At 48.2% G+C, this 72089-nt stretch overlaps 1 protein-coding gene and 3 pseudogenes across 5 annotated transcripts; 3 read left to right on the forward strand and 1 right to left on the reverse strand.

Moving 5' to 3' along the window:
- Positions 1–4890: 4890 nt before the first annotated feature.
- LOC136455529 (protein NUCLEAR FUSION DEFECTIVE 4-like) lies at positions 4891–6941 on the forward strand (annotated as a pseudogene).
- A 27841-nt stretch (positions 6942–34782) lies between these two features.
- Positions 34783–49243, forward strand: LOC136451029 (mannosyl-oligosaccharide glucosidase GCS1-like). Of its 5 annotated transcripts, XM_066451763.1 has the most exons (22): positions 34783–35236; positions 35787–35860; positions 36224–36475; positions 36719–36893; positions 37017–37103; positions 37478–37546; positions 38095–38191; positions 38456–38538; positions 38901–39008; positions 44578–44699; positions 44780–44887; positions 44964–45037; positions 45500–45625; positions 46296–46363; positions 46495–46644; positions 46750–46800; positions 47198–47254; positions 47339–47485; positions 47575–47666; positions 47944–48053; positions 48135–48198; positions 48298–49243. In XM_066451763.1, exons 1-22 carry the CDS (start codon positions 34892–34894, stop codon positions 48449–48451), a joined length of 2613 nt encoding a protein of 870 aa, XP_066307860.1. In that variant the 5' UTR covers positions 34783–34891; the 3' UTR covers positions 48452–49243. The 5 variants fall into 5 exon arrangements, 3 of the variants coding, with proteins under 3 accessions (XP_066307860.1, XP_066307859.1, XP_066307861.1); XR_010758510.1 differs by lacking the exon at positions 48298–49243 and having other exon boundaries at positions 47636–47666; XR_010758511.1 differs by lacking the exon at positions 48298–49243 and having other exon boundaries at positions 47339–47424; positions 47636–47666; positions 48135–48163.
- LOC136451031 (uncharacterized) lies at positions 42989–44056 on the reverse strand (annotated as a pseudogene).
- A 2525-nt stretch (positions 49244–51768) lies between the features above and the next one.
- LOC136451032 (probable arabinosyltransferase ARAD1) lies at positions 51769–55208 on the forward strand (annotated as a pseudogene).
- Positions 55209–72089: the final 16881 nt, after the last annotated feature.

Below are 72089 nucleotides of genomic sequence, written 5' to 3' on the forward strand. Positions count from 1 at the left end.
ATAGGAGCAGGTGAGGGACTATATTTGTGCATACTGAATTTCTTTAAGATCTTTTCTATGTATGCCTTTTGTGACAATCCTAATACATCTTTTCTTCTATCTCGGTGAATCTTGATCCCTAGAACGAACGAGCTTCACCAAGATCTTTTATATCAAGTTTTGAGAACAAAACTTCTTTATCTCCTATAGTAGACTGACATCACTACCAGCAAGTAAGATATCATCCACATACAGGACAAGAAAGATAAACTTTCTATTCTTAAACTTTGTATAGACACAATTGTCCTCTACATTCTCTTCAAACCCAAAATTCTTTATTGTCTGATCAAACTTCAAGTATCACTGTCTTAAAGCTTGTTTTAATCCATAAATGGATTTCTTTATGCGGCATCCCATACGTTCTTTTCCTTCTATGACAAAACCTTTTAGTTGTGCCATATAAACATTTTCCTCCAAGTCCCTGTTGAGGAATATCGTCTTTATATCCAAATGATGTAATTCTAAAACGTAATGTGCCACTAATGCCATTATAATTTTGAAGGAAACTTTACATGAGACTGGAGAAAAGGTCTCATTGTAATCAATTCATTCTCTTTGCATAAAGCCTTTTGCCACAAGTCATGCTTTATATCTCTCTATATTCTCTTGAGAGTCAAGTTTTGTTCTGTAGACTAATTTACAGCCTACTGTTTTGACTCCTTTAGGAATTCTTTCCAAGTCCCAAACTTTATTGGCATTCATTGATTTCATTTCATCTTCATGGCCTCAAGCCACTTTGATGAATGATCACTTCTCATGGCTTCTTCAAATGAGGTGGGATCATCCTCTATTTGAAATTCCTTAGTGTTGTACACTTTATAATCAGCAGGAATAGCTGATTTACTAACTCTTTGAGACTTTCTAGGGGCCTCCACATTTGGCACATCTTCTATTTGAGGCTGTTGTTGCTCCCCTTCATGTGTGGTAATAGGTTCTATAGGATCCTGAAGAATAGATTCCTTATTTTTATTCATTGTTGCCACAAGCGGAATAACAACAGGTGCTGACACCATAGTATCTTGCACTGTCAGTGCAGCGACAGTATGTAGTGAGAAAATTAGCTCATGAATTATTGGAGTGGGCGCATACACCCGCTTCACTTCAAGGTCAATTTCTCGAGCTACCATGCTCCCCCTCATCTTTTCATCCTCTAGGAAAACAGCGTGTCTCATTTTCATAAACTTTGTATATCACTCTGGACAGTAGAAACGAAAACCTTTTGACTTTTCTTTGTAGCCAATGAAATGGCAACTTACTATTTTGGGATCTAGTTTCCTAATATTTGGGTTAAATACTTTAGCCTCAGCAGGGCTCCCCCACACACTCAAGTGTTTAGTGAGGGTACTCTTTTGTCCACAACTCATACGGTGTTTTGGGCATCGACTTTCTTGATACTTTATTGAGAATATGAATGACCATTTTCAACGCCTTCATCCACAGGCTTAACTGTAAGGTGGAGTAACTTATCATACTATCCACCATATCCATCAGGGTGCGATTGATTCTTTTAGCTACTCTATTCTGCTGAGGTTCACCCGGTGTAGAATACTGGGCTACTATGCCATTCTTTTAGGGTATGCCGACTGTAGTACTCCCCTACGGTCAGACCTGACTATCTTAATCTTTAATATCTTAAATTTATCCAGTACATCTTTTCTTTCTTTGATTGGATAAATATAGCCATAATGAGAGTAATCATCTGTGAATGTTATGAATGAATCATAACCATCCACACTCTTTACAGGAAAGCTGATCACAGATGTCTGTGTGAATAATCTGTAAAATTTCTACGCTTAGTTTGTCATCTTTCTTAATCTTCTTGACATACTTTTCTTTTATGCATTCTCTGCATTATTCTAAATCTGAGAGCTCTAATAGAGAAAGAATATCTTCTTAACTTATCTTTCTATTCTCCCTCTCGAAATATGGTCTAAACGACAATGTCATAATTTCGACAACGCATCGTGAGCTCTTTTATGCCACCACTTCCAGATTAACAATCTATCACCAGCTGCTTCATCAGCTGAGTGGCATATATCTTTGAAGAGCCAGTGAACTGACTCTTTATATGTCTTTGAAGAGCCAATGAACTGCCTCTTTATTCTATTGAGATACTCGGTGACAGTGTCACACTCTAGGATTAAGCACACAATTTCAGGTTCAATCATATTCTTTATCACAGCCAAATATTTTTTATTGGTAGTGACACACTTCCTATATTCAAAAGTCATAGGACTTCTTTTGGGATTCAAAATCCTTCTCTTTAGTTGCCCAAGCGGCATCATTCTCTTTTGTCTCTCTCACCGGTGCCACAAACTCAGTGGAACACGGTGAGGTGACTACTCAGGCCACCTTAGACAAGATGAAAACTAGGTCAAAGCTTTTCTTAACATAAAAATAACACCATTTGCATGCCTTAATTCCAACGTTGATCAAAATCAAAACATACAATTATTCTTATACACTAATTCTATATCACCGTTGGGCAGAAATAGAATTAATGTATAACTCATTAACTTTCACAACTGTTCTTACACACTAATTCTACATCACCGTTGGACAGAAATAGAATTAATGCATAAATCATTAACTTTGACAATTGTTCTTACACACTAATTCTACATCACCGTTGGACAGAAGTAGAATTAATGCATAAATCATTAAAATTTACAACTCTTCTTATACACTAATTCTACATCACCGTTGGGCAGAAGTAGAATTAATACATAAATCATTAAAATTATGATATTGTTATTAACAACGTTGGTAAAAAAATAACAACATCATAATCATGTCAAATCTCCTTTTCTCCAATTAAATACCACATTGGTTCAAAATAACTGGAGTATAAACAACTTTTCTTTGGCTGTGGAAAAACTCTCTTTTTCTTGAATTTTACCCACATGGAAAATTGCTTTTTCTATTTCCTTTAATCCATTAATCAATTTCTAGGAAATAAACCTTTACTGGAAAACCTTTCTTTTTCTCCAGTTAAATATCACTTCGGTTCAAAATCACTGGAGAAGTATACTTTTTCTTTAGCAGCGGAAAACATATACTCAATTTTTTGAATTTTACCCACAGGGAAAAATTACTTTTCTATTTTTCTTTTGAGCTAATTTGCATTTTCAATTTTCTAGGAAAAAGAAAAAAAACGAAATTGGACTCTTGTTCTTCCTGTGTCGGCCCAAATCGGTCAAAATCAGGCTCGGCCCATCTGTCCGCGCGCGCACAGGCCGCACCCAGGCCGCAACCTAGGCCTGGGCCGGCAAAGTGCCGCTGGCGCGCTCGCTGCCTGCCTGGGCCAGCGACGGCCCGATCAATCTCGGCCGTCCGTGCTGATCCGACGGCCGAGCGTCGATTTCGGGCGGTATAAAAACCCGTCGACGCCTGAGTTCCTCAGAAACCCTAGTTCATTTTCCCCTTCCCACTCTCTCTCTTCGCTCTCTCAACCGCAGCGGCTCCCCTCTTCACTTCTCCTCAGCGCAAGGACAAGAGCCATCGAGAGTGAGACGACGAGCGAGCGGACGGTGGAGCGAGGCAGCCATGGCACCGTCGCCGCCCCCTCAGCCGACGAGCGTGCTCCCCGATGGGTGAGCACGTCGCCCGTCGAGCGGCCTGGCCACTGCGCCCCCTTGGCCAAGCCCGACGAATAGCCCGCCCCCTAGCTCAGCCCTTCTTCTCCCACGCTGGCGAAGGGCCATCTCGACGCACGACGAGGTTTGTCCCAGTCCCCTTTCCCTTTCTCTTTCTCCGATTTGAATTGATCTCTGTTTTCTGAACCAGAGGTGGGGATTAGGGTTAGGGTTTCTTTGATTCCTTTTCTTTCTTTTCATTCGACCGATTCGATTTTCCTCTTTAGAGTTCATCCGAATCAGGATCTAGGGTTAGGGTTCGTGTGCTGACCCCTGTTCTTTTTCTCTTCTTTGGATTTTTCTTTTCTTTAATTTCTTTCTTTTGATTGATTCCGGTTGGAATGGGGATGAAATTGGGGTTAGGTCTTAGGGTTCGGCCAAATTTGAACCCACTCTTCTTCTTCTCCGAGCTTTCTACGCGGGTTATGGTTAGGGTTCTTGAGATCCTTTTCCCCTTTCTCTTCTCTGATCCGAACATAGATCTTTTCTATTCTTGCCATGTGCCAGGTGAGAACGGCGGTGCGGCATCTCTTCCCCGTGCACGGTGGCAGGTGGTGACTGGGGTTCCAGTGACGTCCACCACCCCCGGTCCCTTTTCGCTTTGCTTTTACCCTGGTTAGGGTTAGGGTTACACAGAGGCAACCTAGCTCTGGTACCATTGTTAGGATCATGGGTGTACCTCTCTAGTAACCATAGATTCAGGGAAGGCTGCTCGCCTTTCTCTGTTGAGGCACATCGGCAAGCGTGGATGCCGATGCTACGGTGTAGTAGACGTCGTAGTGGCGAGGAGGTGAAGTCCAGTGGCCCGGTGTAGACCTGCAAGGGCGACGGTGGTGTGGTAGGACATCCCGTCGCTAGCAGCACTTCTTTAGGATCAGATTAGGGTTTTCTGTAGGTGGGATGGTGGCTCCAGTGAACCTCAGTTATCCGAGCCTTGATCCACACATTCCTTTTATGTGTGCTGTGCGATAGGAGCCCACCAACCGTATTAGGGTTGGGCTCCCCCGATCAGGGAGTAGAGACAAGGGTCCAATAGACCGTTGGGCCTATTGGTGGAGATCAACTAACATCAAGAACCTAGCACTTTCCCAACCATATTATAACATATCAACACTTCACCATCACAGATTACAATCCCATGCCCTGATGCTTCCTTGGAACGCAATAATTTCAGGTTCGACCCGATGGTGTTCGCGTTCGCCACCGATAGGTGCTGACGGCACTGTTCGCCCGGCAGGTGGTAACCGGGCGGTGGTTCATGTTGTTCGCATGCCTGCTGATCCTGTCTTCGTCGAGGGGGGGGCACCTACGCCTTCGGCATCTACTCCCGGGAGCTACGGTCGGCGATGGGCTACGACCAGCGTGTCGTTGCCACGCTTGCCTTCTTCAAGGACCTCGGCGCCAACGTCGGTGTCCCCGCGGGGCTCCTCAACGAGGTCGCCCTGCCGTGGCTCGTGCTCCCCACCGGTGCCGCCATGAACCTCGCTAGGCACCTCATGGTCTACCTCTCCCTCGCCGGCCGCGTCGCGCGCCCGCCGGTCTGGCTCATGTGCGCCTACATCTACGTCGGCGCCAACTCGCAGACGTTCGCCGACACCAGAGCCGTGATCACCTCCGTCAAGAACTTCCCGGACAGCAGTCGTGGCGCTTTGCTCGGCTTGCTTAAGGGATACGTCGGCCTCAGCAGCGTCATCCTCGCACAGCTCTACCTCGCCATCTATGGCCGTGGCGACGCCAAGTCGCTCGTCGTGCTCATCGCCTGGCTCCCCGCCATAGTGTCCAGTCATTTTCCTCGGCACCGTCCGCGTGATGCTGCCGCACCGCCCGAGGCAGAGCGCGACGCGCGGTGGAGGCGGCGATGTGTTCCGCTGCTTGCTCTACATCTCGGTCGCGCTCGCGGTGTACATCCTCGCCATGACCATCGTGCAGAGGCAGTCTAGCTTCTCCTGCACCGGCTACCTCGCGTCGACGACCGGGCTCCTCCTGCTCCTCTTCCTCCCCATCGCCGTCGTCGTCTGGCAGGAGTACCGAGCGGCGAAGAACGAACTTGAGGAGCCTCTGCTAACGCTGCCCACGACGGTGACCATTATCGATAAAGCAACTGCCTTGGCAATGGAAGGACAAGGATCGACGAACACGCCGGCGCCGCTGCCGTCGTTGGCGTCTCCTTGCCACCGCTCGTGGTTGGTGCGCACGTTCTGCCCGCCGGCGCACGGCGAGGAGTACTCCATCCCGCAGGCGCTGGCGAGCGTGGACATGCTGATCCTATTCGTGGGCTCGTGGCCATCGCCTGCGGCACCACCGGTGGCACGCTGACGGCGATCAACAACATGGGGCAGATCGGGCAGTCCCTAGGCTACCCTTCCGAGACCGTCGACGCCTTCGTCTCCCTCATCAGCGTCTAGGAACTACGCCGGCCGCAGTCGTTCGCCGGGTATGCCTCGGAGTCCCTCCTAGTCCCAGCACGGCATCCCGCGTCCAGCTCGCGCTCATGGCGGTGCTCGTCGTCTCCTGCGCCGGCCACCTCCTCATCGTCCGCCGGCGCGTCAGGGGCCACGCTGTACGCGGCGTCGGTGCTCGTCAGGCTTCTGCTTCGGCGCGCAGTGGCCGCTGCTGTTCGCTGCCCTGTCCGAGCTCTTCGAGCTCGCGCGCTACTCCACGCTCTACAACCTCAGCGCCGCCGTGAGCCTCGTGGGGTCCTACGCGCTCAACGCGCTCGTCGCCAGGAGGCTCTACGACGCCGAGGCCGCCTGGCAGCATGGCGGCGCGCTCCCGGTCCCATGTGGCGGCGGTAGGGACAATGACAAGGCGTGCCTGAGCGTGGAGTGCTTCGGGCGGTCGTTCCTGATCATCGCGGCGGCCACGGCGGCCGAAACGCTCGTGTCGCTCGTGCTGGTTTGGAGGACGAGGGAGTTCTACCGGGGCGATATATACGCCAAGTTCAAGGACGCGGCGGAGGCCGACGAGTCGCTGGACGGTGGAGGCGGAATCATCGGAGGACAACCGGAATACCGGATGGCTAAGGCTAACTGCCACGCTAACTTTGTCGTCGCCTGCATTATTCTTTTGCAACCATGCCTTTTGAACCATAAGACGCGTTCCCTTTCCGCCAATGCCACGCCGCGCCAACGGCGTCTCCGGCCGGACGAGCACTTGCGTGCGCCGCTACGCCTACCTTGCACATGCCGCCTCCGATCCGTCCCCGGCTCTCGGCGCGGCGTAGGCGTAGCGCGCGCGTGCGGTAGCCATGGCGCCGGGCTGCAGTGAGGAGCCAAATAATAAAGACTCCTAGCCTGACGCCGGACTGGCCGGCCGGCGGACGGCGGCGGAGCTCTGGCGAGCGACGCGAGCGGCGGTGGTCGATTGGCGTACGTGGACCCACCCGTCAGACTCCAAGCCTGACACGGACGAGGAAGAGACTCTCCTGCGAAGCGCCGATCTCGGCCGCCAACATCGCATCTGACAGCAGCAAGGCACCCAGGGGTGAACGGTATTTGAAGTACCGTCCACACCCCCGGACGGTACCCGAAACACCGTCCGCCCCCCAGGGTCGCCCGAGCGCCGTCTCCGCCACACGCCGCGGCTCGCCGGAACGCCGCCGAGTCCCAGCGGCCCCGCCTGCAATGTGCGCTTGCTCCTGGAGACCCTACGACCGGCGCCAATTGATCGCTCAGGTGCGTCCGCGAGTTTCTGAAGATGACACACACAACCCGCCCCCCCCCCCCCCCCCCCCCCCCCCCCACCCCCACACACACACAGTGGTGGACTGAACTGAACAGTGGTCAGTGGTCACATCACAGCAAACTTATTATCCACTGCCTTATTCACAGTAGCAACGATCGTCAGCCTGTTCGGCAGACCGTAAACGATCGTGGATTATTTACTGCTGACTGGTTTGGTGTGAGAGAAAAATACTGTTACAGCTTATAATCCGCGATCGTATACGAGCAAACGAACAGGCTGACATGTATTGTTCAGATAATGGAAATTGTCCTTAGGTAAGAGATTCTGGCATGATTCAACTCCACTAATCATTTTGCAACGGTGCTGAATTCTTGAACAAATAATATAACAGAAACTTCCGTTTCTATCAGAAAATGCACTGCTCTGGCCACGCCAGTTTTGTTCTTCATTAGCTCTGCGAGGTAGATGAACAGAAAACTTCAGGCTTTGAACTGCAGTTACATAGAAACTACAAGTACAACGTGATCAAACATGTCATGCTATGCTGTACAATAAGGATCCGGTTGTCATGGTAGCGCATGATTATTCATCTTCTAGGTTCTAACACAAACTATGGTACTATCTGCATCAACAGAAATGGTTGCAAACTTGCAATAACTCAATAGTTTACACATCATGTGTATCATTTCAACAATATCTCTATGCTTCTTCCAAAGTCGTTACATGCAACTTCTTTCTGATAGACTTGTCTATGGTTGCACCGCTCTGATGTTGGCAAGCATGGTAACAACTTCTGACATGGTAGGGCGACGTTTGGCATCATGGCGAATGCACAAGAGCGCTACCTTGACACACTGGATAATCTGAGCCATTCCTTGCTCCTCAGCACGTAAAAATGGATCGACGAGCTTCCGTGGCTTCTTTTGATACTTGCGTGCCTGGAAGAATTTCGAATGTATTACAAGTCAAAATCCAAATTTTCTCAGTAGTCTCCCGAGAAAAACTACCACTGGCCTAGATTTTTTTAGTAAAGAGAAGGATATAACTATGGCAGCATATCATGTGCAAACTAATCATCCTATGCAAACTTGGAAACTACCAATCAGGACCACTGGATGCTGATCCAGTGGATGGGGTGAGGGAGCTTAAGCTGAGGCTACGTGGCTCCGTCAGCTTTTGCTTGAGTTGGGTACTCCTCCGTCCAAAGCGACCCTGGTGTATTGTGACAGCATTAGTTCAATTTACATGGCGTCCAACCCGGTCCATTATTAGCGCACCAACCATGTGGAGATTGATCTGCATTTTGTTCGGGAGCGCGTCTCTCTAGGTGATGTCCGCGTACTACATGTTCCGACATCCTCTCAGTTCGCCAACATCTTCACCAAAGGACTGCCGTCTTCAGTGTTTTGTGAGTTTAGATCCAGTCTGAATGTTCGTTGCGCCGATGTTCCGACTGCGGGGGTGTTAGATTGTATTAGTAATAGTGGGACCTGAGCCCCTGTTATGATTGTGGGCCGGCTGGCGGCCCGTCTGTGGGCGCCGCCGGCCCTAGGCGTGTGAAGGGTGGCGGCTAGGGTTTCCAACCCTAGCCGCCCCTGCCTGGTCTCCCCAGGCCTTTATATGGTTGTAGCCTGTGCTCCCGTATAATCAATCTATTATTCCTCGCCTCAATTACTCTTTCAATTTGGTTGGAGAAGGTGGATTTTGTTATGTTTACAAGGTAATGCTTTATTTGAGACAGTCTTGAATGATTTTGTTATAGTACGAGGTAGCGCTATCTTGAGATCATGTTTAGTGTGAGATAAAATTGTGAACTTGTTAAATTACAATGCTAACTTGGGATGGGACTTCTCACCCATAGAATCTCGCCTATGCCTTTCCCTTTTCTTCATACTGTATGGATAACCCAAAGGACCCACCAAGAATTATATGCTAGTAGTATTCGCTTTAAACTTCCAATTGGGGCCATGTTCTAAAGTCATCCCTGTGAAGGGTGGGCTTCTTTAAAAAACACCACATACATGGAAACTTTCTAGAAGGCTTGATCACCCCTAGAAGCAACCTGCATGTCATGGGTATTGGTGGAATGCTAGCTCAATGCTTGCATATGCCAGTAATACCATTGATCATGGGCATTTGCTTTGTTTTAGTAATGAAAATTTTCTTATTCCATTAATCAAATGCTATGGCCAAATCGCATTTTAGCACTGTATATAAACTTTTAGCTGAAATCTTCTAGTCCCCTCTACATGTTGTGATGTATAACATTGGCCTTCAATATCTTTAGGGACAACTGCATAACGGTCTTGATGTTGCTGTCAAAAAACATAGGTCACCTAGGTTACAAGATCCAAGAGAGTTCATCGCTGAGATTTTAGCCATTTCAAATCTTAGACATAAAAATGTAATTGTGCTACATGGAATTTGTGTTCAAGGAGAAGAAAAGATACTCGTTTATGAATACAACAACAACAACAACAACAACAACAACAAAACCTTTAAGTCCCAAACAAGTTGGGGTAGGCTAGAGTTGAAACCCAGCAGAAGCAATCAAGGTTCAGGCACGTGAATAGCTGTTTTCCAAGCACTCCTATCTAAGGCTAAGTCTTTGGGTATATTCCATCCTTTCAGGTCTCTTTTTATTACCTCTACCCAAGTCAACTTCGGTCTTCCTCTGTCTCTCTTCACATTACTATCCTAGCTTAGGATTCCACTACACACCGGTGCCTCTGAAGGTCTCCGTTAGACATGTCCAAACCATCTCAACCGGTGTTGGAGAAGCTTTTCTTCAATTGGTGCTACACCTAATCTATCACGTATATCATCGTTCCGAACTCGATCCCTTCTGGTATGACCGTAAATCCAACGCAACATACGCATTTCCGCGACACTTATCTATTGAACATGTCGTCTTTTCGTAGGCCAATATTCTGCACCATACAACATAGCAGGTCTAATCGTCGTCCTATAAAACTTGTCTTTTAACTTCTGTGGTACCCTTTTGTCACATAGGACACCAGATGCTTGGCGCCACTTCATCCACCCTGCTTTGATTTTATGACTAATATCTTCATCAATATCCCAGTCTCTCTGTAGCATTGATCATAAATATCGAAAGGTATCCTTCCTAGCAAATATCATCGTTCCGAATTCGATCCCTTCTTGTATGACCACAAATCCAACGCAACATACGTATTTCCGCGACACTTATCTGTTGAACATGTCGTCTTTTCGTAGGCCAACATTCTGCACCATACAACATAGCAGGTCCAATCGCCGTCCTATAAAACTTGTCTTTTAACTTCTGTGGTACCCTTTTGTCACATAGGACACCAGATGCTTGGCGCTACTTCATCCACCCAATACATGCCAAAGAAATGCTTGGCATCTATCATTGCTGGCAAGTTTTAATTAAGATTGTAATCTCTTTCAATTCTTTTTGTTCACTGTTCTACTAGTATTTCTCAGTGATTTCTGCTGCAATGCATAAATGATTTGTGTAGATTAAGGAGAAATGAGTTTGTTAAATTGGCCTAAACGTCCTTCGAATAATTCAAGGGATAGCAGATGGTCTTGCTTATCTGCATGGGCATCCTCAGTACATTGTCCACAGGGACATGAAAGCAGGCAACATCCTTTTGGATCATGAAATGAATCCTAAGATTACTTATTTTGGTTTCGCTGTGAGGTTAGTTCCAAGTAGGCCTATGGAGGTGGATTTGTCTGTTGTTGGTACAATGTAAGTTCATCTGATACAACATTTAAGTTCGAAATGCAACCTTCTTTTATCTTCTGAGAGTTTGCACATTCTTTGGCATGACATCCTATATACCTGTCCTTCTCTTAGAGGCTATGCAGCTCCCGAATACATTGCCACAGGGAAAATATCGAAGAAGCAGGATGTATATGGCTTCGGCATTGTACTTCTTGAGATAATAGGTGGAAAGCTGTGCAAATCGTCTTATATAAGGAGTAAAGAGGTTACATCTCTAGCGCAAGCACTACCTGAATATGTAAGTATTGTTTTCCCAAAAAAGGCATGTCTTAAAAGATTTTACCTCAATAAATGTCTTGTTTTACAACTAGTTATTATTGATAAATAATCATAAAATTTCTATGTACAAATTTGTCAACTGCTATATAAATTTACCTCAATACAGTAAGATGTGCGTCTACACATCTTATGAGTTGCCTTAAATTTATTGGTCATTTTAAGACATTGGATTTTGGTGCACACTTGCAGAACTTGTTTGATTGATCCATCACTACTGAAAATTTGTTTGTGTACAATATTGTTTCTGTACTAAAACTTGCATATAGTAGGCTAGGATTCCAGCTGCATGGCCTCATGGCTCCCTTTCCATAATAGTTATAAGCAACGTATCATGTGCAAACCAACTAACCTATGTAAACTTGAAAACTACTAATCAGGACCACTAGATGCTGATCCAATGAATAGGGTGAGTGGTGGGATTTTTTTGCGCTTAAGCCCCCACCGTCGTCCTTTTTTTTACCAATACCCATACCATATCCCTGCCCGGTCTCCATTTCATTTCACCATTTTATTATGAGTGATAATAATCACCTATTGGGAGTAACGACAGGTAACTCAAGCTATCGAAAAATCCTAAGCATAGCAGCTACTCGCACCTGTACTAGTAGGACTCATAGGACAGATATATTTATGTAGGTGGTTTCCATAAAATGCATGTAACATAAATATGCATCATATATATATATATATATATATATATATATATATATATATATTTCAGTGCTTATTCAAAATAAGGATTATGCACCGGGACTTGCCTTGGGCAGGCGGGTGGTCAGCTATGTCAGTTGTCGGTGGCTCCGAGGCTTCCTCCTGTACGAAGACCTCCTCCTCGTACTCCTCAATCACCACCTCGTATTTCTGCTCTCCAGTGATCACGAACTCCACCAACGCGTTCTCTACATGCATGCAATGATGATGCCACACAGCATTTTAGCAAAAGCAGCTCTTAAAATAACAATACATCTACCAAGCTACTAAGCTAACTCTAATGACTAAGATACCAAGCTAATCATTATTCCCATCAAACCAGCTGGATTTCGCCTACAAGTGCTACTTAGCAACTAAAATATATTCTTACTCTTATTAACGATTTCCTATATACTACAACAAGGAGTATTTAGCTATCATATTTCTCAACCTATTCTAAGGTTACAAAAATTACAGTGAGCACATAATAATACAATGAATCTACTATAAAAATTTCCTGGCCAAAGCTATTACCAATTTGCCACAAAAAATCCAACAAATACTAATCTAAATAATACTAAACACTCACAAATGATTTAATAGCCGCTGGTATCAACAAATATATATATATATGAACTAAATACACTAACAGATAGAGCACAATTTCAGGAACCTAACAAAATTGGTTTCACAATTTTTGGACACCTATGCGAATTGATATTATTTTTCAAAGTTCAGCTCAGAAATTAAAATATAAGGCTATTTCTAATTTCTTAAGAAAAGGAAAAATGAATTCCACCTGTGGCCCACCACCGCGTGGCCCTGCGCGGACAGTAGCCCAACGCGAGGCGGCCCATAACGGGGAGGCCCACTGTGCGCGACACACATGCAAAAACGCCCCTAAACTCTGGGCAAACTAACCCGCAATCTATGTTACTATTCCTAGAGACAACACTTATGCAAAAGAACACTCAGACCTTTCTCCACTTTACAACGGTGAGGCCCTTGGCCACCCGCGCGCGCGCGCCGGCGCGGCGATGATGGCATTGGATGGCCACTGCGCGGACTAGCTGGGACCCGCGCTGGCACCACTAATGGGCCAACCCCTGTCTACAACCCTAGCACCTACACTAGCCCTAGGTTACAGGAGCGACGGAGCTCGCGGGAATTGGTGATCACGGCGTGCGGCCATGCGCGACAATGGCGCGGCCATGCCAGCCACCCTAAGCCACCGCGGGGTGAACTAGCTAGTGCTATAGCATCACTATCTTACCCTAGTTGCGGTTGCGGTGGTGGTTTGGCCAGAGGTTTCCCAGAACAGGGCTGGCCACAGTGTGGCAATGGGATGCGGCGGTGCTTCGAGATGGCGCGGCCACATCAGTGGCTACGACTGAGGCGGTAGAGGTGCAAGAGAGGTGTGTAGGGTGAAGTGGAGGTGAAGTCGGAGTTCGTGGTGTAGATGGATTAACGAGGGGTGGAGCGGTGGATGGCTGCCCTCGGCCACGGCCGGTCCCGACCTTAATGGAACGGTGAAGGGAAAACTCTAAATTGGAGTTCATCGTGGCTCGATTCAAGGCGGGTGGGGACGGTTGGCACGCAGACATCAATGCAGCATACACGGACATGCGAAATTGAAGGCAAGTGCCTACGCCCTAGCTCACCGTGGCCACAACACGACGATGAAAATAGAGGCTTGTCGGGCGCATAGAGGCGGGCAGGGGAGAAACGAGAGGACGGGAGGCGGTGAGGACGCGGTCGGTAGCTAGCGAGTGCACCTTGGCGCGATGTGGCTGGTGCAACCAGTATGGCCCATGGCCGGCGCTAGCCGACGGCACACGCTCGAGGTCGGCGTGGCCCACGCGCTGCAGTGCCATACATGGCATGGCGACGGCGGTTCGGCCCCGCACACACAGTGCCTAGGCGGACCAGAGGTGCAGCTCGGTGCAGCAGCAGGCGGGAGTGAGATGGTGATGCGATGGCAACGCCAGCGTCGTGACATGTGGTGGGGCAGCGTGTGGGGTAGGTGGCCGCGGTGCTCGGTTGTGCGAGCAGCAGCAACGCACGGCAACGGCAACAGGCGGTGGGGCAGCGCGACAGGGATGAGTCGGCATCCACGGCTCCACGCGGTGGCAGGGCGAGGAGGCTAGTGATGTGGCTAGAGCAGCAGCACGATAGCGAGACAGGACGTCCGCACGGCAGGGAGGCAACGGTGGTCAGGACGCCGAGCCCACGTGGTAGCAGCAATGCGCAGCCAGGCCGACCGACCCACGGTGGACCGCCGAGCGCGCCAACGCGCGCACGCATAGAACGCCCAACGCGGGGCGACGACCCCTAACGCATGGTGACCATGCCCACGTGAGGGAAACAAACCAGAAACATTGCTGTGCAAGGATTTTAAAGCATTGACCATGACTAAACCGTTGATCCAATACCCAAACCACTTTCGCTATACCAAAGAGGGTATATTAGACTACAAAAACAAGTCATAATACTACCCTACTGCTTAACCCAATCTCACCCAATAAATTGCCAAACATGGCAGTGTCTAACTATCGGTAGACTTGAAAATTTCTAAGTGTTAGAAGCTGAATTTGATTTCCAATTGCGATTTCTAAGCTAGTGGAAGTATTAGCTAGCAATCTCATTTTTTGACCGTGAGTATTTCATTGTCATCTACAAAGTTTACACTTCGAACCTTATTTAAGTATCACATACATGTTCTATAGCATTTTTGCTTAATAAAAATTGATTTTAAACCCTAAGTGATATAACATGACTATGGAATTAACTTTCATTTCATATTTCCATTGATCGTTTTGAGTTACGTAAATTGATCTACACTCTTTATTACATGCATTAACACATAAACATGATGCTCATGACATGTTTTAGTAAATGATTTATAGTGTAACACCAAGGGTGTTACAAATCTATCCCCCTAAAACCAAATCTCGCCCCAAGATTTCATGTGCTTAGTGTGGGAAAAGAGATAAGAAATACATTTCAATGTAACAACTACCTCGGTGAACTAGAAAGAAGGTGGGGATAATGCTTCAAAATATAACTTTCTTGCTCCCACGTTGCTTCGTTCTTCGAGTGATTTTGCCACTAAACTTTGTAGAACTTCACAACCCTGTTTCTAGTCACTCTTTATTTTTCGTCCAAGATCTTAACAGGATGCTCAATATACGATAAGTCATACTAGAGGGGAAGTCCTTCAATTTCCAAACTTCATCGGGGACCCGCAAACATTTCTTCAACTGAGATACGTGGAACACATTGTGGACCACAGAAAAAATATCTAGAAGTTGGAGACGATAAGCAACCAGGGCCACATCGCTCCAAAAACTTATAAGGCCTAACATAACGAGGAGCTAACTTTCCACGGACACCAAATTCGATGCACACCTCTCATGGGAGACACTTTTAGATACACATAGTCATCCACTTCAAACTACAAGGGCTTTCTTCTCTTGTTCAGCATAAGTTTTCTGTCGGCTCTGAGCTGCCTTCAAATGACTCTGAATAATACTGACTTGCTCTCGAGCCTCCTTGATAAAATCATGTCCAAAATATCCATGGTCTCCCACTTCAACCCAGTTAAGTGGTGTCCTACATTTCTTTCCATACAGAGCTTCAAAGGGTGCCATACCAATAGGTTTCTTGATAGCTATTGTTGTAAGAAAACTCAACTAAGTTCAAGCATTTGTCCCACTTCTCAAGAAAAGAAATGGCACAAGCTCTCAACATATCCTCAAGTACCTGATTTACCCTTTCTGTTAGCCCATTAGTTTATGGATGATAAGCTGAACTTCTGAGGAGGACTAGTACCAAGACATTGCTGAAGTTGCCCCTAGAAATGAGAGACAAAGACTGACCCTCTATTAGAGACTGATAGTAAGAGGAACATCATGTAGGGTCACAATCCTGGTCAAAATACAACTTGGCATACTTCTTAGCTAAATATCTGGCATCCATTGGGAGAAAATGAGCAGACTTAGTGAGACAGTCCATAATGACCCAAATAGAGTCATAGCCCTTGGACGTGTGGGGCAAACCCACAACAAAGTCTATGGAAATATCTTCCCATTTCCAAACAGGGATAGGCAAGGGCTACAAAAATCCTAGGGTACGCATATGGTCTGCCTTAAGTCTCCCATAAGTGTCGCACTCCATGTGACGTACTTGGTGATGTCCTGCTTCATATTGGACCACCAATACAAGTGGCGCAAATCATGGTACATCTTGTTACTGCCAGGATGGATAGACAACTTGGAATGATGAGCTTCATCCAAAATCTTTCTTCTAAGCTCCTCACTTGATGGAACAATCAATCTAGTTCTTGAACCTCACTACACCTTGATCATCAATACTAAACTAAGGACACGCCCTTCGGCAATTAATTTCTTGATGTGAAGAATTTCTAAAGTGTCTTGTCTTTGCTCTATAATAATTTGTTCAAGTAAATCCGAGACTAAGGCAATGTGAGCTAGCACCTCAGCATGGTTGAGAGACAAAGGTGTTTCTTCAACCTGATACGACTTCCGGCTCAAAGCATCAGCTACCACATTAGCTTTTTCGAGATGGTAATGAACCTCCAAATTATAATCATTGATTAACTCCAACCATCTCTGTTGCCTCATGTTCAATTTGGACTGAGTGAATATATTTGAGGCTCTTGTGATTCGTAAAAATGTGTACTTTATTTCCCTAGCAAATAATGCCTCCAAATTTTTAGAGCGTGCACCACAGTAGCCTAGCTCTAAGTCATGGGTGGGATAATTCACCTTGTGCTTTTTAGCTGACGTGAAGCATAAGCTATCACACGTCCATCCTGCATAAGTATGCATCCCAATCTAATCCTTGAGGCATCACAATACACATCAAATGGATTGTCAATATCTGGTTGAGCAAGAACTAGGAGCAGAGGTAATAAATTACTTCAAGGCTTGGAAAACTTCTTCATAAGTCAGGACTCCATAAAAATTTGATATCTTTCTAGAGCAACTTGGTCATTGGTTGGGCTATTTTGGAGAAGTCAGGAATGAAACACCGATAATATCCAACAAGACCAAGGAACTGACAAATCTGATGCACTGACTTGGGAGATTTCTAATTTAACATATCCTTACACCTTGCTTGGGTCTACAGAGATACCTTCAGGTGTCAGAACATGTCCCAAAAACTGCACTCGAATCTAACCAAAACTCACACTTGCTGAATTTGGCATACAGCTTATGTTCCCTTAATCGAGTCAGTACTATCCGAAGATGCAGTGCATGCTCTTCTTGGTTCTTGGAGTATATCAAAATATCATCAATAAACACCACTACAAACTTATCCAACTTTGGCATGAAGACTGAATTCATAAGATACATGAAGAATGCAGGAGCATTGGTGAGACCAAAAGTCATGACTAGGTACTCATACAGCTCGTACCTAGTTGAGAAGGTTGTCTTCGGTATATCTTGAGGTCTGATCTTGATTTGATCATATCCTGAACAAAGGTCAATCTTGGAAAACACCTTGGCACCCGCTAGCTGATCGAACAAAGTATTAATACAAGGTAAAGGATACTTGTTCTTAATGGTTACCGCATTAAGAGGGTGGTAATCCACACACATCCGCAAGGTACCGTCCTTCTTCACAAAAATAGCTAGACAACCCCTATGGTGAAGAACTAGGATAGAAAAATCCCTTTTCCAACAACTCCTCTAACTGCTTCTTCATTTCAGCCAATTCCTTCGGGGCCATGCGGTACGAGCACCGAAAAATAGGAGCAGTGCTAGGTTCTAACTCAATGGAAAACTCTACATCCCTATCCGGTGGCAACCCAGGTAGATCTTTGGGAAAGACATCTAGGAACTCATAGACCATAGGAATAGAGGCGAGATTAGGAGAAGCTTCAACATGAGCAGCAATAGGTAAGGCTAGATCTGAGGGCATAAGAAGAGACATTCTATCCTCGGAAGAAGGAAGCTATAACTCAACAATTCTCTGCTTAAGATCTAAGACTACCCCATACACTCACAACTAGTTCATGCCCTAGAATTGTATCTATGCCTTGCCCACGCAGCACCTTGAACTAAAGGTGGTAAGTGTGAGTGGCTAGCACTAACCCAACTATGTCCGTCTGAGTATTAACGCACAACTACGCACCTAGAGTACTGATTCTATAGGCAATAGATATAGCCATAAGAGATATAATGTGCCTTTGTGCAAACCCCATGCTCACAAATGAATGTGATGCACCAGAATCAAACAACACATAGGCTGGGTGGAAATCAATGGTAAACATACCAGCCATCATCGGTTCATTCTGCAAGATTTCCTCTACCTTAGTGAAGTTAACTTGCCCAGAGTGGCTCACGGGCACCTTCTTTTTTATGATCGTCCGCTTGATCAGATGGGAGTTAGCTAAGGGCTGAGCAGACTATGCAGGCTAGTTCTGCGAACACTCTCAAGCATAGTGGCCTTCCTTGCCATACTTTAAACAAGCACTAGGCTTGTTCCCCTACCCTTGATAAGGCAAAACCTGCTATCCCTAGGGGCTGTTGTTGTTGCGCCTATTGAGTAGGTGCACGGTACTAGGTGGAAGGTGCCTGGTAGGTCTGCTGAGGCTGAACAAAATGAATGCCCACCTAAAGACTGATAGGGCACCCGCCTGACAACCTATACCTTATAAGCCTGAGAGTGACTAGAAGACCTAGTAGTCACCTGCTTGTGCTTCTACTCAGCCTGAGAGTCATGCTGCAGTCCCTTCCATGGCAATAGTAGCATTCATCATAGCACCAAAAGTCTGGTAGTTCCCTATGTATAGCTCCTTCTGCATACTACAAGAGAGACCATGATAGAAATGATCCCGCTTCTTCTCATCAGTATCAACATGAGTCCTAGCATACTGTGATAGATGGTTGAACTTGTTTACATAGTCCATCATAGACATGCTCCCTTGTCTCAGGTTCAGGAACTCAGTCAACTTCCTATTTAGCACACCAGCAAGAATGTAGTACTCTCTGAAAGTGGCAGTAAACTCCTGCCAAGTCACACAGTGATCCACCAGCTGCATGGCATTGAACATGTCCCACCATGCAATGGTAGAACCCAATAGCTGCTGCACTGCAAAGCGCACCTTCAGTTCTTCAGTTACAGTGAGTAGCTGAAACTTCTACTCTAGAATACGAAGCTAATACTCCACATCTAGAGGCTTAGCAGTCAGCGTGAACATGGGCGGGTGCGTCTTCAAGAAGTCCTGGTAAGAACAGGGCCCCTCGGGACTATGGGCACCACCCCCTTTCCCACCATTGCCTCTATGGTCCCCATGGGTGAAGCCACCAATCGCATGGGCTAGCATCTCTAAGGCACGGGCTGACTCGCACCGAGCAGCCAGCATCTCCGTCATCATCTTCGCATGGGTCATCGGAGGTGGTGGTGGCGGAGGAGGAGGAGGAGGCAGAGGTAGGGCCTTATGGCCCTCCCTATTGCCGTTCTCATTGCCATAGCCACTTTCACCATGACCTTCGCCAAGACCATAGCCTGCTCTGGCACTGGTGCTCCCACGACCGGATCTCAGGTTCATCTATAAACATATAGGAACCAACCATTTAGGACAACCCTCTAGATTAGGAGCAAGAGACTAGAGAAATGACAAGACATTTATTCTAGCATTCTTTTAGGTTGTCCTATCAATTCACTAATCCAAATTATACATGTAGAGGGAGTTTAGTTTAAACAAGATTCTCCTTTCATGATGCATGCATCGGCCTACCTGTTCACTCAAGCCAGAATATAGCGGTATTCGCAAAAAATTTCGGCACATCATACACTCAGTTTCCATACGCTAAACGATTCTTACACAACATAAGTTAGTGTACCTATAGAAACTTGATTAGATAAAACCAGTGTCGCTATCTTAGATAGACCATATTGCTAGGGCTTATACTTATTTACATAATTTTATCACATTCTACTTTTCGCAAAACTTTTATTGGTCAAATTTTAGGTTTTGAAAAGAGTTATGAAACTCGCAAGTCATTATTGGCTCTAATACCACCTATGGCAGAACCGCCCAAAATAGCACACCCTTGGAGGCGCTCGTCTTCCACCAGACACTAAGCACCCTGAAAGCAAGCTACATCGGGCGGATTCCGTCGAGCACACTCTAAGGGAGAAATCGAATAATCCACGTTTTTTCTCTAGGATCCAATAACGAGAACTGAGTTTATAATACTTAGTCCATCTCATACAACCAGAGTTCTTAAAAATACTATTATTACAGTACCAAGTTCAGAGTGCGGAATTTAAACAGTGGAATTACAATAAACATCTAACAGTAGAATACAATGATCTGTCTGTGCCCACCAGAAGAATCCTCCACACAACAGCTACTTTTCAAACTGCACCTGCAACAGGGGTAATAAACCTTGAGTACACAATGTACTCGCAAGACTTAACCGACTAGTGGAAATAACTTCTCGAGTCCAAATGATATGATAAGCTTTTTGGGTTATTGGGTTTTCTTTTTGCGGAAAGCAATACTAGTAGTGAATCCTTATGTATGTTTCTTATTAGCAGTCATGATTATTTCATTATCTAGCCATTCTATGTAAGCACCTATTCTACTTTCAAGCAAGAGATTGAGCAAATAGATCCATTTCACCATTTTTCATCTTCCAGTTCTTACTATGGTCCTAGATTGTAGACAGGCCATAGCGGATTACCCAGTGATTCGTGAATCAATGTGCCTAGCTAGGTACCCCGAAACACACGTCTCGCTTGTACCCAAGGCACAAGCATGACCAACCCACCACTCTCCTGTTAAGGGGTCTAGGTCCCTGTCCAAACTTGGATTCCAAGCCCCCACACCTGAGTCCCAGACTCAGTGTGGTGCTTAGACCTCCACCATCCCCGCCTTCAATCAGTCTATCTAAAAAGAGCCGAAACCCACGACAAGAGAGCAATGAGTCTTCCCTGCTCCCCTAAACAAGTATGTGCTCAGGATAATAAGTCTATGACATGCCTAGAACCCAATAGCAACGGTCGGTCCTTAACCAACATGGATAGGGAAAATAGTGTAACCAAGCTATGCCCCGTTGGCCATGGGATACAACCTCTTACACCCACCAATACTCGTACCATATCCCTGCCCGATCTCTATTTCCTTTCACCATTTTATCATGAGTGATAATAATAATCACCTATTGTGAGTAACGGCAGGTTACTCACGCTACCGAAAATTCTAAGCATAGCAGCTACTCGCACCTATACTAGTAGGACTCATAAGATAGAGATATTTATGTAGGTGGTTTCCATAAAATGCCTATAACATAAATGTGCATCATAGATATATATATATATATTTAGTGCTTATTCAAAATAAGGGTTATGCACCGGGGCTTGCCTTAGGCGGCGGGTGGTCAGCTATGTCAGTCATTGGTGGCTCCGAGGCTTCCTCCTGTATGAAGACCTCCTCCTCATACTCCTCAATCACCTTCTCGTATTCCTGCTCTCCAGCGATCACGAACTCCACTAACGTGTTCTCTACATGCATGCAATGATGATGCAACACTTAGCATTTTAGCAACAGTAACTCTTAAAATAACAATACATCTACCAAGCTACTAAGCTAACTCTAATAACTAAGATACCAAGCTAATCATCATTCCCATCAAACCAGCCGAGTTTCGCCTACAAGTGCTACTTAGCAACTAAAATATATTCTTACTCTTATTAATGATTTTCTATATACTACAACAAGGAGTACTTAGCTATCATATTTCTCAACCTATTCTAAGTCTACAAAAATTATAGTGAGCACATAATAATACAATGAATTTACTGTAAAAATTTCATGGCCAAAGCTATTACCAATTTGCCACAAAAATTCCTACAAATATTAATCTAAATAATACTAAACACTCACAAATGATTTAATAGCCGCTGGTGTCAACAAATATATATATATATATATATATATGAACTAAATACACTAACAGATAGAGCATAATTTCAGAAACCTAACAAAATTGGTTTCACAATTTTTGGACACCTATGCGAATTGATATTAATTTTCAAAGTTTAGCTCAAAAATTAAAATATAAAGCTATTTCTAATTCCTTAAGAAAAAAGGAAAAACGAATTCCACCCACGGCCCACCACTGTGTGGCCCACGCGGATGCAGCCCAACGCTAGGCGGACCACAATAGGGAGGCCCACGCGCATGACACACATGCAAAAACGCCCCTAAACTCTAGGCAAAGTAACCCACAGTCCGCGTTACAATTCCTAGAGACATCACTTATGCAAACGAACCCCCAGACCTTTCTCCACTTTACAACAGGTGAGGCCCTCGGCCACCCACGCATGCGGCTGGCAATGGCATTGGATGGCCACGTGGGCTAGCTGGGACCTACGCTGGCACCACTAACGGGCCGACCTCCGTCTACAACCCTAGCGCCTACACTAGCCTAGGTTACAAGAGCGATGGAGCTCATGGAAGTGGTGACCATGACGTGCGGCCATGCTGGCCACCCTAAGCCACCATGGGGTGAACTAGCTAGCGCTATAGCATAACTATCTTACCCTAGTTGTGGCTGCGGTCGTGGTTTGGCCGAAGGTTCCCCGAACAGGGCTGGCCACGTGCGGCAGTGGAATGCGGTGGCGCTCTGAGATGGCGCGGCCATGTCAGTAGCTATGGTGAGGTGGTAGAGGTGCAAGTGAGGTGCGTAGGGTGAAGTGGAGGTGAAGTCGGAGTTCGTGGTGTAGATGGATTGACAAGGGGTGGAGCGATGGGTGGCTGCCCTCGGCCACGGCCGGTCCTGGCCTTAATGGCATGGCGGAGGGGAAACTCCAAATTGGAGTTTGTCATGGCTCGATTCAAGGCGGGGTGGGGATGGTTGGCACGTGGACATCAATGCGCATACATGGGCAAGCAAAATTGAAGGCAAGTGCCTACGCCCTAGCTCACCGTGGCCGCGATGCGATGGTGAAAACAGAGGCGGTCGGGCACACAGAGGCGGACAGGGGAGAAACTAGAGGACGGGAGGCTTGAGGACACGGTTGGTAGCTAGCGAGTGCACCTTGGCGCGATGCGGCTGGCGCAACTAGTATAGCCCACGGTCGGTGCTAGCCGACTGGCACACGCTCGAGGTCGGATGTGGCCCACGCAGCCGCAGTGCCATACATGGCATGGCGATGGCAGTTCGGCCCCACACGCACAGCGCCCAGGTGGACCAGAGGCGTAGCTCAGTGCAGCGATAGGCGAGAGCGAGATGGTGATGCGAAGGCAATGGTAGTGTCGTGACGTGCGATGGGGCAGCGCGTGAGGTAGGTGGCCACGGCGCTCAGGTTGTGCGAGCAGCAGCAACGCACGGCAACGGCAGCAGGCGGTGGGGTAGCGCGATGGGACGAGTCAGGCATCCATGGCTCCACACAACGGTAGGTCGAGGAGGCCTAGTGATGCAGGCCAAAGCAGCCGCACGACAGCGGGATAGGATGTCTGCATGGTAGGGCAGCAATGGTGGTCAGGACTGTCGAGCCCGCGTGGCAGCAGCAACGCGTAGCCAGGCCGACCGGCCCATGGTGGACCACCGAGCAGCGCCAACGTGTGCACGCATAGAATGCCCAACGCGGCGACGATGACCCTTGATGCACGGTAGATCGTGGCCACGCGAGGGAAGCAAACCTAGAAACTGTGTTGTGCATGGATTTTAAAGCATTGACCACAACTAAACTGTTGATCCAATACCTAAACCACTTTCACTATACCAAAGAGGGTATATTAGACTACAAAAACAAGCCATAATACTACCCTACTGCTTAACCCAATCTCACCCAATAAATTGCCAAACTATGGCAGTGTCTAACTGTCGGTAGACTTAAAAATTTCTAAGTGTTAGAGCTGAATTTGATTTCCAATTGCGATTTCTAAGCTAGTGGAAGTATTAGCTAGCAATCTCATTTTTCGACCAGCAGGTATTTTATTGTCATCTACAAAGTTTGCAATTCGAACCTTATTTAAGTATCACATACATGTTCTATAGTATTTTTGCTTAATAAAAATTAGGTTTTAAACCCTAAGTGATATAACATGACTATGGAATTAACTTTCATTTCGCATTTTCAGTTGATCGTTTTGAGTTACGGAAATTGATCTACACTCTTTATTATATGCATTAACACATAAACATGATGCTCATAACATATTTTAGTAAATAATTTACAGTGTAACACCGAGGGTGTTACACTTGTGAGTACCATCACGACTTGTATTGTGCTTATGAAGCTGCATCAGCTGATTGATCTTTTATGAGATATAATATAAGTTAGTTATCGATCCATATCATTGTTTATAAGGCTGCGTCAGCTGATTGATCTCTTACGAATCATAATATAGATCAAAGTTATCGATCTTGTGTTAAATAACTTATTATTTAATATAATATCACCAGTTATCGAATCTGCTAAGATTAGTAAGATTTTCCTTGCTGATTTTGGTTGATTCACCAGTTATCGATCTTGTTATAATTAATAGTTTTATTAATTATAACGAAATCACCCGATTGAGATAGAGATAGATCGGTATCATATCATCTTAATTGGTTGTTCTTTGATCTGGTTACGCTTTAAATCTTATAATTGATGGCTTAATTATGCTAGATCGGCTTGTTTTATCTCTATTTCAATCAAACATAGTATGAATCCAAAGACATGTTTCAATCTTGAATAAACTCACTAGTCAATAAGATCTAATCTAATGACACTACCATAGCTACATCGATCCGATCGAACCTCACTGGTAAGACTTTAGATTAGAAATTATCGATTAGTGGTCTTGTTCACTGATCAAGATATGTACTCTGTTTATTTGCTATGACTGCATCGGCTATTTTAGCCGATTTGTCTATACTCTCAAGCATATAACATGTTTTCATGACTGTCAATATATAGATGGCTTTATAGATTCTTTGGCTTTAGTTTGTTATCATTATCATAGCTGCATCGATCCGATCAAACCTCACTGTCGGGTTCATAAACCCGGGGTCTCTTGTGGACTGGTTTCACCAGCAAAGGCTTGGCCCAACAGATGATGTTGTGAACGACAGCACAACTCCTAGGCCGGCCCAAATACCTAAAACGACGAGTTAAAAGGGCGATCCAGTCTGTCTGACCGGAAGAGCCCGCTAAAGAGGAACAACACTTACTTCTGACTCTAGCCCGCCTCTTCGACCAGAAGGCATGGCCAAGAAGGAACAACGCTCACTTCCGACTCCGGCCCAGCCTCCGGATGGCCTCTCCGATCGGAGGCCTAGCCAAACACCACTTTTGACTCCAACCCACGTCTCTGACTGGGGATGCACCGAAACCCTGCTTATAGCTCCCCTCTGACTAGCACAATCAGAGCCGACTGGGACCAACCGACCAGGGGACACCCGCTCAGGTAAGGACCAAGAAGCGGATGGAGAAAGTAAGGCAGGGCACTCAAGTCAACCATAATACCAATGACCATACCCTATACACCTGTAGGACAGTACCTTGCAACCTTCCTGGCATATCAGAACCCAAGCAGTATTGTGGGCGCCGACATTTTCCCTACAGCGTTGTGGGCGCCATTAACTCCCATACCAGACAAACACGGTAAAGCTCCCCCCACGTGCCTCTAGGCATCAATAGTGCTGTGGGCGTCGGCATTTACCATACTAGGCGAACATGGTAAAACCCCTACATGCTTTCTGGGTGTCAACTAGTATGGTAGACACCGATGTCTGCCATACCAGAGGAAGACGACTGAAACCTCCCACATGTGTCTAACAACAAATAGTGTTATGGGCGCCTACCATCATCTTGTACCCTAGTAGGCGTGAGCAACAAGACTTGGTAGCATCTGTACCTCTCTCTCTCTCTTATAAGGTCCATCCCCTTTATCTATAAAAGGGAATACGCTTTCTCCCAAAAGGGGAGGATCAGTTCACTTAGATCGATTCAACACACTACAACAATAGAACCACCTAGGTTTGGACCTCAAGCACACGTTCGAACACTTAGCATGTAGCGAAGTTCCCATCACTCTTGGCCTTTTAGACCAGAGTCCAACCGGACCTCTTGTACCTACTATCTTTCTCCTCCTCGTTTGTAACCCCACTACAAACTTCGAGCACTTGGGCCTAGGAATAAAGTTACCAACCGACTCAAACTAGACGTAGGTCATGTTACCTAAACCTAATATAAACCCTATGTCATTGAGTGCTAGGCCACATCCGATCACAACATATGGCAAAACTACAAATATTTACGTGTTGGTCACTTAAGCTCTCCCCGAGCGATTGGATGTCCTCCGTGCTCCAACCGTCGGCATACCCACTATAGATGGTGGCAAAGTCCTAGGTCTGGGTGGTACATCGCCACCGAAGTCAACACCCCCGAATGACCCATAAAATAGCTCGTTGGTAATGAGGGCCCTAAACCTCATCCGAAACCTCCGCCTAGCCGGATGGCGGGTGCACTGGTAGTTGGCACCTGAACCGAAGACCTCCAAGACGACAAGCTAGGCAACATTACGTATCTAGTCAAGTTCCCCCTCAAGAGCACGTCAGCTCTTCTAGGGACTTGGCCAGTGCCTCCGCATTCTGGCCAAACATCGCCTTAGCCATCTCCAGGTCCTGCTCCAATGACTTCACCTTTCGACCTAGCTCTAGAAGAAGGACGACAAGCTCAGAAGCAAGCTAAAGAAAGAAACCAACATGATGAAAGCAGAAAAAGTACTTACCAAGGTGGGTCTTCTTGAGGATGGAGAGTCCCTTCGCATGCTGGGTCACCTGCTCACGTAGCCGGGCTTTCGCCTCCTCTATCCCCATCACCTGGCCTCGGAGCACAAGCACTTCTTGGCCGGCCTCTGGCCGGGCCTTCCACTCTGACTCCAGGGCATTCCTCTTCATCTCCAAGGTCTCTAGGGTACCTTGGAGCACCCCCTTGGTGTTCACCAGGGACTTCCACAGCGCCGCCTCAGTCTTCACCGGATGGGCCTTGGTCACCTTAAGCCCCTGCTCGGCGGCAGTCACCCGTTCCACCGTAAGCACTCCCGCCGCCCGTGCCTCGGCCGCCTCCACCACTCGGTCCTAGGACTCATGGCGAGCGGATTCCAATTGGTGCTCAAGATCCTCCATTCGGGAGTGCTCCATCTAGAGAAAATGAGACTTGCAGCTCAACATCTCCTCTAGACCCTACAAAACAAGAAGCAAGCGTGCTAAGGCAACCGATGAAAGACTAGGGGTCAAGGACGAGCGTGGGAAACTCACCGCCATGGCGCGGCGTAGGTCGACCATGACCAACCATTAGATGGACTCAACTTGCTCTTAGGCCTCCTCAAGCTTCTTCGATAGCTTGGCGAGATCAGACTCCATGGCAAATCCTCTCCCCTAAGGATGTCCTAGAGCTAACACTCCTGTGAATCCCGAAGGACAACCGAACCTTTGTTGGGTCCTCGGGGCAAGGCCACACCAGGTCAGTCTCCTCTAGCCTACTAGAGGGCCCAGCCTCCGACCGGACCACCGCCAGCTCCCACGACAGCACCGGTGGCTCCACCTCGTCGTCTGCTTTGGCAACGGAGGGGATCTCCACCACCACAATTTCATGAGTCGTTGGTAGACGTTTTGGCTCCAGCCCGGCCGCATCTCCCCTCGACACCTTCAACTTCGACTGGGAGGGTGAGCCGTGCGACCGTCTGCCCAGTGAGGCAGGGAACCCGATCTCCCTCTCCTATTCTGCCATAGCCGGTGGAGGAGCCGCAAGGGTTACCTCCAATGTGGCCTCCGCCGTCACCACTAGGATTACCGCCAACACCGACGTCACCGCTGCCGCCGTACTAGCGGCCGATCCGAGGGGCGCCGCCCCTAGAAGGGAAGGATCCACCGCCACGACCCTACTCTCCCCGCCAATCACTATGACGCACTGCAAGGTGGGCCTTTAAACCTCATACACGGGAGTTGGGGCGATGTTCAGCCCCGTTAGTATCCGGCCGCTATCAAAAAAGTACAGGTCAGTCATACTCCAAAAAAACTCAACATCAAGATCGAAAAGAAACAAAGAAAGGCATACCAGGATGTAAGCAGTACGACTCTAAAGCCCTGACCCGATGTCAATGGGCCCATGGGGCGAGGACCGCTCCTAGGCCACGACCCACGCCCCCTCGCTTCAACCGAGGGAGTTGACCCAACCTGGCTCCTGCTTAGCCTATGAATCACCATGACCTTTGGCTTAGGGGCACGTCGACTAGAGCAGATGGCAGGGCATCCTCCTATTGCGGGTTGCACACTAGCACTAGCCCCAATGACGCATGGGTGTGAGCCTACTCCTCCGACCGCCGAGCTTGTCTTGCCGTGTCCACAGCAGGCGGGGACGAGGCCGGCGAACACCGTCGAAGGGCACGGTGACCGCGTTCGCTTTGCCTCCCGTTCGCCAACGGTGTCCATGCTCACAGCATGCTTCCTTGGCATGGGAACATCGCCGCACCTCTCTCCCTCCTGCTCATCGCCAGTGGACATGGCCACAGGATCGCAATGCTACGCTAAGGTCGCAACAACCTCTCAGCTTTCCTCCTCCTCGGAGAAGATCATGTCATCACCCACCTCTGTGGGGTCCTTTGACTCAAGCTCTGACTCGACAGTCGCTCCTATTTTCCCTGACCCGCACTGCATCGGGTAATCTCCTTCTCCTTCTCATACTTCTGCCGAGCATCCTCGGCTTTCTTATTCTTCTTGGCATCTACCGCCTCCTTCTGGGCAGCCTACCGAGCTACACCCTCTGGTCCCTTCGGAAGGTGTGGCCGGGACTTGTAAACCCCAAGTCCCTATAGAACAAGCGACTCAAAATAAAAAACTGGAAAGCAAAGGAGAAAAGAACATAGAGTAGAGAGAGAGAGAGGAGCATACCAGTTTGGACACTGTCGTGGAGTTGAGAGGTCTAGGCTTTCTATCGAGGTTCTCTTTAGGCCTCAGCTGCAGCACCCGGTCGAGGCGACTCTAGATCTCATCGTTCGGTAGCTCCTCCGGCAACGCACAGTTGGGGTCTGTCGGGCCGTTGTACTTCCACATCGGCCGCTTCCTCTCCGCCAACGGAGCAACCCGATGGCGGAACAGGGTGTGGAACACCCGCACCCCCTCAAGGCCGCGCCGCACGAGCTTCTGGAGCTCTGCCTCGATGATCTCCACCTTCTTCTTCTACTGGTGAAAGGAGGGAACGACATCTCCGCTGGGTTCCTGATGTAGAACCATTCCCCGTGCCACCCCGATTGGAATTGCAGGGGGTATACACGGGGTACTAGCCCCCCGTGCTCGGTTTCTTCTACAGCGCGAAGCCCCCCATTGGCGTGATCATGGGTGGCTTCCCCTCTGACAAAGCTCGCCTAGAGAACATCCACCGGAAGAAGTCCACGTGTGGCTCCATCCTGAGGAAGGCCTCGCACACGGTGACGAAGTCGGCGATATGCAGCACCCCACTCGGATTGAGGTGCTATAGCTCCAAACCCCACTCATTGAGGAGCCTATGCAAGAACCAGTGCACGAGGTATCCTAACCCACACTCATGGAAGGCAAGGAAGGAAACAACCTCGCTGGCCCGAGGTTGCAGGAAATCCTCCCTCCCGGGAGCCCTCCAGTGCGCCACCTCCTTCGGCAGCAGGAACCCCTTCTCGGCGAAGGCAACCAGCACCGACTCCCTCATGATGGATGACCTCCAGCTCGACATTTCACTTCAGGTTCGTAGATGGATCTATGAGTTTTTTCTCCTCACCCCCGCTCTCCCCTTTTCTCTCCTAGGAACCGTCGCGTCACTCAAATGCTCTTGGCAAGAAGGAAGAAAAAGAAGAGACCATAGATAAGGAATAGGCAAAGGAACAGGGCGAAAGCCCTCTCCCTTCCCCTACTTAAAGAAAGAGGCACAATAGTTGGGAAAGGCACTGCGATCGGGAAAAGGTGAAACGACGAGGGCAAAAAACCCTGTTCCTTACCCCATTCAATGCGGATGGGATACGATGGGACACGCCCTAACCGATGGGATGCACCCTGTCCAATGGAACGGCGCCTGGTCAGACAGGACATGGCCTGGGTATAGCCCACCACTATCGCACGCCGGGCGTGAGAAACAAGGCGCCACTGCGTGTAGGTGGCCCTCCGCCTTCCTAGGTGGGACTTGGAAATGCCCAACTACGGGATCTCCGCCCAAGAGAGACCAACAGGCCTCCTAAGTCGATCGAACAGGCTTAGGCAAGCACCGAGAGACAGGTAAGGAGCAGAGGGACGCCCCATGCGGGCCATGCCGACTCCATCACGAACGACGAGCGCGGATCCCGATCGGACATATACGATAGGAGCTCCTCAAACCCCGTCACTCGAGTCTTCAAGGTAACGTTACCAACCCCCACTATTTCTTTATATAAACATTCATTGACCCATGCATGCATTAATTCATTCCATACATCCAAAGCATTGCATATGCAGTCAAAATGCATCACAACGCTCCATGTTGCGTCATGAAGCGGCAGTTGCCTCATTCAAAATGAGCAACGACCGACCTGGGGTTCGAAGGTCGGCCCACAAAGGGCTCGAGGCCACCTCGCGTTCAAATAGAAGCTAGGGGAGAAAACGCAAATGAGCCCCAAGCAGCCCTGCCCTAGTCTACTCCGAAGTAGATAGGGTCATCTCAACCTTCTTGTTCGATCCGAACCTCAGCCAAACCCATAGAATCTCCATTGAGGGCAGGCCAGTGGGCCACCCTGGGTCAGTCTCTAGAATGACCCAGGCATCTGTCGGGTTGTAGGTTAAGGAGCAGTGGAGTGCCACATGAGGGCTATGCTGACCCCGTCATGAACGATGGACCTAGACTTCACTCGATCATACCCGTTAGCTGAGCTCACCGAGCACTGTCACTCGAGCCTGAGCCATCGAGGCAAACGACGTTAGCTCAGCCCCTCCGGTTGCGAGAAACCGCGAATGGGGTAACTCACAAAACTCAAAAACTGACCCCTACCAAGCCCAATGGGGCTCAGGGGCTCAAGACATCCAAACGCCTCGGCTATGCCTGGGACCATGACTCCGACTCGCCCGATCCCTCGGCGCCTGGATCCGCTGACTCTGACTCACCTGATCCCCCAACGTATGGATCCACTGACTCTGACTCGCCTAATCCCACGACACACCCGACGCGTGCGCCCAACGCCAGGATCCGCGAGATCCGTCTCGCCCAATCCCTAAAAACAACTGCCTCGGCTGCGCCTGATGCTAGGATCCATGAGCTTCGTCTCGCCTGATCCCTAAAAGCAACTGCCTCGGCTACGCACGATGGGTCTATGAGTCCTGCCTCGACCGATCCCTCGGCTGCGCCCGACGCTAGGATCCGCGAGCTCCGTCTCACCCGATCCCTAAAAAATAGCCTCGGCTGCACACAACACCTTGGTTGACAACTCTGTCTCAACTAAAATGCACGCACACATGCCCGCTGGCAACACGAAACCCCCCTAGATGATTCTGCCCGAATCGCCCGGGGGCTCAAGGGCTACACCCGTGGGTGCGCTCGCGTGCATCCGCTGTTAAAACAAAAATCTCCCAGACGATTCTACCCGAATCGCCCGAGGGCTCAGGGGCTCTTGTCGGGTTCATAAACCCGGGGTCCCTCGTGGACCAATTTCACCAGCAAAGGCTTGACCCAGCAGATGACGTTGTGAACGACGCTCAACTCCTGGACTGGCCCAAATACCTAAAACGATGGGCCAAAAGGGCGATCTAGTCAGTCTAATTAGAAGACCCCGCTAAAGAGGAACAGCGCTCGCTTCCGACTCCGGCCCGCCTTCGGACGGCCTCTCCGACCGGAGGCCTGGCCAAACACCACTTCCAACTCCGATCCGCGTCTCCGACCGGGGATGCACCAAAATCCTGCTTACAGCTCTTCTCCGACTGGCACAATCAGAGCCGACTGGGACCAATCAACCGGGGACGCCCGCTCGGTAAGGACTAGGAAGCGGACGGAGAAAGTAAGGGAAGGCACTCAAGTCAACCGTAATACCAAGGACCATATCCTGTACACCTGCAGGACAGTACCCTGCAACCTTCCTGGCATGTCAGAACCCAAGCAGTGTTGTGGGCGCTGACATTTTCCCTACAGTGTTGTGGACGCCATCAACTCTCATACCAGACAAACACGATAAAGCTCCCCCACGTGTCTCTAGGCATCAACAGTGTTGCGGACACCGGCATTTACCATACCTAGGCAAATATGGTAAAACCCCATATATGCCTCTGGGCATCAATAGTATGGTAGGCACCTGATGTCTGCCATACCAGAGGAAGACGACGAAACCTCCCACATGCGTCTGACAACAAACTAGTATTATGGACGCCTACCATCATCTTGTACCCAACGACGTGAGCAACAAGATTTGGTAGCATACGTACCTCTCTCTCTCTCTTGTAAGGCCACCCCTTCATCTATAAAAGGGGATGCGCTTTCTCTCAAAAGGGGAGGATCAGTTCACTTAGATCGATTCAACACACACAACAACAGAACCATTGGGTTCGGATCTCGAGCACACGTTCGAACACTTAGCACATATCGGAGTTCCCGTCACTCTCGGCCTTTCAGATCCAGAGTCCGACCGGACCTCTTGTACCCCCATCTTTCTCCTCCTCGTTTGTGACCTCACTGTAAACTTTGAGCACTTAGGCTCAGGAATAAAATCACCGACCGACTCAAACTGGACGTAGGGCACGTTGTCTGAACCAGTATAAACCTTGTGTCATTGAGTGCTAGGCCACATTCGATTACAACGTATGACAAAACTACAAATATTTACGTGTTGATCACTTTTTGCACCGACACTCACTATTGATGATAATATATTAGATTTAAACTGTTTGTAGATTCATTTATATTAAACAGTCGATTTGTTCGCATGTTATCCTCTTTTCATCAAACTTATCGACTCGATGTTTTATATCGATCATGTTCTATTTAGCCGATGATGCTTTCTTATATCGCTTCTTTGCTGATTATGAATTCTCTAATCGATCGATGACATGAATCGACCATTTGGTCATATATGTTGGAATTTTAAGGAAAGATCTTTTGATTTTATATTTGGGTGTATTGTACTTATTTTTGTCTAGATTAACCAGTCATCATAAAATCTGCTATGATCCACGAGCATTGGTTATTTTAATTTATATCATTATTATTTAATTTTAGCCGATAATCCTTGATTTAAAGATTTCATGGATACACCGGATATTGGCTATTTAGTCGATAGCCTTATTGAATCGGCTATCTAGCCGTACATTTAGAACTGTTTGGTGCAACACCGACATGTTCCACCTTAAATTATTGATAAGATTTTCTCTCCTTGTCAATTGCAGGTCAAATTGACTGGCACATCATTGGGTTTTCAAAATCGGCTGGTTCTGTGTTGAAGCCAAGCAGATCTCTGGTCTCGTTCCACTCAGATCTTCCGGCTTACTGTGTGTTAATCATATCGCCACATTTTTATGTGAACACCGCCCTTGAATTCCCAACATGAACAGGCAAAACAAGACAGCGATCATTCATGGTTTTTTTAGCTATCCACAGGATTGACTTCACCTCAGCACGATCGGTTGTCCTTTGTGTTGGAGCTAAACAAAACGATAGAGTGTGTATGGGGAGCAACCAAATAGGTGGAGATTGTACTATGAAGATGTAGATAAAAGATTATACAATCAACTAATCAAATCCTGTGCTAATGCTAGTATGTAAGATCACCGTTCCCTGTGACATGAACGACCACGCAAAACGTCAAGTTATGGTAAGGACGGCACGGTGTACTCTCGTTGGTAAAGATGGCAACGGGGCGGGTCTGGACCTGAAACCCGTGGGTTTCAGACCCGCCAGGGGCGGGGTGGGTCTACTTCTCGCCCCGCGGGTTTTCGGGTTCGGGGACTCGAAATGGGGCGGGTCAGGGTCGGGTTTTGAATCCCCCCACGGGTGCCCGTCAAGGACCTGCCATACTGGCCCACCTAAGGTTGTAACTCTATGTATAAATGAACCAATCGACTGACTCTCCTGTCTCCTTCCCATTCCTCCGCCACCCCTGACGCGCACCCCGACCTCCCCGCGCGCGCCCCTGCACCTGAGCGCGATGAGCGCGTCGCATCCCCCCGTCGCGACCCCCTGCACCCCGCACCAGTCCCGCCGCTGCTCCCCTTTGTGAATCGCGACTCTTCGCTACTCCTCACTCCACGGCCGTCTCCACGCCGCACTCCACGACGCCGGCAGCGGGCTTGGCGTCTCTACCCCTACGCAGCTGGCGGGCGGCGATACCCTACGTGCCTGTGCAGCCGGTGGCAAGAAGACCCTCGGCGGCTGGCAGCGAGTCGGCGACCCCAGTCTCCAGGGCACCTACGAGGCTGCGACAGACGAACAGAGCCTCATCTCGTCGACGAGCACCATCTCCGTTCGGGTTGCGGGGAACCCGACCCGACGGGTTTGGGGTTGGGTGTGGATTTTCACCTGAAGCACAGTTCGGGGCCGGCGCGGGTTTCGTTGTTAGGTTTCGGGTGCGGGTCCACGGACGCTCCACCCGTCCCGTTGCCATCTTTACTCGTTGGGCATGACCTTAAGGCGTAAATCAGATATTGCGCAACCGCAAAAGGGAGGCGAAAATTGGCAAGTACGTATCGAAACACCTGCAATCTCCTAAGACCCCAAGTGACGACTCGACTGAGTGGTCGTCCCTAGCAGAAACGGCGAGATCGACGGCGAGAGTTTTCCTATGACCGGCGGCGGCGGCAGCAGCACCCCGCGTCCGACCGCCGCGGCCAGGAGCCGCGGGAGGCCATCTGAGGCCTCGGAGCCGGAGCCGGGCGCACGCCGAGCCGCGGCCGCAGCGGCGCGGCGCCGTGGCCGCGGCGACCATGGGCCCCTGCGCCTCATGGACGTGAGGCCCCGAACCCTCGCGCTCTTCGTGCTTGCTTCCTTCGCCCTCGTGTTGGTCGCCTTCGTGGTGTATACTGGTGGGTGGTGGGAGGAGGCGGAAGGGGAGGGCGCGGCGACACTGCGAAAGGTCATGCGCTCCGTAACCCCGCTGTCAGCGCCCAGGATGATGGATCTGCCTCAGGTGATGCCCATTTGTTTGCCACGTTGTTTTTGTTGATCGTTCTATGTTCTGTGGTGCTGTCTAGACTCTACAACCCGAAGGTTGAAATTGCACGACAACTAAAGCTAGTATAGAAGTACGCACTCTAGTTTCAGGGCCTCTAGTTGATTTGGGAAGGGTTGCTTTATGTATTCGTGAAGTAGTGGTGACTATGATTTAGCATCAGGTGAGATTGGCACCATGAGCTATTAATTGTGCATCACTTCATATTTAACGATGATAGAGTTATGTTGAAACTGCAGTAGTCTATACTGATGTTGGTACACGAAGCTAGTTAAATTTGTTTGTCACGAAGTATGAATATGCTACCTGGGGACCAAACACCGCTTTTGATGTGCACACTAATATATGTATCTGTACTTCTTTTTCTAGTATGCACTTGATTTTCTCTTGATCTAGTTTTTTTTCCTTCTGAATGATGCATAATTGAAAGGCTCTCATTTCTTTGTATTCTTAGGTTTTATTAGTAACCATGTTACCTTTCTGATGGTTCATGCCTAAATGATTGCAGTTTCAAAGTAACCACAAGGAAAGTTTGTATTGGGGCACTTATAGACCAAATGTGTACCTTGGAATTCGTGCAAGGTGCTAAACTTGTGCAAAGTCTCCCTATTCTCCTTCATAACAAGTTAATTACTGAAAATTATTCCCTTCCTGTAGTTCTCTACTGCTTGGACTACATTTGAAAGTTCATGTTCCTCGTATAAAATAGTTTTGATGATATTTCCTTATACTGTCATGAAAGTTAGAATCTTATAGACACTGAGAAGTCTCTCTGTTCCTTCATGTGGAGTCAATCATCTTTATACAATGAAACTACTTCTATACTGTGGCTTTTAAAATAATACGCCATGCTATTTTTTTAGCTGAAAGTACCATCTTTATGCAATGAGAATTCTTTGGAACCAAGGATTCAAGAATTTCTTGCTAATATTACCTCTATTTCAGAACCCCTCTGTCTCTAATTGCCGGACTGATGTGGATTGGCTTGAAAAATGGACAATATTTTCTTCGCCATGTTTGCCAAGATTCTGATGAGCTGAGCACATTTGGGTGGACAGCTCACAATGGTAGGGATTATGGACGTCAAGTGCTGGTTGATCATGGCCTATTCTTGACTACTAGTTTTCTGAAAGAGAAAGGAGAGAACAGTGGTTATGGTGGAGACTGGGCAGTTCGATTGGATGCTAACAGTGAGAGGTAAATATAATTTCATTATCTGCAAATTGAAGAAAAGAGCAGTTCAATCTTACAGAAAAGATGTTTTAACACATCTCAGTTTGTAAACTACTAAACAGAGGATGGAAAGAATGATAGGTCTGAATTGTTTTCTTCGTTGCCTGATCCCAGCTCAGTAGGATATCACCTGTGATTACTTACTTGCAACCGTGCAAAGTTACCAAACCAAAATAAATTTATTCCATGTTGTTAAACTTTCTCTAGGTCAGGCTTAAGTGATGCTCAAGAAAGCACCACACATCTTTTTTTCTACATTGCTGATGAAACTGGAAATCAGATCACTATGGGTTCATATGAACCTTCATCAAAAGGCCCTGTTCTTTTGGCTTCTGGGTCGCATGAGGAGATTGGTGATTGGGAATTGCACTTGAGATCTGAGGTATCCTTGTCTTGATAGTTTTTGACCTTGTTAACTCCTCAGTATTGTTTGCGACTGGGATATGCTGGTGCAACTCCATTTGACTAACTCTCATATGGTTATATGCAACTCTGTTTCTCACAGGACAATTTGGAAATTCACAGAGCTGGATTCAAATCAATGAGTATGCATAATCTGAGTGACCTAGTACAACAAGCTGTTGCGACTAATGTATTTTAAATTCCTCATCATTTACCTTATTACTCCCTCCGCTCCAAATTGTAAATTGTTTTGCATTTTGACTTTATCCTAAGTCAAACTTATCTAGTTTTGACCAAGTTTATAGGAAAATGTATTAATATTTACAATATCAAATGAATCCACTATCAAAATATATTTCATGGTGTATCTAATGAATATAGTTTGACATAGTAGATGTTTGTATATTTTTTTCTATGAACTTGGTCAAATTAGAAAAGTTTGACTTAGAACAAAGCTAAAATGGTTTACAATTTGGAATGGAGTGAGTATTTGGGAAAAATCAGAAGATTTTGTATTTCATTAATTACCTTTCAATGTAGCTACTTATACGGATTTATGTCTAGGCAATGCAAACTGGAAACCTTAACCTACCAGATATTACTGAGGATTCTTCAAATATAATGGTCTATCAGGTAACTGGAAGAGGGCAAGGAAATTTATTCCATCATTATAATTATGTATTCCCCATGTATGTGTGCAGCCTTTCGATAGAAAGAGTCATTAACACCATCTTATTTCCTTTCGACTTTCGTAAATGGTAAATGATGCGCAACATGTGCTTGTTTCCTCAGTATAATGTCGAGAAGCAGGTGTTGCATGCCATAACTTTGATCACTGGCACGTCATATTTCAGTTAAGCATTAGCAATAGAAATATATTAGCACATTAGCTATACTCACTGTTATGTAGTAGTAATATGTATGGATTGGACACATGGAGGATGTATTGAGGCTCTTTTTTTTTTGGTGAACTACGTTATACATTTTATTGTTTTCTTTTGTTTCTTCGAAGAACCTATTTTATTTTATTGTTTTCTACTTTATAAATTATATAACCAAATGTTACTGGTATCCTCTGTTAATTCTTCTGATCCATGTTTGCTGTGGTCTAGGCTTTATGTTGTTGTTTCTTGTCAGCTATTGCATTATGATTTATACTTTACTTTATTTTGATTTGATAGGTTTCCATAAAGACTCCTGCTCAAATAGACATAGTATTCTTGTCAGGGTCTGCCTCAAAGTCTCCAGTGATTGAAGAGCGGATTAGCAAGCTAACAGGTGATTCTGCTGCATAGTGCTTACTGCAAACACTATATGTGATTCTTCTGATTCTATTGTCATGGGATGCAAAGTCACCACCCATATTCTTTACGCACTGATCATTTTGAACAAATCTACTTGGCTCTTGGCTTGTTCTACATCCTTGCATAATTTTCTGGATCTGTTTTATCTACATCTTGTCTTTGTGATGAATATGAAAATCAAGAACATTGTAAGCACAACATATTTGTTGTCTTAGTCACTTCTCACTAATGATGTCAGGTCCCATGCTGAGTACCCGTCTTGAAACAAAACAAAAGGAATTTGAAGAGAGATATGATCAAATCTTCAATGTAAATAATAAGGTGCGCTTTGTTGGATGAGCATTTTGTTTAACATTCCACTTTTTTTATCTTGTTTTTGCAGCATCTGAAGTTGTTTTATTCTCACTGTATTATTGTTTCCTACGAATGAATTAAAATATTTCTTTCCCAAGGGATGTTACTCATTACTTTATTGGCTCTTGTATTTGTTTGTGTATATATCAGTGTGCATGATAGTGTCATTCAGTGTGAAGTGTTTGTGTGCTTCAATTTACTACAGTTGAAAACATTTTAATCGTTAATTTGTTTTTGCTGTTAGATAAGAAATGTTGTAGACAGTTAGTAAAACTTGACTAAAGTTTTTGTCGTTGACCTATGCTGATGTAGTTTTCATTTTGATTAAGATTGATTCCAGAGAATTATCTGTTGGTAGAGCTGCCTTGTCAAGTCTTCTTGGCGGCGTTGGCTACTTCTATGGGCAATCCAAAGTTGCAATTCCGAAAGGTTTTACAGTAAGTTTTAGAGCTTCACCTGACATCAGTTTCATTTGTTCATATTGATAGAGGAAGGGCAATAGGCTTAGATTGCTTAATGGGATTACAGGAGGAGTTACACGTATATATAGGAGAGCAGGGAGAGCCCAAAGGGCCTGGCCAGCCTGGAGGTGCGCATAGGACTAAGAGATTACAGCTAAGAGGTAATTAATTCTAACACCCCCCCGCAGTCGGAACGTTGTTAGAGCGAACGTTCAGACTGGAGCGGAAATCCGTAAATACAGAAGAAGGAAGCCCCTTGGTGAAGACATCGGTGAACTGAGACGTGGTGGGAACATGAAGAACACGGACGGCTCCAATGGCGACCCGTTCCCGGACGAAGTGGAGGTCGATTTCCACGTGCTTGGTGCGCTGATGCTGAATGGGGTTGGTGGAGAGGTAGATGGCGCTGACGTTGTCGCAGTAGACGAGGCAGGCAGAATCTAGAGGATGGTGAAGCTCCTGTAGAAGCTGCCGCAGCCAGGAGACTTCAGCGACACCGTTGGCAACGACACGGTACTCGGCCTCGGCGCTTGACCGAGAAACGGTGGGTTGGCGCTTAGACGACCAGGAAACAAGGCTGCCTCCGAGGAAGACAGCGTAGCCTGAGGTGGAACGGCGGGTGTCGGGGCAGCCGGTCCAGTCGGCGTCAGTGTACACGACGAGCTGAGTTGGAGCAGATCTGGGAATGACCAGACCATGACCGATAGTGCCCTGAAGGTAGCGAAGAATCCGCTTACCAGCAACAAGAACTTCCCGGGGATCATGAATGTGGAGGCAGACTTGTTGGACGGCGTATGCAATGTCAGGCCGGGTGAAGGTCAGGTATTGAAGAGCTCCCACAAGGCTGCGGTAGGCTGTAGGATCATCAACAGAAGGGCCGACGTCAACAGACACTTTGGCACAAGTGTCGACAGGGGTAGAGCATGGTTTATAGTCACTCATGCCATGTCGAGTGAGAATGTCCAGAGTGTACTGACGTTGTGAGAGAAAGAGAGTATCCCTGTGTCGCTGAACTGCCACGCCGAGAAAGTGGTGCAGGGGACCGAGATCAGTCATGGCAAATTCCTTCTTCAGTGCATCAATCACACGGTGTAGGAGCTGCTCAGAGGAGGCTGTAAGGACAATATCGTCCACATATAGAAGCAAGTAGACTGTCGCGGTGCCACGGCGATATATGAAGAGAGAGGTGTCTGACTTGGCTTCAGTGAAACCCAGTGAGAGCAGAAAAGAGGCAAACCGGCTGTACCATGCTCGCGGTGCCTGCTTTAAGCTGTAGAGGGATCTGTTGAGCTTGCAGACGTGTCCAAGAAGAGTAGGATCAGCAAAGCCAGTAGGTTGAGAGCAATACACTGTTTCTGACAAAGTCCCGTGGAGGAAGGCGTTCTTCACATCAAGTTGATGGATGGGCCAATCCCGAGAGTGAGCCAGAGTGAGGACGGTGCGAACGGTAGTGGGCTTGACGACGGGACTGAAAGTCTCATCGTAATCAACTCCGGGGCGCTGTGTGAACCCACGGAGCACCCAACGAGCCTTGTATTTGTCCAAGGAGCCATCAGCATGAAACTTGTGTTTGAAGATCCATTTTTCCGGTGACCACATTTGCCTTGGCAGGCCGAGGAACGAGATCCCGAGTGTGGTTGTTTAAGAGGGCAGCAAATTCTTCTTCCATGGCCCGACGCCAGTGCGGATTAGCAAGAGCGTCACGACAGGACCGTGGCAGTGGGGACAGAGCCTCGGTGTGTAGAGCAAGGCGAGGCTGCCTGTATCCGGACTTCCCGCGGGTCGCCATGCCATGAGAGTTGGCGATTGGCGGGATGGAGACGGATCCTGTTGGCAGTGGAGGACCACTCTGGACGTAGCGCGGTGGAGAGGGAATCATGCCGGAGCGTCGAGGAGGAGCCCCATCGGGGGACTCAGGTGGCGGGCTAGGTGCGGGGGCACGCTGGGTGTAGACGTGGACGACGGGCGGCTTGCTGAAGGAGGAAGCCGGGGGGCGCCTGTACAGCGAGCGCCTGTGGAGGGGGCGCCATGGGCGCGGTGAAGCCGGGTGGAGGAGACTGGGACGCTGGCGTGCTCGGAGTGGCACCGAGGCGCCCATTGGTTTGGGTATGGTGAAGCCCGGCGGAGGCGACCTGGATGCCGGTGTGCCCAGTCCCGGCGCCGAAGTGACTGAAGACACCGGCTGGGAGGGGCCCCGCAGTGGTGCAGGCGCTGGCAGGGTGGCAGCGACTCCAGGTGTACCTGCAGGGAGAAAAGGGACTGACGGAGGATCGTCATCAGTTAGAAAATCCAGTTCGTGTGTAGGTGGTGAGGGCCGGCGAAGTGAGAAAGGGAACGTTGTTTCGTCGAAAACAACACGGCGAGAGATGATGACACGGTTTGTGGCGAGGTTGAGGCACCTGTAACCCTTGTGATCGGGAGAGTAGCCAATGAAAACGCATAAAGAAGAGCGCGGGGCAAGTTTGTGAGGAGTGGTAGCGGTGAGATTAGGGTAGCAGGTGCACCCGAAGGCCCGGAGGTCATGATAGGAAGGGTGAGTGCCATAGAGTGCGAAGAAGGGAGTGCTCATGTTCAGCGTTTTGGTGGGGAGGCGATTTATGAGGTGGGTGGCAGTAGCAAGTGCATCGGCCCAGTAGGAGGGGGGCATGGACGCTTGGAAGAGCAGGGTGCGGGTGACATTGTTGGTGGTGCGAAGCATGCGTTCGGCTTTGCCATTTTGCTGCGAGGTGTAAGGGCATGACATGCGGAGAGAAACACCTTTGGCAAGAAAGAAAGCACGAGACGTAGAGTTGTCAAACTCACGACCGTTGTCACATTGCACGGATTTGATGGTACAACCAAACTGAGTGTGCACAGAGGTGAAGAAATTGGAGAGGACAGTAAAAGTGTCGGACTTTAATCGAAGAGGAAAAGTCCAAAGAAAATGAGAGCAATCATCGAGAATAACGAGATAATATTTAAATCTGGATACACTGACAATAGGGGATGTCCACAGGTCACAATGTATCAGATCGAAATTTTTAGGTGCTCTAGACAAGGAACTAGTAAAAGGCAAGCGAACATGGCGCCCAAGCTGACAGGCATGGCAGATGGAGTCATCTTTAGACTTGCTGCAGATAATGGAAGATGACTGGACGAGACTCTGAAGGGCAGCCCTGCCGGGGTGGCCGAGACGACGATGCCAGGTAGTTGGAGAGGAGTGGCCACAAGAGCACAAGGATCAGAAGGCGACGACGAGAGCTGCAAGGTGTAGAGAGGCCCTGAGCTGTTACATCGAAGGAGGGTGTTCCTGGTACGGAGATCCTTCACAGAGACACCAAGAGGGTCAAACTCCACAGAAACAAAGTTATCAGTAGTGAACTTGCGAACAGAAAGAAGATTTTTAATGATGTCAGGAGCTATAAGGACATTGTTGAGACGGAAAGGGCCTAGGAAGAGTGGAGTATCCGGTGCCAACAACCGGGAGAGTGGCGCCATTTCCCACAACAATGGAGGAAGGAAAAGAGGAGGATGGAGATATGGTAATCATACCAGGGTTGGAGGCAATGTGAGACGAAGCACCCGAGTCGATCACCCAGTCCGAGGAGTTCGGTGGCGGGGTGAGGGTGACGGTGCTGAAGGCGTTGGCGAGGGACTGGGGATCCCACGGTGACCAAGCAGGAGGCGTCGGAGGTGGTGCTGGCGTCCAGGCAGGATGAGACGCCTGGGTGGGCACCTGGTGGTATGTCCCAGGAGCCGAAAGGGTAGTAGGCTGGAGGCACGTCAGGCCACTAGAGCGTGCTGCTGCGACGGAGGCGGGCCGGTGCGGGGAGGTGGACCGCGAGGGCCACCGGGAGTGGACCCGGGCCACATGTGGATGGACCCGGCCCACGGGTTGAGGAGGGAGGGCCACTAGGAACCACCTGGTGAGCCACTGTTCGAGCCGCCTTGGCCACGGCCGCCACGACGACTGCCGGCCACGGCCACTACCAGACGAGGCCCCCCCCGGCGTTCTCTTGAGGACGCGGGGTTGCAGACCCAGAGGCCGGCTGGGATGCAGGTGGCTTGCTGGACGAAGAGACGACGAGAGCCGATGGAGGTGCCATGTTGAGCTCGGCCAGGCGCAGGTCGGCGCGGACGTCCGCAAAGGAGGGGAACGACTTCTGGCGCGTGATGAACTGCGACATGAACTGGAAGCGCTCATTGAGTCCTCGCAGTATGTTCAACACCAGAGTACGGTCATGGACGGGCTCACCAAGATCGGCAAGGGCATCAGCCATGCCCTTCATCTTGCGGCAGTAGTCATCGATGGAGAGGGCGCCCTGGGAGAGGGTGCGGAACTCAGCGTCGAGGAGCATGGCGCGTGACTCGCGATTGTTTCAGGAACTGCTGTTCAATGCCGAGCCACGCTGCCCGAGCGGAGATGCCGTCACGCTCGTGGATGACGTCCAGAAGGTCGGTGGAGATGGTGTTGAAGATCCAGGAGACGACCACGCAGTCCATGCTGGGACCACGCTGGATCGTTGAAGCGGGAGGCGTCACTGAGGACGTGGTCCTTCAACGCGAAGCAGCCGAGGATGAGGAGGACGTAGCCGCGCCACCTGGAGTAGATGGAGGACTGGAGGTCCGGAACGATCGGAATCAAGTTCTTGATGTTCTGGACAGCAGCAGCCTGGCTGTGTAGATGAGCGATGGTCGCGGCGTCGGAGGAGATGGAGTGATCGTCGCCTTCCTGAGAGTCGTCGTCGTGGAGGGAGTCCGTGCGGAGACAGTCCCGGAGGGCAGCGGCCTGCTGTTCCAGGGCGTCGGCCTGCGCGCGCTCCTTCTCGAGGGCGTCAGCGGTGGCACGAACGCGATCCTGAACGGCAGCAGCGGACTTGAGGAGGTCGGCCTCCGTCTGAAGCTGCTGGCTGCGTTCGGTGTTGGTGGAGTGCAGGGAGGCGGCCTCCTCCTCCAGCTTCTGGGCGGCGGCGAGAGCTTCATCACGAAGCTTGATTGCGGTGGCCGCGGCGGAGGCGCCGGAGGTCGAAGTGGCCATGGGCGCGCGGCTGGGGCGGCACCAGGCGCGGCGACGGGGGCAGCTCCGGGCACGCCGGCGACAGGGAAGGGTCGCGGGTCGCGGCGGCTCCGGGCGCGACTCGAGGCTGCGCGCGAGAGAGAGATGAAGGAGCGGGCGCGGCTCGAGGCGGGCGCCGGGAATAGCGGAAGCAGAGGAATCGAAGTTAGTCTGATACCATGATAGAGGAAGGGCAATAGGCTTAGATTGCTTAATGGGATTACAGGAGGAGTTACACGTATATATAGGAGAGCAGGGAGAGCCCAAAGGGCCTGGCCAGCCTGGAGGTGGCGCATAGGACTAAGAGATTACAGCTAAGAGGTAATTAATTCTAACACATATGTTGTGATCTGCTCTTGTTCTGAGAAATTGCTATCTCAGGATACTTTTTAAAAAAAAATTAGCTGTGTTATTTTTATACTGTTTTGTAGTTATGTTGCATCTGAATTCCTAAGCTACAAGTCACAGCTCACAGACAACCAAAACTTATTGCTTATGTTTCTCTGCCAGCAAAAAAATGGGGATAAGTATATTCCATATTGGCCTGCTGCGTTATATACAGCTGTTCCCAGTCGCTCATTCTTTCCAAGGGGATTTCTGTGGGATGAGGGCTTCCATCAATTAGTCATTTGGTAACTATTAGTTTTTCTCAGTGTTCAACAAAGGTTTTCTGCTGTATGCTCTAACGCACATCCTCAGTGGTGATGTACAGGCGGTGGGATGTGCATATATCTATGGATATCATTGGGCATTGGTTAGATCTGCTTAATTCAGATGGATGGATTCCCAGGGAGCAAATCTTAGGAGCTGAAGCTTTAAGGTTGTTTCTACTGTCACAACCAGTGATAAGTTTAGTGCGACACTTATTATATAATCCAACTTTTCCAATCATGCAGTAAAGTTCCTGAGGAGTTTGTTCTGCAGTACCCTTCAAATGGAAACCCTCCAACTTTATTTCTTGCGATACGTGGTAAGCCATTACTTTCTTTCTTCCTCCTCGTGTTGATGATGTGTTTATTGTATCTTGTGATATCTAACTCTTTGTTTCCTCTGATATTTAGTGTAACTTGCCCGCATGGCATGCCTTTAAATGAAAAATGTTGAAGCATAACCCTATAAAATGAATTTACAAACTGCAGTTTTCTGTTCCTCTTTCTCCAATATTCAAATGCCATAATATATGAAAAAGGGCACGGCAAAGTGTTCAAGGAACAGAAGACCTGTCTTGGGAGTATTACAAAATATGTTAGTTTGTAACGTTTTGGTGTATGCTTATCCAATTATAAGCATTGAATGCTAAGAAGTTTTGTTGACTGGCAAGCACCTAAAGTCTGTTAAACATGTGAAGGTCTGTAGAGTTGAAGTCTTGAATTGAACTGTAATAAAGTCTTGCTTTCGATTAATTTGACATATGCCCTTTGTCTCGGCACAGATTTGGCAAGTGGTATACATGCACAGCAGTTTTCAGATGAGGAAGCTGAAAAGGTTTCCAGTTTCCTTCAAAGGGCTTATATACGGCTAAATTCTTGGTTTCAGTGGTTCAACAGTACACAATCAGGTGAGCTTTCTTTTACCACTTTCATCTTCTGTACTCATACTGACTAGTTGGAGTTTTAATGCTATTGCCACGGTTATTTTCTGAAACACACAAACATGATAAACCGACAAGCTGTTATATGGTGTATGGAGATGATAGTTGAAAGCCTAACAAGAGGCACTAGCTCAGTCTATTATTAGGTGCTAACTGTGGTTGTACAGCAAAAAGAGAGAGAGAGAGAGAGAGAGAGAGAGAGAGAGAGAGACGATTGGGACTTTGAAGCCTTCACTAGGTGCTATTAATTTTTAGAGTATATTTCGGTCGCAGAATTTCACTTTCAGTTACTGCTGGCTTCAATTCATAATTGTAGTGAGCACAATTTCTTATAAGACATGAACCTAAGCTTGAGCAGAAATTAATTGTTGACACAGCTGACAGTCTTTCCAGTCGATCTCCTAGACTTCCTTTTGTAGACACAGATTTGCAGAACTGATCTCCAGTAGCTCCATATTTTATACTCTCACCTCAAGTCGGTGAAAAAAGTATATTTGGTTCTAAACTATTCTTTTTGTAATTGTGGTCCTCAGCTAGTTAAGTAGCTGTTACATCTCAAATCCACTGTTGCATATATGATTCTACTTGTCGTGTCAACACTTCTACCTTTGGCTTATTTATCATAATTTTTTTATAGGTAAATATGAAGGCACCTTCTATTGGCATGGAAGAGACAACATAACAAGAAGGGAGTTGAACCCAAAGGTTTTTACATAATTCATTGTTGCTTGTTCTCCGCACTGATCAATTGATCAAAAGCTTTTTCATTGAGCACACGTCATGCCATATTAGAGTTCCTTCACTTTGCACTTCTGATGTTCCCAATTACTTTGCAGACTTTGACATCTGGATTGGATGACTATCCTCGTGCATCTCACCCTAATGATGAAGAACACCATGTTGACCTTCGTTGTTGGATGCTTCTTGCTACAAACTGCATCCGTTCCATTGCGGAGTTTCTTAAAATGGATAGTTCTCTTGAGAAGGTAGTTCAGTGTGGATGTAGGAACATGACTTGCTAATTCAAGTTGATTTGTCTCAATCATTGACTTTGGCTCTTTTCTTTGAAAAACTTTGTTGAATTTTTGCAGGATTACTATAAGATGTCAAATCAACTTTCTGATTTTGGAACACTTAACAAGGTACTGTGCTGTCAATCCCTTGATTTTTTTTTCTGTGAAACAAAGTACAGACGCAGACACAAATACATGGAAGTCCTTGAATTTTGTATCATATTGGAATTGTTTTTTTGGAGATCTCTCAAGTATTTTGGCCCTGTCTTGACTCCACCATAAACCTGTTCCACTCTCCTCTTGAGAGTGGACCTCTCAATAATTTCCTCTGTATGGAATCTTCTAGAAAATTGTACGTTTATAAAAAATTCTGCCTTAAAACATGGTTTTATTCTAGTTGATATATTGATCATGTTCTGAACCCCGATTGTGCCTTTATGAGACTATTGGTTTAGTTCCAAAATCGAAACAATCCGATGACTACTGCTTGTTTCATCCAGTTATGTAATCATTGGCATTTTTACAGTTGCACTTGGATGACAAAATTGGTGCTTATTTTGATTATGGTAACCATACTGAAAAGGTCAGCACCGTGCTTCCTCTGACCTTTGGTACTTTGTTTTCCACACACTATTCTCAAACTGTGATTGTGAGGTTATTTTTGTAGGTTCGATTGAGATGGTTTGATGTGAAAGACAAGGATACTATGAGGCGAGAATTCTTGCGAGAAACATTACAACCCCCTCAGCTGCAGTTAGTACCCCATGTTGGCTATGTCAGCCTCTTCCCATTCATGATGGGGACTATTCCACCTGTATATTCTTTACTTCTATCTGTCTTGTTTATCACTGAAATGGTTTTTCTGATGTCCATCCTAATTAGTAATCACATGTGGCTACTCAGGAGTCATGGGTTCTTGAGAAGCAGCTCAATCTGATATCTAATACCTCTATTTTATGGACAGATTATGGCCTTCGATCGCTTTCTAGAACAAGGTAAATGGTCATGAATTGGTCTATTATTTTGTCCATTCTCCCCTCCCCCTCATCCACCCCAACCCTTCTCCCAAAACACCACATAAGTTTTGGATATCTGGAGCATATATGCTATTGCTTTCCTACCCTATGAACGCATCAATATGACTAGATGGAATTGTCAAACTGCATTCATGCTCCCAATACCTTATTACTGTAGCTCACGATGGTTTATATAGCTATATTATTTGGTCATCCAATAACCGGGTTCTGAACTATTTATTGATATATGGTCCAGTTCAATATATATGAAGCGTAATACAGAGCATGACCCCCCTTATTGGAGAGGTGCCATTTGGATAAACATGAACTACATGGTTCTTTCCGCACTACATCACTATGCACATGGTAAGTTCTTTAAGTGCCTAGTTTATACCCTTTGCAAACCCTTCTGCTGGCACAATGATCTCACATTGTGCTTTCGTGTAGAGGATGGTCCATATAGCAGCAGGGCAGGGGAATTGTATGACAAGCTAAGATCAAATCTTATCCGGTGTGTTCATTCTTCTCTTGAGTTGAAACCAAATAAATTAGCTGAACTGTAGCTTGTCTAATGGATTGCTGACGCTACTTTCCGGTTTTACATTTACAGGAATATCGTGCAGAATTACGATGAAACAGGGTTCTTCTGGGAAAACTATGACCAGAAGAACAAAGGAAAGGGAAAGGGTGCACGGTCATTTACTGGATGGACTTCACTTATTGTTCTGATCATGGCTGAGTCCTACCCAACATTGCATAGGTGAGATATTCATTGCAAACAACCAGAGCAGAAGGGGCTGACAGCTGGCTGTTGTTTAGCTTGATTTCCAACCAGAATACTCGGAGAACTTGATTCATAGCATTAACTGCCTTAATCATGAAAATTTTGACAATAACTCCTGGTCAATCTGTTCAGCATCATTTATACAGTGTTAGTGGTCATCGCTGTTCACTCTCATACTGTAAACTAGTTCCTCGAAGAACTAACTTTTGGGGTCCCGAAAACCACCCCAGGAAAGCATGAGCATATGGAAACATTTGGTTCTTGAAAGCTGATACTACGTGGAGCTGTTATTTGCTATTGAACGTCTATGAATGTACTCTGTTACTGCATGTTTCTTCAGGGATCATTGAGCTGTCATTTGGTTCTTGTAATCTGTTACTGCTCTTACTATGCCTGGCCATTTGCACAATACGGGTATAACGGCCCAATGATCCCTGAAGAAACATGCTGGCCCGAGTACGTGACTGATACATTCGCATTTACTGTGAGATCTGAACCTGTTCGAAACGACCTGTTCGGTTGGCTGGTTAGTATCGTTGCTGGTTCGTTTATGTGAGAAAGAAGTACTGCTGGCTGGTTCATGTGAATAGTGTCTATGTGAGAGAATTTTGATTGCAGCAGTTCTTGTATGTGAGAGAATTTTGACTGCAGCAGTGTTGCTTTTAAGAGCAGTCGAACATTGTGAATGTATGGCATGTGTTTTGAAATCGTTTAACCCTCTGGAAAGCGGGCCCTGTCTGTGCTGTGACTGCCTGTACTTTCCTTTGCTGTGTCTGCAAGCATCATGTATCCCCTGTTTTGCAAGCAAAGTACTCCCAACATTCTGAATTCAAATTATCGTCAGAAGCCAAAAATGTTTCCTTCCCCAGGTAAGTTGTTGCCCAGTTGATCACTGGGAAGTGGGACCCCTTTTGAGCCGAGACCACCGGGCTGGTAGCAGCTTGCCTTGGATTCGTGGTACTGGTCAAATCATGGAGAGGGGAGACTTCCTGAATCCGTAGTCCTGATGGAGAATCTCTTGCGATCAACTCACGGATTCCCGGTTCTACCAGGTTCAGCAGCTTGTATCGTATCGTAAATTATTTACTACTGGCTGATTTGGTGTAAGAGAAAAACACTATTTCTGACTAAAAATTTACAATCATTTACGAGCAAGCGAACAGGCTACAGGTCGCCTGCCACTGACAACTTTGGTGCACGCGTCCGGCGTCCACGCCATTATGGATGGAAGTCAGTACTTCCAATGTCAAAAGTCAAAATATGTACTCTACCCATCTCGCACCGCGGAATTTCCCTTCTGGATGGAAGAATCAAATCCGTTTGCTTGAACATATTAGCCGTATCGTTTTAGTAAAACAACAGCATTTTTTTCTCACAATAAATCATTATCATTATCAGCATCAGTCATTTTTACCGGCCAACGGAGACAGTACTGTAGCATTGAATTTCTCGCGTGGCGGTTAGCAGTCAGTCACCGTGGCCACGGTCCAAGCAGAAGCGGACGGAGCACTGAGCACACGAGCGCAGAGAGCCGTCGCCATCGTCCGTTGAAGATTCGCAAATTTGCTAGCGGACACAGTTTGCTCCATCCAAACTCTCAATGCTCTGTTCGCTTGGCTAAAAGTATTGTTGATTAATTAGTTACGAGAGAAAAATATTATTTGTTGGCTGAAAAAATATAGCTTATAAGTCAAGCGAATAGGACGTAAACCCACCCAAATTCCCAACAGCCCCAGCCCAATCATCACATTCCAATAGCACACCAGAGCAACGACGGAAGATGAACACGAAAGTTTATCCCGTTGTTGATTGCGCATGAGTAAAATGCAAGTCAGGTCCTTAAATTTTTGGGACATTCCTATTTAGGTCCTTGAACTGTAAAATCTACTATCTAGGTCTCTCATCTGTTGCTATTGCGCACTAAAGGACCAAAACCTGCCACGTCAGTGTCAACATCCAACGGCGATGCCACAGTGGCAGCTGGACACTGTGGGGCCGTGCCAACTTCTAAAAAAACCCTCAAACGTTTGGAGCACAGCGCATGCACGCCCGGCCATGCGGGCACGCGAGCAGGCGCCGTCGCTGGCGTGCATGCGAGCCGCCGCCGCGGCGGCCACGCGGGCCAGCAGCAGCTGCCGGCGTGTGGGCTTGCGTGCGAGCAGGGGTTGCCACAGCCGCTGCGGGCACGCAAGCAGGCGCCACCGCCGCCTCTGCAGGCACGCGTGCGAGCCACCGCCGCGGCCACGCGAGCGAGCAGGCGCCGCCGCAGCCGTCGCAGCCACTGCGGGCGCGCAGTGCGAGTCGCCGCCGCCACTGCAGGCGTGCATGCGAGACTCGGCCGTGGGTGCGCGTGCGAGCCTCTGCCGCGGCGCGCGGCGGAGGATCATTGGGGTCACCGGGTGGAGCCGCAGCGCCTCCTTGACGCTGCGGTGGAGGACGTCCATCCGGAGCAGGACGTCGCAGTCGATGATTGAAGCATCGTCGTTCGATCGTTCAGCAGCAGCCGCCTCTGCTCCTTCGTGGCCGCGTGCAGCCACTCTGCGTGGCAGAGCAGGTGTGATGGTCGCGGCGGCAGTGAGCCGGGGTCGGGAGGTACGTGAAGAAAAGGCTGACTAGGTGCAGGCCGCCGATGAGCTCGCGGAGGAGCGAGGACACGTCGTCGTACATGTGATCCCGGACCTCCTTCCCCAGCAGGCACCGGTTCGCGATCAGCAGGAGATCGTTCTCGACGGCGCCTGCTCGCGCGCCCGCGTTGCCGGGGCGTGCATGCGCTGTGCTCCAAACGTGTGAGGGTTTTAGAAGTTGGCATGGCCCCACAGTGTCCAGCTGTCACTGTGGCATCGCCACGTCGGTTGTTGGCACTGACATGGCAGGTTTTAGATCTTTGGTGTGCGTTGGGACCTAAATAGTTGTTTTTTAGTCTGAAGACCTAAATAAAAATATTACAAAAGTTTAAGGACCTTACGTGTATTTTACTCATTGCGCATTGATTGCGTCTGGAACTGAAGTCCACGCCGTGGCCAGACCGAGATCAAGCTGGAAATCGACGGCCTGTTTGTTTGCTCCATCGTAAATTTTTAGTTAGAATAATATTTTTTTTCTCGTATCAAACCAGTCAATAATAATAATCTATGATCGTATATGGTTATATCAGCATCAGCCGAACAAATTACGAGATTAAGACCTATTTATTTGAACTATTTATCAATCATGATTAAATATTTTTTTCTTACAACGAAATAGCATCAGCCGGAGACGTGCAATCGTGCCTGCATTCAGTATTAGTGTTCCATCAGGTCCACCCACCCGTTCATCGAGTGACAAGTTCCCATCCCCGACTACTTTACCACCACCACCACCACCGTCGGAAAGCACAGCACAGCCGAGCCAACCAACGGGCGTGCCCACTGCGCGGCGCCATTGGGGTCGGCGGGCGCCATGGGGGCGCCGAGCAGCCTCGCGCTGGCGCTGGGCGCGGCCTTCCTGCTGCTCCTCGTCGCGCTGCCCTCGGCCTTCCTCTACCTCACCTCCTCCACGGCGCCCGCGGCCACCCGCGCCACCCTCCTCAACCTCAAGCCCTTCTCCGCCAGGTGCGCGCCCGCCGCCGCCGCGCCGCTCCGCGTCTTCATGTACGACCTGCCCGCTCCCTTCCACGTAGCCATGATGAGGGCCGACGCCGGCGCCGGCGGCGCGGGTTTCCCCGCGTGGCCGCCGTCCGCGGGCGGGATCAGGCGCCAGCACAGCGTGGAGTACTGGATGATGGCGTCGCTCCAGGACGCGGGCGCGGGGCCGGAGGGGGGAAAGGGAGGTCGTCAGGGTGCGGGATCCTGACGCCGCCGATGCCTTCTTCGTGCCCTTCTTCTCCTCGCTCAGCTTCAACGTGCACGGCCGCAACATGACCGACCCCGACACCGAGGCCGACCGCCTCCTGCAGGTGCCGCCATTAATCACATTCACATACAGATAATTTTTTAGATACTACAGTAGCTCTGTACAAATTGTTACTCCTACAGCCTACTTATTATTATTATTTTCTGTTGGCTCATTGGTGGTTGATAATTTTGCGTTGTCATGGGACCTACGATTGATTACCATTTAATTAGGCTCAGATTGAGACAGCTCTGTACAAATTGCTACTCTAAAATTAAGAAGCAGCCAAAATTACCCAGTGAAAGCTGCACTAATACACCCACTAGAACAGCCACAACATCACCAAAAATCATTGAGCCATTGAACACAGACAAGCGCATCAAAGATATTACGCAGAGGAACAAACTGTTGCTATTTTGACAATTCTCTCGCCAGTTGGTGTTCTTTTACCATCAACCCAGCCTGTTCGGTTGGCTGATTCGTATCGTTGCTGGTTCGTGAAGAAGTACTGCTGGCTGGTTTGTGTGAGAGAAAAATATTGTTCCAGCTGGAAATTTACGATCGTTTACGACAAGCCACAGCCAAACGAACAAGCTGTGGTGCTATCAAGAAAAGAAACATACTTCTTTTCAAATTCCGAATCTATCTGATAGGTTGGCAAATGTCCCCCTTTCCTCGTTGATACAATGTGGCATCTTTTGTCACTGTATGTTTTGCTCTCTAGTTCTGGACTGTTGGGACTTAGTTACTGTGACCTGTTTCTTAGTTTAGGATTTCTGTGATTAAACCTTGGTCACTGCTAAGGATATTTCGGAAGAACTGAAATCAATTAAGATGGGAAATGGTGCATTTGCTTATTCTGCTAAGGTTGACAGGATTTGCACATATGGTTAAATCTGTAGGAGAAATTCTTGATTGTAGATGGTATGGTGCTTCCCATATATGTTAAGGCCAGTGAATGTAGCTCCTTGTGGGCAGCAATGCCCTGAAGCTAGCTTGATGTGCATGACAACTAGCAACCTCTACGGACTTATAGGTGCCAATGTGCTATGATGGTGTTTTCGAGAGTTATACGAGGATAATAGAACAGGCAGTAGCTAAGAGTTCTACGGTTCAACATCTCTGAGAACAGGACACTGTTTAATCCATGCCCTGGTGTCCTTCTGATCTCTTTGATAATGCAATTTGTGCTTGAGGCAAAGAAAATTTATTCCAAGAAGATACCACTACTTTCTTGTCACCTAATTTTTACTTTCGCCATCTCACTATGCCAAGTTTGTTTAGCCAACACAAAACACTAGGCATGTATGGTAAGAAATAAAATAAAAGTAGTCTACTACTCCTCTAGAGTTTATTAGTTAATCAGGATTTGCAATCCATTTTAACATTAGGAAAATATTTTTCATGTAAATAATCTCACTGTCTTTTTATCTTGCTATTGTTTTCTTGCAGGTTGAACTTGTGGACATTCTATGGAAGTCTAAATATTGGCAATGGTCTGCGGGCCGTGACCATGTCATTCCTATGCATCACCCTAATGCTTTCAGATTCCTGCGAGCAATGGTGAATGCATCTATTCTTATAGTTTCAGACTTTGGGAGATACACAAAGGAGCTGGCTTCCCTGAGGAAAGATGTTGTGGCACCATATGTGCATGTTGTGGATTCCTTCCTTGATGATGATCCACCTGATCCATTTGAGGCTCGTCATACACTGCTTTTCTTTCGAGGCCGTACTGTCAGGAAAGATGTATGGAACTGATTTATGATTGTAATAACAACCTCTGCCCCTTCTCTGTGATCTGTCTTAATTTGCCAGTTTAGTTCACTCTTTTTTTTTCTCCGTTCTGGAATCTGACTAGGCATTAAAGAACTTTAAGGTTAAAGTTGTTTATAGCATTCATTTTATTTTTTCAGGAAGGGAAGATCCGGGCAAAACTTGGGAAGATATTAAAAGGCAAGGAAGGGGTGCGCTTTGAGAATAGCATTGCCACGGGCGACAGGCATTAAAATAGTAAGTCAATTTTCTCATTTGTACTCTCCTTTCCTTAGTGATATTAACATTTTTCTATTAAGGCTTCTTTATATGAGAGCATGAAATTTACAAATCTGTTTGATCCTAACAGTCTACAGAAGGTATGCGGTCGTCAAAGTTTTGTCTTCACCCTGCTGGGGACACTCCTTCCTCATGCCGCCTGTTTGATGCCATAGTCAGTCATTGTGTTCCTGTGATAGTCAGCAGTCGCATTGAGCTCCCTTTTGAAGATGAGATTGATTACAGTGAGTTCTCCCTTTTCTTCTCGGTTGAAGAAGCTCTAAGACCTGATTACTTGTTGAACCAGCTCAGACAGATCCCCAAAAAGAAGTGGGTTGATATGTGGTCAAAGCTTAAAAATGTCTCTCATCATTATGAATTCCAGTATCCGCCCAGGAAGGGTGATGCTGTGAACATGATATGGAGGCAGGTGAGGCACAAAATCCCTGCAGTTAACCTTGCTATTCACAGGAATAGAAGACTCAAAATTCCAGACTGGTGGGGATAATAATTGGTGAATAGTGTACATATTACCACATCCACTGTTAGACCTGGTTATTTTCTGTGGGTTATGGAAACAACGCTCATCGTCCATGGTGAACCAACTGCTCATCTTAAGATCCAAGGACTGAGTCCACAACTATTTGCAGACAGGAACTGACATTATCACCCTTTTTTGGTTCATTTTGTGACGGCTTCCTATTTTTCCCTGATGCTACAAAATAGAGGGGACAAATAAACTTACTGTAATATTATAGAGGAGACATACCTGACAAATAGGATCTGTAGCTTCTTTGTACTCGCACACTGGAAGTTTAAATACATTCAGTCGATACGGTCCTCTCTGTGTTTGCTACTTTGAATCTGTTGACTTGAATAACGGAGGTTTCAATATGGTTGGTGTCTATTTCAGTATATGCTGTCTTGTAGCGTGATCGAGCTACTAAAATTCACCTTGGTTGGAACTTGCTGTGAACTCTGGTGGAACCTTCTTTTGGTTTGTAGGGTCCTGCATTAGTCGTCAAGCAAACACGACCAAGCATCAGATGTGAATGAATCTGGGTCATCCTGTTTTTTTAGTTTAGACGTGGAAATGAGGTTGCTGAAAAGATTGGATGAAAGGAACTTTCTGTGGGATCATCATCGTTCGCCTGTTTTTATATAGGCATGCCTTTTATATACCGTTGACTTGGTACTTGGTAAGTACATGCCTGATGGGGAGTATAATATATCTTTTGTGCTCAAGTTGCAACTTTTCAATGACTTTTCCCCCGAGCTAATTCGCATTTCAGCAATTGATTAAACACAAGAGGCATCGCGCATCGGCACCCTGCATATGGTTGGCAGCTCCATTGGTCCAAGTTCCATGTCCTTTGGATTAACAAAGGATAATCAACAGGGCAAAGCACCAGGAGTTGAGAACCATGACATGTATGAAACGCCTACTTCAACTTTAGACTCGCTACACCGATCACTAAGATTAGCTATAAAGCAGCCTCTTGGTTCCAACAAAGCGCTGACTGTTGCCTGACTGGTTGACCATCAGGATCTAGAGTTAGTAGGAAAAGGTGAACAGAAAATACAGAGCGTTGCTGCTGATGTGAACTAGAGGAGGGTGCACATGCAGTGATGCACGCGGCACACATGACAGTAAGCATGACACTCCCCGGGATTAGTAGAGATGATGATGATGATGATGCAATCACAGGAGAGCCAAGCAGAGCAGGACAGCCAGAGCAACCATTCTTTTTGTCGATGCTTGGTTGCAAAGCTAGCGGTGGTTGGTTGGAGCTTGATATAGAAGTGGAACTATGGGAGGATGTATATATAATATATAATGGGTTAAGCCATGCCACGGTGTGTCCGAAGGACAAGCGAACAGCACGAGCACGAGGCCATGTGCCTGCAGGCTGCAGGCTGAGAAACTTTGGTTTAGTGCAACAAAACAGCTAGACAAAGATAATGACGTTACTAGTTGGCCATTAGGAGTGAGGGGACTAGGATATCCTCCTGCATCCTCTAGCCGTCCATTGCAAGTTGCTTCATGTACCGGATGAGCATGTTCCATTTAAGCGAGACAATTTGTCGGCTTTATGTACCGGATGAGCATGTTCCATTTAAGCGAGACAATTTGTCGGCTTTGTAAACCCAGGATCTTTGGGCCTGCTTCTCAGCAAAAACTCGGTCCAGCAGACGGCATTACAACGACGCGCGATTCATGGGCCGGCCCATATACCTAACGACAAACCGGAAGAGCGATCCAATCTTCGACCGAAAGGCCTGGCTAAGGAGGGGATGGCGCTCGCTTCCGACTCCGACCCGCTTTTCCGACCGGGAATACACCGAACCTCTGTTTACAGCTCTTCTCGGACCGACGCGGTCAGAGCCGTCTGGGAACAACCGACCGAGGACGCCCGCTCGATAAGGACCCAAGAATCAGGCGGAGCAGATAAAGCAAGACGCTCAAGTCAACCGCAATACCGAGGACCGTACCCTACACACCTGCAAGACAGTACTGACAGGCCATGCCAGAAGGGTGCTTTGCAACCCTTCAGACATGTAAGAACACAAACGGTATTGTGGGCGTCGATATTTGTCCTACAGTATGGTAGGCGCCGACATTTGTCATACTAGAAGAACACGATGGAACCTGCCACATGCATCTAAGCGTTAACAATATTGTGGGCGCCGACAAACTGTCTTATACCCGACGGCGTGAACAACAAGACTAGAAAACACGCACACTCTCTTTCTCTCTCTCCTAACTTGTAAGGCCGTCCTCTTCACCTATAAAAGGAGATGCGCTCTCTCTTAAAAGGACGGTCATTTTTTCCAACTCTCTCTCTCTGTTAAGCTTTAGACATTTTGAGCACTCGAACAGCTCCACAGCTCTAGAACTCTTAAGCTACACAAAGTATACATTCCAATACTTAGCGCACATTGAAGCTCCCGTCACTCTTGGCCCTTCGGTTCGGAGCTTGATCGGACCTTTAACACCCCTTTCTCATTCCCACTCGTTTGCAACATCACTGTAAACTTCGAGCACCTGAGCTCAGGAATAAAGTCACCGATCGACTAAAACTGGACGTAGGGCACGTTGTCTGAACCAGTATAAACCCTGTGTCATTGAGTGCTAGTCCACATCTGATCACAACGAACGATAAAACCATAAATATTTACTTGTTGATCACTTTTCACACCGACACAATTACTCCCACAAATGGCCATGCAAGGTCGCCAATGCAGGCACATTGTTGAAAGCGTTGGGCAATGTCGACGAAATCCCTTTTTCTTTATTATTATTGCATAGACAGGAGCTTTGGTGTTCTCGTAGGTGCGTTTGTCCAGGTTTCAGTCCCGACACGGCTCCCTACACTACCAACCAAGCACAAGCGCTAGGGACCAAACTTGGATTTGCGATGGCATCAAGGAAAGCAACAGTCGTAAGAACGCACGTTTTTCATTTCCCGAAAGACCACATGAGCATGCATCTTATCGTAGTAACCGTGCGCTCCAACTAGTCTTTCCCCTTTGCTTTGCAAGTGCTATCTCTGTCAAAAAAAAACTTTGACGTTTCAGAACTTTTGGATTAGATCAAAATGATCATGGATGCCTCCATTAATTAGGGGGCTAGTTCTGACTTTCAATGGTTGCGGATGCTAACGGTTCCACCAGAGAAGGGTTAATTTAGTAGTACATGGTTTCACTAATCTACTCTCTCTCCGTCCCAAAAATAAGTACATATCTCGCACTTTGAGTCATCACCACATATATAAAAGAATACTAATGTTTGTGATATCAAATAAACATTATTGATTAATCACACCATATGTTTTTCTAGTAAACCGATTTAGAGATACAAATGTTAAAACTATGTTTTATAAATTCAGTCAAATTTTAGATTGGTTGACTTCACAAGAAGCGAGATGTACTATTGTTTTAGGCAAAATGAAGTAAATGTTAGAATAGCATGTTTTTTAGGAAATTTAATAAATCCTAATGTTAAGTCTTTTTTGGATGGATAGAGTAATTAATGGACAAACATGGACACACTTCTGGGTCACAGATAAGCGAGGTCTCAATGTTGTCTCAAGTCAACTATTTTAAAGTTTAACTATTGCCTTTTAATATTATTATATTATCTATAAACTTATAAAAGATATATACTTTAGGAAAGTATCTTTCAAGACAACCATACTAGAATCACTTTAAACATTTAGGTTGATTACACAAAAGAGAGGTATTTTGTAGTCATGATGTAGAACAATTGACTTAGGCTCTATTTGAATGCACTAGAAACTAATAATCTATAGTTAATATTGACTAACTAACTATTATCTGACTACCTATTAGTTTGGTTATGTTTGGATCCACTAGAGGTGGATGTATTGGTCGTTTTGTTTATAATACCATTCATCAATTTATAATTGGTAGGACATATGGATAGAAGTAGATGGAATGACAAAAGTGACTTTTTATAATATATCATATGTGTCGACGAAATATGGTCGGCAGTCTACCTAGGGGTATGCCCAAGGTAGTAGATTATCGGCAGACAGATGCGCAAGCCCCAAACAAGACGGTGACGCGAGACAGACACGAGGTTTTATCCAGGTTCGGCCGCCAAGAAGGCGTAATACCTACGTCCTGCGTCTGATTTGTATTGCTGTATGTCAATGAGAGATATTTTTTAGAGGGGTCCCCTGCCCGCCTTATATAGTCCGGGGGGCAGGGTTACAGATCTGGAAACTAATCCTAGTCAGTTACAATTGCCATATGTGGCCGGATAAGGATTCCTATTCTAACCGACCAGGATCCTGCTTGGTCGCCAAATCCGTCTTGATTCCTTGTGCGGGACTCCGACCAGGTTAACTGGGCCGCACGTCATCTTTCGGGTGGACTGAACCCATCGATCCGGGCCAGCCCAAGCTTAGCCGTAAGGGTATAGGGGTTAATACCCCCACAGCTAGTCCCCGAGCATCATGTATTATGCTGCGACACGCCATTTTAACCTTCTCCGACAAGCGAGGCTTAAATCCTTGACGCCTCCGACCACCGTCATCATCGGAGAAGTAGGTTGTCCAAAGAATGTATGGTGCTCTTAAGAAAAAAGAAAAAGATTTCTGTCCTGAGAAGTGTGCCCACTTATATTTCTGAAAAGAAATGTAAGTGGTCTTGAAGCATAGCATCCCTAAACATCAGAAGCGTAGGGGTCGAAAAACAAACACATTCACCGCAAGGTGAAGTGTGCCCACTTAGTCCCCGAGCCTGGTAGTAGGTGACGTAGGCACGTGGTGCCGGGGTCTAAAAAGAATCCATAGTTTAGTAAAAAACCGAATTGCCGTACAGGCAAAACATGATGCATCGGGAGGTGCATCGTACCGACGTAGTCCCCGAGCTTGCTGGAAGGCAAAAGTATGAGCCTTGTAGCAAGGTCTAAAGAAAAGTCTCTTAACTGTATGTGAGTACAGATCACATGTAGCCAAGGAGAACCATTATTCAAGCAGTGGTCGGGGCAGTCCCCGAGCACACTAATAATCCTCATAATCATTCAAAACATAGGGGTCGATTTAAACAAACACATTCACCGCAAGGTGAAGTGTGCCCACTTAGCCCCCGAGCCTGGTAGTAGGTGACGCAGGCACGTGGTGCCAGGGTCTAAAAAAGAAATTCCACTGAAGTTAAGAATCCAATTGCCATACAGGCAAAACAAGATACACCGGCTGGTGCATCGTACCGACGTAGTCCCCGAGCTTGCTGGAAGGCAAAGTATGAGCCTTGTAGCAAGGTCTAAAGAAAAGTCTCTTAACTATATGTGAGTACAGATCACATGTAGCCAAGGAGAACCATTATTCAAGCAGTGGTCGGGGCAGTCCCCGGGCGCGGCCGTGGTCGGAGCGGACCCCGAGCACAAAAGTGGTCTGGGCAGTATCCAAGCACAGTAGTGATCTGGGCAGTCCCCGAGCACAATAGTGGTCTGGGCAGTCCCCGAGCACATTAGTGGTCTGGGCAGTATCCAAGCACAGTATTGGTCAAGGCAAATCCACGATCACTTGCGCTGCTTGTACTATTATTTGGTGTACTTATTTTTCTCTATTCTCTGCCAAGGCCAGTCTGACACGTCTGGTCAAAAAAGTAAATAGGTATAGTACGTCATTCTGTCTTTTCTCTTTTTTTTTTTGCAAACAGTCGGTTGACACCTGTATTGAGGTGTGTCAGTGTGGGCCCCCTTACACTATCAACGAAGAGGCGCGTACACTGTTAACGAAGGAGCGCGTTTATTGGCACAGATTTCGAGGTTGTGTGAACAACCGTCTGCGGCGCGTGCGCACGACTCCCAATATTCTCGGGCGAACGAAACGACAGTGCTCTTTGTTTTATATAATGCAGATCTGGTAAGTTACTCATACCGTTCCCCATTGTCATCCGCCACCGCAACCTTCTTCATTCCTCCTGCCGAACCCTATTCCCCCAAAAATCATCACCAATCCCCTCAGTCTCCCGCATCCACCCACTTAGTAAGGACGAACTAATGGCGAAGAGAGACGCCCAGAAGAAAGGCGGGGTCATGGCGAAGGAATGGTGGAAGTCGCGGAGCAATGAGCAGACCATCGAGGACCTCGTCGCCATGGGAGTGCTCCACAACAAGGCACTTGCGGGATGGCGTGCACCGGAAGGAGAAAGCTTCCCCGATCCACAACCAGGTGAGATTGTGGTCTTTGAAGATTTCTTCAAACGGGGTTTTGGGATTCCAGTGCACCCTTTCCTTCAGGGTCTCTGCTTGTACTACGAGATTGGGATTTGCAATCTGCATCCCAACTCGATTCTTCTTGTCTCCACCTTCATCCATCTCTGCGAGGCTTATGGTGGCTTCCAGCCCCATTTCGACCTCTTTCGCCACCTATTCTGTCTTCGGAAGAAAGGGAGCGGTGGCTCGAAGATCGCCGGAGGCGTCTACCTAAACCTGCGTGACGGCATGAAGGCTCAATACCTGCACTGCCCCTGGAACACCTCATTGGACGAGTGGTACAAGAAGTGGTTCTACATCCGTGAAGAGCCGAACACCATCACTCTGTGCGATGTGGGACTTGATTCCAGAGAAGAAGAGCAGCTGGTCGGAGAGGCCTGAGAACTTAGAGCAGATCACCGAACTACTCGGGATGATCCTGTGGGGAAGGCTGGATGGCCCGAGCGTTGTCGGCAACTTCATCAGCCGAAGAATTCAGCCCTGCCAGAAAAGGATTCACCCTGGCTTCGAGTACCAAGGAGGCGCTGATCCGACGAGGACCAGGAAGGAGCCGCTCGACAAGATGGAAATCAAGGCCAGGATTGGAGAGCTGTTCAACCTGGCCGATCCCAATTATGTTGCACTGAGCGCCATCGAACACGCCTTCAAGCTGGCTCGACCTCCCCCAAAGGTAAATGACGCCTCCTTTTAACTGTAGAGTCATGTTGTATCAAGAAAATAACTGTCTTTTCCTTCATTTTGTGTCTCAGTGTAATGGCCGTGACCGGGCAGGAGTGTTCATGTCGCCTCCCCCCGGTGTAGAATGGCCGCAAGCTACCGGGCCAAGCCGCCCAGACCAGCGCCAGGACCGACAACGTTCACTGGGCGGTACTCGAGACCGTAGAGGACGCCTCGACCAGAGCCGCTGGCAAGCGTCCGGCTGCCAGCAAACGTCGTCAAGCCATCTTCCCCCTGTCGGACGACGAAGCAGAGGATGCGGACATCTTCCCGCTCGTCCCCCGAAAGAGGAGAAGGCAGATGGGACCGATGGAGCAGGGTGGCTCCTCTGGGCCAGCAGTGGTCACAGCACCGACCACTGCAGCACAGAGGACAGACGAAGGGAACATGCCGCATCATACTCCGACGCCCGTACCGGAGGAAGAACAAGTCCCGGTGGAAACTACCGAGCAAGCAGAGCAGGGGCGGTCGAGGAGACGTTCCTTCGCCACATCCTTCCGCAAGTCAAAACTGTAAGTATCTATATTTTTGATGCAAGCTTTGCATTTTGCATTGGATGCTATTATCTTCTGAATTTGTCTCTGAATGCATTAGATCGGCGTCCACTGAAAGCCCCAACCAGCTAGCTGGGTGCGGAACGTCCTCACCAACAACGGTGGGACAAACTACTCAGCAACCAGCCATGGAGGAGCCCATGGCAGGGACTCTGCCTGGGCCTCAGTAGGCGGACGACCAGGCGCCAGTCCCCGAGCAGCTGGTCGAGAAGACAACCGAGCAGAATACAAGTGCTCCAAGCATGAACCCTGATGAGGCAGGATACCACGGCGCCAAGGGAGCTGGATCCACCCGAGGGGCAGCAGCCAGAAGATGCCCTGGAACATGGCTGCCGACGCGACGGCTCGTGGGAAAGCCCTGGTGGTCGTGGAGTCTGCGAACTCCAGACCAGTGCCACCTCCCGAACAGGAGGCTGAAGAGGATGAAGTGGAAGAAATCCTGGGCCGTCCCCAAGATAGGCGACAACATGTATATGTGTCGCGCTATCGGAACGACGAATGGGTTATGCACGAGGAAATCCCAGAGGTCGAAGAGACCTTAAGAGTCGAACGGGCGGCCAAGCGCCTAGTGACAGAAGTCCAGGTATATTTGGCTTTAGTCCTTGACCCTGTTGTGTAGTCAAACTGTCTGACGTAGCTTGTCTGTATGCAGGACTTGATGAAAACTGCAAGATACCGAAAAAGGTGCTTCGACCAGATAGAAGGAATCACGACGACCAATAAGGAGCTGATGGCTGAAGTGGAACGCCTACGGCGTCAACTTGAAGCCGCCGACCAGGAGAGGACAGACCAAGAAGCAAAGAACCAAAACCTGGTTGGCCAGCTCATAAACAAAGAGCGGGAGAAAACAGGTAAGTTTTCACCGTAACATAGCAAGTGTGGGACTTTGTGTTATTTTGTTCTTGGCAGTAATAGCTGTAATGCAGGTTTAGAAGCTGAAGTGACCTGCCTCCAGGGGGAGAACAGCCGTGCGCTTGCAGAATGTGGTCGCCTGAAGGAGGACAATGAGAAACTGGCACGCCGCCAGTCGGAACTCCAAGACCATACTAACAAAATGAAGGACGACCTGAAAAGTAAGCACTCCAGACCACCGTTCTCATTCGATTGCCCACATTGCCTTGTCGTGTCATCACGTTTTATGTCTTGTACTGTTTGCAGTTTTGAAAGTCAATGCCAAGAGGCACCTGGAGGCCGTGATCAAGGAGCGTGACGACTGGAAAGCACAATGCCTTAAGGCCACCGAGGAACGGGACACGTGGAACAAGCGGTGCCTAAGAAATGGCAACTGGCATTGTGCCCGTCCTCGACCTTATCGACCCGGCGCTCACAGAGGAAGAGCTAAGGACGCCTCAGCTCGGACTGGTCGAGAGATGCAAGCAAGCATGGGGATGGTTCCAAGACTTCGTGAAGGAGGCGGGTGAGTACACGGGTGCCCATGTGCTAAGCATGGTGCGTGCTCACTACCCCCTGATCGATCTCAAACGCTTGGAAGCTGGGTACCCGAAGGAGATAGACCCAGACAAGGCCGAAGAGCTTCGGATGGCCCAGCTAGACTTGTCGTCAAAGATAATTGGCGATATTAACCTGTGCGGAGGTGGGACAGCACCTGTGCAGGGTATGCCATCGACAAGCCAGCTGGAAATGCCATCAGCTGCAAGCCAACCAACGAAGCCTGCAGTCTCAACCAGCCAGGCACCGGTGGGGCCATCCCCTTCAGCTTGACTAGCTCAAAAGTCCCCGAGACTTGAGTAGGGTATCAGAGGCGGCGAGCAGTAAATGCCATGCGCCCCGACCAGCCAATGTAATAGGCGTAGAGCTGTAGAAGGAGGACATAGTTGTGTTATTGTAAACTTGAGCCTTTTCAGGCAAGCTTGTAATAACGTAACTGTATATCATTATAAGCTTGTTTGTTTTATACAAAACGCACTTTAAGCTTGAAATTTTTTGTTGGTGTAACTAAGTGGGAACGTGTTAACGTTCTGTTTAGTTGTACCGTTTTGCTCGACACGTCATCCTAAAAGTTTGTGCGGCCCTAGTCTGGCATGTGGTCGGAGTATGAGGTACTATGACCTGTGCACATGTGGACGCAGACAAGTCAGACTAGGGGGGACCTGTCGATCACCCGCAACGTAGAGAGCGGATCCCGTGCACGTGTTGGGAGGAACCTGGAGACAGGGCCTGCTCCGAAAACCGTAGAAGGAGTGGTGGTCGGCTTGTACTGGCTTAAGTTAGAATAACCATAAAATTCGGAGTGACACATTAGAGTGGTCGGAAGAATCATAGTTGCTTTAGTAAAGTAAATCGAAAATACAAGTAGAGTACATATCTCAGTAGTTAAGCATAGAAGCGTCTAAGCTTGTCGATGTGCCATGAGTTCGGTATGTCCGTGCCGTCTAGATGAGCTAACCTATAAGACGTTGGACGTGTGACTTCCTTGATCATGAAGGGTCCCTCCCATAGGGGTTGCGAGTTTGTGGACACCAGCCTGGTTCGTCTTCCACTTCAGGACTAAGTCCCCGACCACGAAGAAACGCTCTTTAACTGTTCTTGTTGTAGTACCTGCGCAAAACAGCAAGGTATTTGGCCGTGCGTACGCAAGAATCAAGCCTTTTTTCTTCTGCGCTGTTGACTTCTAGCTCTCCGTACTTCGTTGACCTTGCCTTCGTCGAAGTTCTCTACCCGTGCTGATCTGAAAGCTATATCTGGTGGGAGGACTGCCTCAGCGCCGTAAACCATAAAGTATGGTGAGACGCCGGTGTTACGACTGGGCTGAGTTCGGAGGCCCCAGACAACGGCTGGTAACTCCTTGAGCCATCTTCCAGGAGCTTTATCATTTTCTCTGTACATCCTCTTCTTCAATGCGTCCAAGATCATGCCATTTGCCCGCTCGACTTGTCCATTAGCTCTAGGATGCGCCACCGAGACGTATTTTACAACTATGCTCCTTTCATCGTAGAAGTCCCAAAAAGCGTTCCCGGTGAACTGAGTACCCAGATCAGTAATGATGCTGTTGGGCATGCCAAAACGGTGGATGACCTGGTCGAGGAATGTGACAGCTTTCTCTGAGGATGCCTGTACCAGAGGCATGTACTCTATCCACTTAGAAAACTTATCAATTAGCACGAAGACGCATGTAAATTTTCTAGGAGCTGGTTTGAAAGGCCCGATCATGTCCAGTCCCTAGCATGCGAAGGGCCAAGAGGCTGGAATCGTCTGGATCTCATGTGCTGGTACATGGATTCTCTTGGAGAAGAACTGACAACCCTCACAACGGCGGACTAGCTTCTCTGCGTCGGCCACTGCTGACGGCCAATAGAAACCTGCTCGGAAAGCCTTACCGACCAGTGTTCGTGAGGCCGCGTGGTTGCCGCAGGAGCCAGAGTGGATTTGGTCTAGGAGATGCTCACCTTCCTCCTGGGTTATACACTTCATCAAGATTTCCTCCTTAGCGTTTTTGCGCCATAACTTGCCATCGACGAGCAGATATTGCTTACTACGACGCATCAGGCGCTCATTTTCTGTTCGATCGACATAACCGCTACCATCTGTCAAGTACTTGATGAAAGGCGTTCTCCAGTCCGGCTCATGAGTGGTCGGAAGCGGCTCGGTTGTGCTCGGCGCCGGAACCGTAGCCACTAATTGCTGGTCTAAAACTTTGTCGGTCGTTGAATCTTTGTCTTCAATGGAAGGCGTGAGCAGGTCTTGGATGAATACGCCATGTGGGATTTTGGCTCGGGATGATCCTAACTTTGACAACGCATCCGCTGCCTGGTTCTTGTCCCGGACCACGTGTATATACTCGATGCCATAGAACCTGCCTTCCAGCTTTCTTATCGACTTGCAATATGCGTCCATCTTTTCACTGGTCGTGTCCCAGTCCTTGTTGAGTTGGTTGATGACCAGAGCCGAATCTCCGTAGACATAGAGACGTTTAACTCCAAGCTCAACCGCAATGCGTAGACCATGCAGGCATGCTTCATACTCGGCGGCATTATTAGATGCTAGGAAATAAATCCTAAAGACGTACCGGAGCTGCTCCTTGGATGGTGATACGAAAAGAACTCCTGCTCCCGCACCGTCAATGTTAAGAGAACCATCGAAGTACATCGTCCAATATTCGTCGGATCCCGGAGAGACAGGCGTGCTTAAGTCTATCCACTCGACGATGAAATCGATGAGTGCCTGAGACTTGATTGTAGTACGGCTTGCAAATTCCAAGGAAAGGGAGCATAGCTCCATTGCCCATTTGACGATGCGCCCGTTCGCATCCTTATTGCGAATGATGTCCCCCAAAGGATACTCGGTTATGACCACCACACGATATCCGTCGAAGTAATGTCTCAACTTTCGAGATGTTATCAGTATGGCGTAGAGCAGTTTCTGAATCTGTGGGTACCTGGTCTTGGATTCATTGAGTACCTCACTAATGAAATAAATTGGCCGCTGTACCTTGTAGGCGTGGCCCGGCTCGTCGCGCTCGACCACCAGTGTAGTGGAAACCACCCGATCGGTTGCCGTAATGTAAAGTAGGAGGGTTTCGTCTTCTCTGGGAGCGGTAAGTACCGGAGGTGACGTGAGGTATTGTTTCAGCTATGTGAAGGCAGCGTCTGCTTCCTCCGACCACTCAAACTTCTCGGACGCTTTGAGCAGTTTGAAGAACGGTAGTCCTTTTTCTCCTAATCTTGATATGAAACGGCTTAGAGCAGCCATGCAGCCAGTGAGCTTCTGAACATCCTTCACCTTTTTTGGGGGCTTCATGTCTAAGACAGCTTTGACTTTCTCTGGGTTAGGGCGTATGCCGTCGTAACTGACGACGTTGCCGAGCAATATGCCAGAAGGGACACCAAAGATATACTTCTTTGGGTTTAATTTCCATTGGAACATATTAAGGGCTGCGAAGGTGCGTTCCAGATTGTCAACAAGGGTATGTGCTTCCTTGGTTTTGACAACTACATCGTCGACGTAAGCCTCGACGAGGCCGTCTTTTATCTCGTCGTTGAGGCAGGCCTGTATAGCGCGTTGGTAGGTAGCACTGGCGTTTTTGAGCCTGAACGACATAGTCGTGTAGCAGTAGGCGCCGAAAGGCGTGATGAAAGATGTCTTGATCTGGTCGTCCTTTTTGAGAGCGATCTGGTGATAACCAGAGTAGCAATCGAGAAAGGAAAGCAGCTCGCAACCGGCGGTTGAATCTATGACCTCGTCTATGCGAGGTAAACCAAAGGGGTCCTTAGGGCAGTGTTTGTTGAGATCAGTGTAATCAACGCACATTCTTCATTCATTATTCTTTTTGCGTACAAGAACCGGGTTGGCTAACCATTCTGGATGATACACTTCTTTGATAAATCCGGCTGCCAAAAGCCGTGTAACTTCTACCCTAATCGCCTCCTTTTTGTCGCGAGCGAACCGTCGTAACTTCTGCTTGATTGGTTTGGCTTTGCTATTGACATTTAAGGAGTGCTCAATCAAGTCCCGAGGTACACCGGGCATGTCGGAAGGTTTCCATGCAAACACATCCACGTTGCCCCTCAAGAACCTGACGAGCGCGTCTTCCTATTTAGGATCCAGGTCGGCCCCGATGAGGGCCATTTTGCTGGGATCGCCCTCGACCAGCTGGATCATCTTGTGCTCCTTGGATCTGATGTTCTTGCACGGAGCCTCGAGCTCTGGGATCTCCAGGTGGTCGGCCGGGGTCTTCTTAGCGTCGAGCATGGTCTCGGCCATGCGAATAGAGAGGTCGTGGGCCTCTGCTATTTTGAAGCTATCGTCCTCGCAGGTATAAGCTGCGTATACGTTGCCCCTGAGGGTTAAAACTCCTTTCTCAGTAGGCATCTTGAGCACCAGATACTTGTAATGAGGTATGGCCATGAACTTGGTGAGCGACGGTCGACCAAGAATAGCATGGTAGGTGCCGTCGAAATCAGCGACCACGAAGTTGACGTAGTCGGTGCGGAAGTGGTCCGGAGTCCCAAACTGCATAGGTAGCGTGATCTGCCCGAGAGGTGTGGAGCTCTGTCCGGGGAGAACGCCCCAGAACTGTGCCTCGTATGGCTTCAGGTTCGCCTGGGCTATTTTCAGAGCGGGCAGGCTGTTCTTGAACAGTATATCAATGGAGCTGCCGCCGTCGATCAGTACCCTGTCGAATTGAACCTTGTTGATACAAGGATCGAGGACCAGGGGAAAACGCCCTGGCTCGGGTATGGCGGCCCATTGGTCCTTCCTGCTGAAGCAGATTTCACGGTGAGACCACGGAGGAAGCCGTGGATCGGTGAGAAGGTTGTCGGTCTTTGCCACGTTCAAGCAAGCGCGGGCGAGCAGCTTGCGTTCTTGTTTGGTCTCAATGGACACCTTGCCGCCGATGATGGTGTGCACGCGATCAGTCGGCTTGACGTATTTATGACGAGGATCTGCATCATCATCGTCGTTGTCCTCGTTGCGCTGTTCCCCCGCGTCGTTAGGCTTGTCGGACGTATCCGGAGCCTGTTGACGCGTGTAGATAGTCTTGAGGACGCGGCAATTCTCCATGGTGTGGTTCGACTTGGGATGGAGCTGGCAGGGTCCCTTCAATGCTTTGGCGTAGTCGTCCTCGTAGTTTCGACGTCCGCTGCCCTTTTTACAGTATTGACCTCGCCGTCGTCTTCCCGAGCGCGCTTGCTCCTGTAATCGTCCCGGCGGTTGCGCCGCTGATTACGTTGATCACGGTGGTCGCGGGAGTCGTTGCGCTAGGTTGCGGCGGTCAAAATTGTCGTTCCGACCATGATTGCCACGGTAATCGTCGTGGTGTGGGGGGTGGTCGGAGCGTGGAACCCTTGCTGCTTCTTCAACGATTATCTTTTTAGCGTCGTCAGCGTCCGCATATTTCTTAGCGGTGGCCAAAAGCGCTGTGACCGATTCGGGTCTCTTCCGGAGGAGCTTGTCTCTTAGGGCGTCGTGGAAGCGGAGGCCGGTGACAAAAGCCTCGATTGCTTCGTTGTCGGATATTGATGGGACCTTGATGCGCATCTCCGAGAAACGCTGAACGTACTCGCGCAGTGGTTCATCCTTTCGATCTCGGATCCGTTGCAGATCGTACTTATTGCCGGGTTGTTCACAAGTAGCGATGAAGTTGTCGATGAAGGCCTGCCTAAGCTCCTGCCAAGAGTCAAAATAGTTCGCTGGCAAGCTAACCAGCCATTGGTGACCTGCATGACCAACAGCGACTGGGAAGTAGTTAGACATGACGTGCTCGTCAGCCATGGCTGAGCGGCACGCGGTTTCATAGAGCATGATCCATAATTCGGGGTTTTCCTTGCCGTCGTACTTCTGAAGCTTCTCGAGCTTGAAATTCTTGGGCCATATGACTTGGCGCAGGTGTGGAGTGTACTGCTTTAGACCCGGCGGACCGTGGGCGGTGTCATACTCCATACGGCGATAGCTTTCATGGGATGCACGATCGTCGGCTCTCTGGTTGATGCGAGCACGCAGATCACGTCCCCCGAGGTAATGGCAGAGATCGTTATTGCCATCGCGGCGATCTCGATTGCCATCTGGATTAGCCCTGCGACCGTGGTTATCACGGCGATTGTCGCGGTTATCTCGGCGGTTGTCGCCTCGAACGTCGTGGCGGTTATCCTCCCGGCGGCGGTTGTCGTCCCGACCACCATCATGACCACCGTTTCCGCCTTGACGGTTGTCTGATGGGTCGTTATTGCGCGAGCCACGTTGGTTGAGTGGCTGTGAACGACTTGAGTATTGGCGGCTGTGGCTTGATTCGACAGAAACGGATGGAGCCCGGGCTTGGTTCATCTCTGCGGTCTGAGCCATAGCAGCCGTGAGATAAGCTTGTATGTCATCACGGATTACTTGAGTCTCGAGAGTGTTGGGCAGCCGCTGCATTATCGCCATGGCGACGGCTACATTGGCGCTTGGGGTCTTGAAGACTTGTTTGTCCCCCACCCTGTCGAAAGCATTGTTGAGGTCACGTGGTCGGAGCCTTATGCGTCGTGCCTCCTGGTCTGCTTCAGCTTCGATTTGCCGGCGATTAAACCGGTCAATATTGCGTGCTTCGCGTGCAGTCTTTTCTTGTTCTGTTTCGCCAACTGCTGGCGGCTCGTCGTTGCTGACAACATGGATCAAATCCCCTCGTCTTGGCGGGAAAGACAGAAATTGGGGGAAAACCGGGGCGTGGTCTGGTAGATCCAGATCGTATTTGACGTCTTCATCTTCGTAACGCTGAAGCTCGGTGTGGACAGATGCGTTGGATGCGATGTCGAATGAGGAGCTGGAGTCACCCTCTCGGACTATGTGGACGGATCCTTCTTGATAATCTTCAATTCGGACCATGTTGACGATGTTGCATGGCTTCGGCCGAGATCGGTGTATAGGACATAGATCCGAGCGGCGTCGCAGGTTGTACGCGTAGCTGGAGGCAGCGTTTTGCAGGCCGTAGGGCTGGACCTGGTGGTTCTCCGTCGGGGCTTCGTACTCGCAGAGTCGGAGACTCGTCGCGATGTCTGGCCGGCGATGAGCGAAACGCCCCTCAGGAGTTGATACGACCACAAGATCTGTTCCAAGTCGCACAGGACGACTGGTCCGAGCTGGTCGGATAGATCTATTGTGGAGAGCTGTTACCTGCTCGTTAGGTTGGATTTGAATCGTACTTACCAGAGCCAGGGTTTCAGCGAGTTGGATGCCGACCCGATCAACGGAGTTGAGCATGTCGGTGTTGTCGATCTGCTTCCCTCTGTAGCAGGGAAGCGGATGACGGGTTGTTGGCGTGGCTGTAGGCGTGGTCGGAGCCAGATGTCCCGTGGTCGGAGCCAGGTCCATCGTGGTCGGAGCCGTGTTCACCGTGGTCGGAGCCGTGTTCATCGTGGTCGGAGCCGTGTTCACCGTGGTCGGAGCCGTAGTCGATGCAGGTGAAGTAGTCGTCGGCGCAGGCTGAATCCATGCCTCCTCCGCGGTCATGGCGATGGAGTCATCGGAGCTGGTGGTCCAGGTGATCTGGCCGACGGTGAACGTGAGGCCGTTGGGCGTAGCCATGGAGCCGGAGATGATGACCATCTTGTTTGCTTGGAGAGCAGTACGCACACCCCCTACCTGGCGCGCCACTGTCGACGAAATATGGTCGGCAGTCTACCTAGGGGTATGCCCAAGGTAGTAGATTATCGGCAGACAGATGCGCAAGCCCCAAACAAGACGGTGACGTGAGACAGACATAAGGTTTTATCCAGGTTCGGCCGCCAAGAAGGCGTAATACCTACGTCCTGCGTCTGATTTGTATTGCTATATGTCAATGAGAGATATTTTTTAGAGGGGTCCCCTGCCCGTCTTATATAGTCCGGGGGGTAGGGTTACAGATCTGGAAACTAATCCTAGTCAGTTACAATTGCCATATGTGGCCGGATAAGGATCCCTATTCTAACCGACCAGGATCCTGCTTGGTCGCCAAATCCGTCTTGATTCCTTGTGCGGGACTCCGACCAGGTTAACTGGGCCGCACGTTATCTTTCGGGTGGACTGAACCCATCGATCCGGGCCAGCCCAAGCTTAGCCGTAAGGGTATAGGGGTTAATACCCCCACAATATGCTATTTATGTTATTAGTTATAAGTTGAGATTACGGATGAAAATGGACAGAAACATGCATAAAACTGCTCATTCTTGTTTCTGCATTTGATCACCGAGGACCTGGTACCGGGATAGTTAGGAACAGGAGTA

The sequence above is a fragment of the Miscanthus floridulus genome, chromosome 5 (assembly GCF_019320115.1).
Source record: "Miscanthus floridulus cultivar M001 chromosome 5, ASM1932011v1, whole genome shotgun sequence".
Lineage (NCBI taxonomy): Eukaryota > Viridiplantae > Streptophyta > Magnoliopsida > Poales > Poaceae > Miscanthus > Miscanthus floridulus.

What these genes read in the sequence shown, in the direction of transcription:
- LOC136451029 (XM_066451762.1), top strand. Translation starts at nt 34,892, where the DNA reads ATGACCGGCGGCGGCGGCAGCAGCACCCCGCGTCCGACCGCCGCGGCC. An exon ending in GCGGATTAGCAAGCTAACAG is followed by an intron (nt 38,192 to 38,455) that starts GTGATTCTGCTG and finishes TAATGATGTCAG; the next exon opens with GTCCCATGCTGAGTACCCGT. An exon ending in ATTTTGGAACACTTAACAAG is followed by an intron (nt 46,801 to 47,197) that starts GTACTGTGCTGT and finishes GCATTTTTACAG; the next exon opens with TTGCACTTGGATGACAAAAT.